Consider the following 72,089-nt stretch of genomic DNA (forward strand, 5'->3'; position numbering starts at 1 on the left):
ACCATTGTCATAGGTCCCAACTTCTCCTTGTCAAACATATACCTGTTTAGAGGGGGTCAGGCCAAGCTTAAAGAGGTTGATCCAAGCTATAAATTATCTATTATAAGAGGTACATCAAGGCTCACTGTCCCCAAAGGGACTCTCTCAGTCAGATTTAATCTCTGTTTCCTATATAAGCCTGTTTAATTTTCTTTATTATTTCATTACTGTATTTATCAAATCCTATCTTGTGTTAAGATTAACTGCGTTCATCCCCATCTCTTCTACCAGACTGTGAATGTTTGAAAAGGGAGAGTCATCTTAAACATCTTTGTTTCATCACAGGCTTATGCCGAACTGATTTTTCAGTTATTGATGGAAAAAACTGTGGTCTAGGAAGATAATTATTTTTTATTTCCAAAAATTATGATACATGTCTCAAATATATGTATTTGTTTTACATAGAAATTCAAGTATTTAAATTTATAAATATATATTGTTTTACACACATGCATGTGTATCACTAGATATCTAATAAATATCTATTGATTAAGTCTATTAAAGATGTCAAATATAAAAAGATCTTAATTATACAGTTTTATAAGCCATAATTCATCCTTGGAGATTTGACATCCACCATCTTTATCTGATGTGATATTTACAAGACCTACATGATTCTCTTCAGTTATAAGATATATAGACAAATTAAAAATGTGAAATGGAGTTAATCTCTTTTATATAAAAAGGTTTTATAAATCAGTAAGGAAAGTGCTAACCAATGAAAGAATAAAACTGTCAAAAGACACTAACAGACATTTCTCAGAATAAGTATAAATGACTAATAAACATATTTAAAATGTCCAGTTACTAGTTATTACAAATTACAAATTAAAACAATAATATACCATTTTTTAACCTATTAATTTGGCAAAATTTTTCTAAGGTAATACCTATTCCCACTGTTGGTAGGCTTATAAATTGTTATAAACTTTGTGAAAATTATTTTGATGATATATATTGAGGTTTAAAAAGTTCCTACTCTTTGACCCACTAAACTCACTCTTGAGTATCTATCATGAGGAAATAGTCAGAAATATAAAGATTTATGTTCAAAATTGCTCATCAGAGTTATTCATAACAATAAAAATTAGAAAAATTAAAATTATTAAATATTATGGAAATAAATAATGCAACATTTATACAGTAAAGTATTTTTAAATATTAAAAGTAACATTTTAAAAAGTTATTTTTAAATGTAGCAAATGATCAACAGTAACAGGATAAGAAATTATATGTTATGATCCTATTTCTATAAAAATTATCTGGCGGGATTACAGGTAATTTTTTTTTTCATTATACATATCACTTTTTTCAAGTTTTCACATTGATGAAATAGTTTTTATTCTTTAAAACCTAAAATGAAAATTACAAAAAAAATTATACTTAATTGTTGTTACATTCCCAGTAAGAACCAAGATTCAAAGACCAAACAAGTTCATTTTTCATTTCCTCAGAGAGTAGAAAAAGACTAACTTCAAGAAACCACCAGAATGCTGCTGTAAGCTCTCATTTCAAAGAAATGGTGTGGTGTTTGTAATGGATAAATTTGAAGAGACAGCCAGTATTATTCTCATCTGTGATATATCATTTCTGCCTCTGATATGATCTTTTAAGAAAAAAAAATCCACTTTCACTTCTTTTTATTTTAACTCCCTACAACTGTATAGACACCACTTGGTAATAAAAACAGCCCCAAAACCATGTGTCTCATTATTTCACAGCTATTAATCATAAATAATAGTCTCATACTTCTGAGATTATAAATTATTCATATGAAAGTAATGCCAAATTATTAAAAGCCATTGGGTGAATCTGTGACCTTGTTTGACAGCCACTGGTTTGAATGACAGCCTGAGAGACAGTGCAGCTGAGGCCTGAATGGACTAGCCCAGGACGAGCACTGTTCTCCCATCTACCAAGTTGCTTTTACTTGAAACCAGATGAACCACATCTCTGAGAAGAAGAGAGAGTCCTGTCCCTTCTGGAGCCTATTTGAGATGCTATGTGTACCTTAGGAAATAGAAGTACTCTTAGTCTTAGTAGTTAACAAATCACTTTCACATTCATTAAACCTAAACATTTGCCATTTTTCTAGAGTTATGTCGATACTTGGATTTTCTTTGCAACATAAAATAGCATCTGGTCTAATTACAGGCATCAAGAACATTTATTTATAATTTAGATCACATTCATTTGTCCCATTTTTTTGTAGTGTATACCACTTTATTAAATGGTACAAATATTAGATCAAAAAACAAAAAACAAAAAAAAATCAAAACGTGAATATTTTAGATCATTTTTATTTAACATCATTCAACTTAGTTCTGAATTCTGCAGGCACATCCTCTTTTGGCCATTGCCTTCCCTTTGGAAAGCTACGACTTTGCTCAGCTTGTAGCAAAAGATGCTAATTTGATCACGCTGATTCCTTTTAATACAAAGAGTGAATTGTTTTTAGACTACTGGTGATTAATGTGGATATTGATTAGCTGATCGATAAGGCCACAGTGTCTAATTATTGATAATCCCTCTCCAGATGAAAGATCGAGTGTAAGGAGTCCTAGTTACAGAGTTCAAAATATAAAGTGATTCAATGTGATGCCTGGTAATTGAAAGTCAAACTAATCCCATAAATTAAATCACAACAATCCATAACATTTACCTGATAAATCCTTTGGAAGCTGTATTTAACTTTCACTATTCTCAACTCTTTTCCCCCTTTGAAAAGCACACAACTTGTTAAGAAAGGTAAAAATTCTTCTAAAGTGATTTATCTTTATGAAGTAAGGAATCCAATGGCACCACCACTGATGGTTACATATTTTAAATAATGGCTTCGTCTCTGACATCACAGAATGAAGAATAAAGAAAACTTAACCACGAATGCTCAAGAGAAAGAAGGCTGTCCCCAAAACTCAGGCTCACAGACATCAAAGGAAATTCAGAGATCATGCAATAGCTTTCTCCCTCTGCTACAGACAGGTTAAGAGAGCTGGTGATTGTCACACAGCCAGCCAGAGGGCAGGACAGGATTGAGGATCTAGGTTTGTTACAACTTCTGCCCTTTCCTAGTGCGTATAAGGATATGTAAGCATCAGTTTGTGCCAGGGTCAGAATTTATTCATATGGTCAACAGCTATAGTGTGCAATAAAAATAAAGTTTTATGTATATACATACTGAGATAGTTCTTAGCTTGCTCCAAAGCCCCTGCATCTCCACCGGTGACGTGGGGGCAAGGTGGGGAGACCTCAATAATGAAAGATAGATAAGTTTCTTCCCATTTGGGGTTACTTCAGCCTCTTTGAGGTAAACGCTTGATTTGGAAATTTTCCTCTCCTCTTTTGCTCCTCCTCAAGATAGCATCTGAGTCCATGAGGGGCTTTTGTGGCCCCAAACCAATGGGGGAGAGGAAACACAGATGTGCGTGGCTTTTTTGGCTGTCCACTGGAATTTGCCGAACTCTGCTGGGGTGGCTAGTCTCACCCCTGGTCACTACTAATGCACAGTTGCTCTGCCTAGTACTTTTTTTCCTTCTCTCTCTCTCTTTTTTTTTTTCCTTTTGCATATTTTTACTTTGACATATTTGATTTATGCAAATAATCTACATAATAGGTAAGTTACAGAGCATCATAAATGAACACACGTGAATCCACCACCCAACTTAAGAAATGAAATATAATAAAAACAGCTGATCCCCAATGCTCCCTTCCTGATCCCCTCCACCTGCTTCTACCCAAGCGATAATCACTTTCTTGAATTAGCTTATCTGTATGAATAATGATGGGCGAATGTGTCTTAAAATATATTTTTTCATTTTACTTGTCTTTAAATGTCATATAATGGTTTATAACTCATGTATGCTTTGTGGTTCACTTTTCTTCTTTAAACATTTTAAGATCCATTTATTCTTATGTCCATGAATTCTTAAGCCAAAGCCAAGCTGGTAAGAACAGAGTCCCTGAGGAATCCAGACTACATTTTCATCTTGATTTTGCTCCTGAAATAATGCCTCTTATGTGGAGAGCTTTCTGCATCCTCCTCCCATCTGGTGAAAACATCTCTATCACACTCTGTCCTCTGCACTATGGTTTATAATAAAATTCTATTACTCATAGATTGATCAAACCTGGCTGTTGATATATACAGAGGAGCATTATTAAATTCAGAAAGTCTTTCTCTTTGACAAGAAAATCTAGCTTTGTAGGCTTCTGTTCCAAGCTAGGACAGAGTAGCTTGCACCAATTCAAACTGCACATCAAATACAACTATAATAACTGTATAAAATTTTTTTAATTTAACTGTTTGAAGCCATCAAAGAGCAATTGGCATCCTGGACTTGAGGAGCCAAGCTCTCAGAGAAAAGAGAATAGCATTGAATGAACTTGACTTTCTCTGTCTCTTCTTCTTGTAAGGGATTTACCAGTTTGTAACAGATTTAGGCAAGAGTCTGAAAAGAAAAGAAAATGAAAGCTAAAGGCTTTCAGCAGTCTCACGGGAATGGGATATAAACAGTTGGAATTCAGTCTTGCCAAAGAAGCCAGGACTTGAAGGATCAAGAGAAAGAGGAAGTTCAGGGATGTGAAGCTGAGGGTATGAGCTGCTTTTTTCCCCTCAAAATATTTGCCTATTTGCCCACTGTGCAGGTAGAAAAGTGGAGAATAAGCAGAAAGAGCTGGGAAGAGATTGTAAAGCTAAACCATTCTAGTCACAGCCTTTAATGCTAGGAAGATAAAGATTGAAATTAAGACCCGAGGAAGTTGAGGGACACTGCCAAAGACATAAGACTTTCATTTTGGAGCCCTGAAAGACTAACCGTAGCAGTATGAGAACATTGGAAATAAATGGGCCCTACAAAGAGCAAAATCTAGCCTTGAGATTTTGAATCCATCTCAATCTGAAACTTTATATCCAGGTAATTAACCCTACTCTAACTGCCAGGAGATGAACCAAAATAAGACTTTCAGCATTTTCATGAGCCCAGAAAGACAAAGCTGAAGGTCAAGATTAGTAAGGCAGCCAGGACTTGAGAGGCTAAGATCCATGAACAACGTGACCCTTAGATAAGCCCAACATTCTACACCACTTTCATTCTTGAGGCAGTTTCCAATGTCAAACCTATAAAGGACAAGAAGCCAAGAAACCAAGTAGAAAGTATCAGCCAAACAGCTAAAAAGCTAAGTCACACCTGATAAGGAGGGAAGGCCTTAGAAAACAGTCCAGTATTTGCACTGAGACTCCTGAAGGTCAAGTTCTAGTAGTGAGGACAAACTGGAAATTAGAGCTGTTCTCACATCCCTGACTAGATCAAAGCAAACTGCTCACCAAAAGGAAATTAAATTTTTCTTAGAAAATAATACTAGCCAGTCTCCACATTTATAATAATCTGACATAGTTTTCAGATATAATGAATTTTTTCTTTTATGATTCTGATATCCAACCAAAAAATTTTCATTTATAATATCTGACATCCAAACAAAATTTACTAGATATGTCAGGATATAAGACAATATTCAAAGTCCAAGATTAAAAAAAAAAAGAAGATAATATAAACAGGCCCATATGTGATTCAGATACTAGGGTTATTATAGATTTTAAATATCTATAGGTTATACATTCAAGAAAATAGATTGCCAAATAAATAGTATAACCAGAGAGCTAGGATGCTTAAAGATAATTAAATGAAAATTCTAAAACTGAAAAATACACTGATATTAAGAATGCAATAAATGAGCTTGATAGATAAGACAAAGATTAAACATAGATTGTATGAAGCAGTTGTGAACAGGAAAATAGGCCAGTAGAAAATGTCCAGACTGAAGGAAGCATGGTGAGAAAAACTGAAGGAAAACAAAAGATCATACAAAGCATATGAGACACAGTACAAAAAACTGGCAAAATTAGAGCTCCAGAGTGATAAAGAAAGAATATGATGAAAGCAATATTTGAAAAAATAATGGTTGAGAATTTCTCAGAACTGAAGAAAAACATCAAGTCACAGATTCAGTGTTTAACGAATAATCCTAGATGGAAAGGAATGAAGAACATTCCCAGAAAAAGGTCATTTATGGAGAAATAAGAAAGATTAGATAGAACAACAATAATAATGTCTGAGTGGTTTCAAATATGTGTGTAATTACAATACAAGATAAATAACAATAACACAGAAAAGGTGAGATGAACATATGGAGTTAAAGTTTTCTAAGGTCCAGGAAATTATTAAAAATACTAATTATGTAGACACAAATGATCAAGGATATATATCGTGATCTCAAGGTAAGTACTAAAAGACCAATAAAAAATAAGAGAAAGGTTAAAAAAATTAATGCAAAAGAAAATGAGAGAATAAAAGAAACACAAATAAGAACAAACAAAAAACAAATAGTAAGAGAGCAGATTCAAATGCAAATCTAGAAATAATTATATAAATAGACTAAATAATCCATTAAAAAAAACTTACAAAACTGTCGGGAGTAGGAGGGACTAAATTTATGCTACTAAAAAAAGCAAACTTTAAAGCAAAAGTAAAAGAATAGGAAACACATACCACACAAACATTATTTAAGTTTTACCTATAACAAATAAATTAGACTTCAGAGCGAGAAGTCTAATTGACTGATCAAATATAAAGAAAATAAGCACAAATTAACATTTCTAGTGGTAAATAGGGGCATTTCTTAATAACAAAGCATCAATTCACCAGGAAAATATAATAGTCTCAAACCACATAAAGCAAAAATCGACTGAACTAAAGGATAAAAGGACAAATCTACGTAGTAAAAGATTTTGACACATTTGTATTGGTACCATATAGTAAATTGATAGAACAAATAGGATAAACAGCAGGAGAGATATAGAAAATTTGAACAACATGATTGACAAATTTGACCTATTGATTATATGTATACATATATATAAATATGTATGCTATATATACACATGTACATAAATACATAGGTACATATCACCCTATCCAACAACATTCTTTTCAAGAGTACATACTAATTACATTTACCAAAGTCAACTAATCTCTGAGTCAAACAACAAACTATTATAAATCATTTAAAGTAATGTCTTTGGTCAGTGGAATTAAGGTAAAAATCAATAATAAATGATAACTAGAAAATCTCAAACTGTCTAGAAATTAAGCAATGAACTCTTAAGTAACCTAGTTATTTAAGAAATACCTATGTAAGTAACTAGATAAATTCATTTAAGCAAAAAATCACACTGGAAATTGAAAACTATCTTGAGCTGAATTACAAAAAAAGTAATAAAAAATATGACATCATAACTTTTATGATATAGCTAAGAGAAACAAAAATCTTGATAGCCATAAATGTATATATTAGAAAACAGGAAACAGTGAAAGTCAATCATTTCAGGATCCATCTTAATATACGTTTTTTTACTTTCTTCTTTTATTATTTTTTTATTAAATTTATTGGACTGACATTGGTTAATAAAATTACATAGATTTCAGGCATACAATTCAATAATACATCATCTATATAGTGCTTTGTGTGTTCACCACCCAAAATTAAATTTCCTTCCATCACCATATATTTGACCCTCTTTTAAAGCAAGGAAATTAAATACAAGAAAGTAAAATGAAAGAAATAAATATAACAGCAGAAACTGATAAAATGAAACATATAGTAGAGAAAATCAACTAAGTCACAACTATTCTTTGAAAAGATTAATAAATTGATAAACTACTAAAGATTAATCTTTAAAAGGAAAATGAATAAATTATAAATATTGGGAATATAAAATGGACATCACCATTGAAATTATAAACATTAAAAGGATAGGAATAAAATTATGAACACCTTTTACAAATAATTTTAAAATTTAGATCAAATAGATAATTTCCTTGAAAATACAACTAACCAAATATACAAGAAGAAAACTAGTCCTATGTCTCTTAAATAGATTTTATGTGTAATTAAAATCTTCCCCAAAATAGAACTATGGATGCAAATGGCTTCATCAGTAAATTATTTCAAACATTTATGAAAAATATAATACAATATTACACTAATTCTTCCACAAAACAGAACAGAGGAAACAGTCCTCATTTCATTTTATAAGGCCCACATAACCTCATAAGGGATATTATAAGAAAGGTAATGAGACAGTAAATCTCATGAACATAATTGTAGAGTCTAAACATAACATTAGCAAACCAAATCCAGCAATAAAAAAAAAAAAAACCAGGATAATAAATTAGAACCAAGTTCAGTTGGAATGCAAGCTTAATTTAATATTAGAAATCAATCAACTTATAACAATATAATTCACTATAATAATGGAAAAGATTGCATGATCATCTTAGTAAATTCATAAAAACCATTAAAAGAAAATCAATACTTATTGCTAATTAAAAAAATAAAAACTCAACCAACTATAAATAAAAGAGACATTTTTAATTTGAGAAAGAGTACCTTTAAACAATGAGGCATTGGGAACTTTTTTCCCAAAAGTCAAGAAGCAAAAAAAAAAAAAAATCCCATTATCACTTGTATTCAGCATATAACTGAAGATCTTATTCAATGTAATTAGAAAAGAAAATATTCAAATGCATATAAATCAGAAAGGAAGAAATAAAACCATCACTATCTGCAATGATTGTAAAGTAGAAAATTTAATGAACTACAGATAAACCATTAGAATTAATAATTGACCTTAGTAAATTTTCTGGATAAAAGATAATTATGCAAAAATCAACTTTATTTTTTGATTTTAACAATATACATTTGAGAATGGAACTTCAAAAATTATGTGATTTAAAATAGTAAAATTATTTTTACCAGACTCCAAGTATCTAGGAATAAAATATATAATAATGTTAAATACTTCTCCATAGAAAACTATCAAATATTTCTGATAGAAATTACTTTAAGCCTAACTAGAAAGATAACTATATTTATGGTTTGGGATAATCAATAATTTAAAGATATCTCCCTAAAACTGATCTATAGATTCAATGTAACCATTATCAAAAATCCCATTTTTCTGTGTGTGGAAATGAACTGGTTCTAAAATTGATATAGAATTGCAAAAAGCCAAGACAATCTGCAAGAAGAATAGCAAAGCTGGAAGACTCACACTACCATGTGTCAGGGTTTATTATGAAGCTACATTAATTAAGAAGACAGTGTAGTGTTCATTCAGTATAGACAAACTGACAATTGGAACAGAATAGAAAGTCCAGAAACAGACATCACTGAATTTATATGCAGTCACTGAATTTATAACAAAGATGGTCTTGCAGTACAGTGGGGAAAATAGTAACAGGTTAATTAAGTATCCATATGGGGAAAAAATTAATCTTGACCCCTCTACCTTGCACCGTAAACAGAAATCAATTCCAAATAGATTTTAGATGTAAATGGGGAAAATGAAACAATGAAGCTTCTAGGAAATGACAGAGGAATATCTTCATGACCTTGAGGTGGGCAAGGATTACTTAGACAAAATGCAAAAGCATAAATCATAAAGGAAGGATTGATAAATAAGACCACTTTAGGAATTTTTTTTCATGAGAAGTCTCTAAGAAAGTAAAGAGGCAAGCCAATAGTAGAAGATAATTAGAAGATATATATTTGACAAAGCATTTATATCCAAAATTTATAAAGTATAAATCAACAAGAATAAAACTACAGTTTTAATGGACAAAACAAATGAACCAAAAAAAAAAAAGGGAAACACAAATGAAAACCCCGATGAGATACCACTATGCACGCAACAAAATAACTAAAATGAAAATGAATTTTTTTAAAAAAATCACAATAGTAAGTATTGGCACCTGGCATTTTCATTCACTGTGTTAAAAAAATAAATTGTGATATGTTCATAAAATGAAATACTGTACATGGGTAAAACTGAACAAACTAACACTGCACACAATAACATGGATAACTCTCACAAATCTAATTTTGAGGGGAAAAGCCAGATATAAATTACAACATATTGGATAACTCATTTTATATAAATTTCATATACAGGCAAACTCTGTGGTGATAGAGCGTGAGACTAATGGCTACCTTTAATGCGGGGGTAGTGAATGGAAGGGGCAAGGAGACTTTTGGGGTGCTGATAATGTCTTTATCTTGCTCTGGATAGTGGTTACACAAGTGTATTTACTCTTTTTGTAAAAATTCATCAAGCTCGACACGATTGTACATTTTTTGTCAATATGTTATATTCGACTCGAAAGTTTACTTTTAAAAAAATTCTATCTTTTGAGACAATTAATGCAGATTAGAGGTCCTATCTTGGGATTCAAAAGCTACCCATTGGTTTTTTGTTTCTCTTTTCATTCTAACGGTCCTAGCCTTCCCCAAAGCATTGAATGCCTCTGGCTGGATAGCAGAAGAATCATATAAAAGTAAGTACAAAAAGGAAAAGAACATTAATATATTTCAAAAATATTATCCCCGTTATACTTTCTCATAAAGCCAAGAATCAAAGGAACAGAAACAGATACAAATTATCTGTTTGAAAAATTTTTCAAGATAATAGCAAAAAATATCTCTGAGAAGATATCCTTTATGGTAGAAAGGGTACTTAGAAATAGGCATTTCATTTGATACTGGTACATGCATTCTGTAGAAAATTTGAAGAAAACCTGTAAAAGTGCATGCTATTTGACCTAGCAATGCTCCTCCCAGAAATACGACTTAAATAAAAGAGGATCTGTGCAAAAAATTATTTACAAGATTTTTCTTTGCAAATTTGTTTAAAATGTAAAGAAATGCAGAAAATCTAAGTGTCCAATAGTAGAGAAATTACAATATATTCATATACAAAACTGTAGAAATACATGAATTAAAAAAGAGTGATACTCATACTTTATTAGAGGTGGGAAAATATAAGCCATTAGACATAAATAACATCACAGGATTCCATTTTCATAATACACTTTGTAGAAAAGTCCAGTGGGCCAGGAGAAATTGGCTACAGATGGTAAAGTCATTAGTTCACTGATTAATTCAACATTAACTCTATACCACGGGCCCAATGGTAGGGAACAAGTATACAAAGATAGACAAATACTCTACCATTATTAAGATTAAAATCTGGAAAGAGCCACAAACCCTCACCCATCTCACCCCAATGGAGGCCTCCTGAGCATAGGCCCCTAAACCATCACAGACCCAAGAGATGAAAACATTCCCAGGCAGGAAATAAAGGGTTTTTTAACCTGAAATTTCCCAGTTACAAATCAAGCAGATTTCCTGGGGCTGTTAGCTCAGTGAAGGTAGGAGAGAGGTGGTTACCTCCCTTCTCTAGTTGCTCCACAGTACAAATGAAAATCAGAATTAAAAATCGTTAAAATAGTTTCTAAGGGCCAAAAGGGTCATGACGTCATTTTAGTTTGAGTTTAAATTTGTTTTACATAGTAAGGCAAGCCTCAAAATATAAAAAGAGCAAGCAGAGGCACAATTAAAATGAGAAATTTCACGATGAAATTCATGCTTGCTTATTTTATTTATTCTTAGTCTGAACACCCATGGGATAATATTTCTACACCTTTATATACACTAGAATTAGAACCTTGTGAAAGAGACACTGGAATCAGGCTTCCTGGATTTCAGTCCTAGCTCTATCATTTTTGACTTCTGTGACTTATAGGGCAAGTTTCTTAATACCTTTGAACCTTGGTTTCCTCATTTATAAAATGGAAATAATAATAGTAAATACGCTATTGCAAGGATTAAATGTGATAATGTAAAGTTCTTGTGATAGGACCTACTCTAAAGTAAGTCTCGAAAATTGTTTATTATTACTTCATTCTAAATATAAAATAACTCCTTTCTTTAACAGAAACATAAAGGATTTCTGCAAATACTTAAATCCCAACAGACACAAATTAAGGATTCACATGGAGGAAAAAGGGTAACCTCATAGCACAATCTATCAGATTACATCTGAAATTTGAAAATCGAGCAATTAATTATTTGGTTAACTTTTCCAATTAGATAGCCATATGGATTATTAAAATATTTTTTACTCACAAAATATCTTCAATTTCCTTTAAAATTATGTCCTTTATACTCCAGTTCATATTTACCACTGGAGTGATGATTTCCTGTATCCCAAGCTGCTCAGCAACCACCTATAAGCCATACGATCCTGGAAACTCCTGTCCCATTGTGGCTTCAGAGGAGCAGGGTGATGCAAAGATTGCTTGGAAGTGATGTAGACACTGAAGGGGTCATGTTTGACAATTATTTTTGCCCTGCCAGTCTCTGAGCTCATGGATTATTTACTAGTGTTTTACAATTGCTAGATCAGATCATATAATTCTCTCTCCAGTTTTCATGGTCGGTAAGATAACTCTCTTATAGTTCTATTCATTTAAGTCACAATAATTCCATATGGACAATTTACATGGGGCAGAGCGATCCTTGAATCTTCCTAGCCCACACTGGCCCATGTTAAGTTCCTACAACATCAGATTGCTTTCTTTCTTCTGGATCATACCCGCTGGCACACAAATGTACTATAATATCTTCCATCTTGGAAATGAGGAAAGAAGGGAGGAAGAACCAGAGAATAGAAAGAAGAAATTAGGAGGCAAAGGAGAGGAGAGGGAGGAAGAGATATGGGTAAGAAGAAGGAAGGAAGGAGAGAGAAAGGAAGGACTCTTGTGATTCCATATCCCCGCTCTAGCTTTTCTTCATTTCTCTGGTTTCCTTTACAGTAAAATTCCTCCATATAAGCTACTCAAATGCCTTTCTTCTCATTCCCTTTTGAACTGTCTCCAATCAGAGCTCCGTTCCAATCATGCTACCAAAACCACTCCCTCCATATTGTTAAAAGTAGTGATCAGTTCTCATCTAATCTAACCTTCTCAGCCATACTTGACATAGTTGATCACTTCCTCTCTCTTTTTAAAAAATATTTTGCTTTGTTCTAAATGTTGAACACATTTAAGTCATGAGGGAGAAATTTTGCAGAAAGCAGAAGAGTACAGTTTGCTTCCCAGCTAGCTCTGACTCAGAAAGTCCAATGTCATGCCATTTAATGAGGGGGCAAGCGAGAGACAGAAGCTAGACGGTCCATTCAGACACCATCTTGGGACCCAGAGAAACACTTAAAAAACCAATTGTTTTTGTTGTTGCTGCTATTGCTATTGCTTTTTTTTTTTTTTTTTTTATCTCAAATGCCAACCCAAATTTCTAGTTTTCTCAATGAAAGAACTTGGAATTTAGGCCAACTGACTGTGGGTCTATAGTGTCACACTTTTGTTAAAGTAGCTTGTGTCTTGCTGTGTTCAAAAGGAACAATAGGTAGGCCTTGGATAAAGTGGAACTGAGGGTAGTCAGTTTCTTTTTTTTCTAATTTCTATTCAAAAAAAAAAGAAAAAGAAAAACAGCCCACCCATTTCTCCCACCCTGCACCCCCTGCCTCTGCCAACCACTAATCTATTCTCTGTATCTATGAGCTTGGATGCTTTTTTGCTGTTTTAGTTTTTTGAGTTTTTTTTTTCTTTTTTTTTTTTTACTTTTTTTAGATTCCACATATAAAAAAGATCATTCTACATTCATCTTTCTTTGACTTATTTCACTTAACATAATGCCCTTGAGACCATCCATGTTGTCACAAATGGCAAAATTTCATTCTTTCTTATGGTTGAATAATATTTTTATGGTTGAATAAATATTATATGTATATGTGTGTATATATATATTGTGATATATGTATATGTGTGTATGTGTGTATATATATTGTGATATATGTATGTGTGTATGTGTGTATATATATTGTGATATATGTATGTGTGTATGTGTGTGTGTGTGTATATATAACATATATATAATATATGTATATATCACAATTTATTCATTCATCCGTCAGTGGAAACTTAGGTCGTTCCCATATTTGGGGTATTGTAAATAATGCTGAAATGAACATGGTTGTGCATATAGCTTTTGAATTAGTGTTTTTGTTTTCTTCAGATAAGTACCTAGAAGTGGAATTGCTGGAACATATGGTAGCTCTATTTTTAATATTTTAAGGAAACTCCACAGTGTTTCCCATAGTGGTTGCACCAATTTACACTCCCACGAACAGGGCATATGGATTCCCTTTCTTCACATCCTCACTAACACTTGTCAATTCTTGTCTGGTAATAACTATTTTAACAGGTGTAAGATAATATCTCATTGTAGTTTCGATTTACTTTTCCCTGGTGATTAATGATAATGAGCATCTTTTCATAAGCCTTTTGGGCATCTATATGTCTTCTTTGGAAAAATGTCTATTCAGAACTTCTGTCCATTTTGGGGGGGAATGTTATTTTGCTATTGAGTTGTATAGGTTCTTTATATATTTTGGATATTAGCTCCTTGTCAGATACATGATTTGAAATTTTTTTCTCCTATTTGGTTGGTTGCCTTGTAATTTCTTTAATGGTTTCCTCTGCTCTACAGAAGCTTTTTAGTTTGATGTCTTTCCATTTATTTTTACCTTTGTTGCTTTGCTTGTGGTATCAGATTCAAAAAATCATTGCCAAGACATATATCATAGAGTTTTCCACCTATGTTTTTTTCTAGTAGTTTTATAGTTTCAGGTCTTATGTTCATGTCTTTAATCTATTTTGAATTAGTTTCTGTGTACAGTGTACGATAGTGGTCCAGTTTCCCTCTTTTGCATGTGGCTGCCCCATTTTCCCAATACAACTTATTTAAGAGACTGTCTTTTTCCTATTGTATATTCTTTGCTCCTTTGCTATAAATTAATTAACCATATAGGCATGAGTTTATTTCTATGCTTTCTATTCTGTTCCATCTGTCTGTGTTTATTTTTACGTCAATACCACACTGTTTTAATTACTATACCTTTGTAATATCATTTGAAACCAAGGAACAAGCATTTTTCAGCTTTATTCTTCTTTCTCAAGATCACTTTGGCTATTCAGGGTTTTTTTGTGATTTCATAGTAATTTTAGGATTGTTTGTTCTCCTTCTATGACTTGCTCTTTCTTGAAATGCTTTATTTACAAGCACATTTTCCTGAGTCTTCTCTCTCATTTTTACTTCCAACCTCACTACCCTCTTTTTCTCAGCCTTCTTTTTCATCTCCTCCTCTCCTTTCCAACATCCAAGTATCAGAATGCCCCAAAGCTCTTGCTTGGATGACCTCCTCTGACACCATGACTTTAAACACCATCTATACATTGATGACTCCCAAGTGTATATCCTCAGGCTTGACCTCTCTTCTTAGCTCCAATTGGCTACTAAACATGTCCACTTGATATTCACCATCCCTTAAACCAGTTCTTCTGTCATGTTTCCTCATTTCAGTATATAGTACATGCCATTTTACCTACCTAGGTACTCTGGCTTAAAGCCTCAATGTCATCTAAATTTCTCTCTCTCTCAAACTTCACATCCAATTTATCATCAAATTCTCTTCATTCTTCTTATAAAATGCATCCCATATCTAATCACTTCTTAGCCTCCACTGTTACCACGCTAATTCCAGCTACCATCATGTTTCACATGGATTACTTGTTAGCCCCATTCAGTATCATTGCCTCCATTCTTGTCCCTCTACAGTTCATTCTCTACATGGTGTTTCAAAATGTCAATTGGATTTTGCCACTCCTCTTCTTAGAATCCTGTAAGAACTTCCAAGTATATTTAAGATAAAATCAGAACTCTTCTCCATGGTATGAAGGCCCTGCAATATCTTGCCTCAGCCTCTTGTCTTATACATATTGTCTCCTCTCTTGCTTTACTCCACATGGACTCCTTTTCATTTCCTCCAATATGCAAAACCCATTTTTGCCTCAGGGCTTTTGCGCCTGCTAGTTCCTCTTCCTCAGATTTTCTTTTCTGAAAGCTACGTGACTGACCTCTCCTTGATATTTAGGTCTAAAATTAAATATCCACCAGCCCCTAGAATGCCTTCTCAATCACTCCTTGCTGCCCACATGTACTCCTATGACATCGTCCTGTTTTATTTTATTATTCTCACTACTGTCTAGTGCAAATGTTTACCTGTATCTTGCCTGACTTCCCATTAAAATATTAAATTCTTTGTGAGTAGAGACTTTACCTGTTTTGTTTACTACTCTATCATCAAGTCTAGAAATCTGACTGCAATATAAATTTATTGAGTGGATAAATAATAAATATTTAGCTTGATGGACCATGGAATGTCCAGATGTGTGTCTGAAAATTCGTTCAAGAGCTGTTTCTTTGCCCATGAAGAGGTGAGCAGAGACAGAAAGATATGAAGAAATTGTGGAGTATGTGTTCACTTCCTACTTCCCTGACTCTGATCCTGTCAAGGGAGCATCTCCTTGGTGGCTCTGTTAGGGGCCGTGGTAGTTTGCCTAGGGACGTAGTAGCACATGGCCTGTGAACTTGTGCTGGCTACAGAAGTACTCAAGGTGCTCTCCATAGTGTCAGTCCCTGAAGCAACTCTAGGAACTTTCTAATAATCTACCATTTCTTTCTCTCATCTTTCTTGAGACAATTTCGGTCCCCAACCCCATATTCCCCAGCATTATTGGCTTGATATTTGTGAGCTTTTTGTTCACCTGGAATAGTAAATCTGAGACTATTTACAGCTGACTGATCCTTCTGCTCCTGAACCAGGGGGAACTATGTGAGTCTGGAATCTCGATAAAAAGAATCATCCTGTATAAATAAACCCATCTTTCAGTCAGGGGCAAATCACACACAAACATAAAAAGCCTGATTTGAAAGCAATCAAGTATAAACCAACTCTTGAGAAATCAGCAGTGGGAAATTTCACCTTCTATTGGCTCAATCACTGGTTACTGGTAATTCCAAGTGATCTTTAGTAAATAAATGTGAGATTCAGAATGATTAGCATTCATTGAGTGTTGAGAGACAGAAGTTGGTTGTTCACACAGTTCTTCATCTCTTTCATCTTTCTCTCATCAATGATTATGGAATAAATGTATCAGGAAAGAAAACTAGATTGAAAAAGAAGAGAAATTATTTATTGGAGTTGTTTTCTATTGTCTTTCTCTTTCTCATTCCAACATACTCAAGTAAAACTGTTAAATTTCCAGTTGAAAAGAAGCATATAACATCTTATAAAAATGTTTTCCAACAAATTTCCCATTTGTGATCATGTACATTAATGAGTTCATGTAAATCTGTATACATTCATTTGCACTCAGTAGATGTTTGATAAATGTACAAATGGTTGAATAAGAAAATAAACCATTCATGAAACTTAAAGGAAGCCCTTTTGTCAAAGTAGAATAACAAAATCAGAGGATTGAGAATTATTGTTGTAAGGTAAATCATTTTCAATAGATAAACTCACTGAACAATTAAAAGCCAGCACTGATTGGTATCTCATTTAGATAGTTACTTCATTCCAATAACATTTATTTTATTCTAACGTTCGATAATTACTCGCATTTTAAGCACTTAGAATCAGATACTTCCAAAAACAAAAAAGGAGAGATAAGACAATGCAGCTCCCATTAAAGTGTAAAAGTTGTGGAATGCCAGGGCCACATCCAAGGCAGCCAGGGTCAACCTAAGTCATTATATATGAACTTAAACTCCAAAACTGAAACTTGGTTAACATATTTCAACTCACCCTACTTTAGAACAACAATAACTATCAACAGTCTTCTTCTGGTGGCTACTCATTGATAAATTCTTAGAGAAAACTGATGTTGGAAGTTTCAGGGCAAATAAAAGGAAGGTAGAAAAACTCATAGATCTTGCCATATCTGCAGAAAGTATTATGTGAAAAGATTATTAGGTTGATTTAATTATAGATTGGAGCGTAAATTCCTAAGCTTTTGAAGCTGATGTCATGGAGAACAATTAGGTTCCTATTAAACCATTCTTGGTGTCATAAAATCTTAAACAAAGTTTAAAAAGAGTCTTATGAATTATATTTTATGAAAAATCACTTCATCTTTATCAGGATTCAAAATTATCTCCTTTAATGGAGCTGAGTATATTTGAAGTTGGTAAATAACTTCTTCTTTCTTTATTCTACAAACATTTCTTAAATTCTTCTTCTATCAGGCAGCATGTTCAACTTTGCATAATGCTTTATTGTGCATACAAAAGCAGCATCTTATTTGATCTTTCTAACAGCCTTTTGGGGCTACTGTTATTATTTCCACTTTACAGTAAAACTAACAGAGGCTTAGAGAACTTAAGTAAATAAGAAATAGGGCTCATTCTTAACCCACAATTTTCCCATGGAATTGGATATCTTGCTTAAAACTATGAAAGTACTAAATCCTAAAATAAAATCTTCACCAGATTTTAAGTCTCCATAATACAGATTTTCCAAGTTCTTCTCTACCAATCAAAGCCTGAAACATTCCATAACAAAACCACAACCCTTTATAGCATGGTTTTTTGAGTTGTCCCTCTCTAAGTGAGACATGTTATTTTGGGCAGTCTCATGTGATGAAAGAGATAATGGGCTCTTTGGGCGGTAATAAAAACAAAATCACTACTTTGACAGTAAGTAAAATAGAAATTGAAACTTTAAAAAAATAGGATTTTCTGATTTCACAAATGAGCTGTCAAGAAACTTTGGGTTTAACTTCTCAGTGTTATTTTCTCTGTCACTTAAAATAATAACATGCCAATTTATGAAGTCCTTTGGGCTCATTTTAACATGTAAATGAACAACTCAAATTCTATTTGAAAACTTAGGCTTCTCCAAAAGCAGATTTGAACAGGACCAAAAATAAGGAAATATAGGAAAGAAGTATTCTAGTCTGAAGGTCCTCTAAACCAAGGCAGGAGGCTAGCATGGGCTGAAGGGAAGCCCAGTCAGCAGGGAGGAAGCTCAGGAGCCCAAAGAGGAGCTGGGTCTCCAAGGTCACAGTCGATCAGGAAAGCTTGGGTGTTTGAGGCAGAGCATTCCTGGGGAAGTGTTTTTTAGATGTACGGGTTATTATGGTGGTGGTGGTAATGGTAGTGGAGATCATGACATAGATCAAATACCAAGATGGAGATTCGAGGGAGAAGAAGCCATATTAATGCGTCAAAAAAGCCTGTTCTGGCAGATTCAGCAAATGAATGAAAGGTAGAACAAGATGATCAGCAGAGGGAAAGAACCCCTGGCAATTCCTGATCAGAAGAGTATCAAGAACAGTAAAGAGTAAGAAATTGTACCCTATTTTCAAGGTAAGAAGCTAGCCTGTCACAGTTTCATGGATGCCGGCAGGAGATATAAGTCTTCTGAGTCAGAGACAAAGGACTTTGTTATACTCAGGACACAGCAAACGGCAGGAGCATCAGCATATTCACATCAATTCCCCTTCCTCCCAAATTACCCAGGGCAATATGGATGGACCCCCAAAGATGGCTGTGCATGCAATGGGTTACTCTATGGGAAAGGAACCCTGGCCTTAGGGAACATGAATATTTTATAAGGATTCTGTATCCTTATAAGTAAGCATGCTGGACCTCTGCTGTGAAAAATAATGCTATCTCTTTTTCGAAGCTGTTCATGATACAAATATCTTGTAAAGAAAATCTGGAAAAGGAGCAATCAGTGCCTCTGTTGCAAGATATGTAGAAATGCAAGAGATTCAGGGAGAATTGTCTTTCAGCAAAGAGCTGCCTCATGGGTGGCTCTATATCCTCAGCTGTGGTCACTTAGAAAAACTCCTGTGACCCAATCATAATGTATTTTTATGAAAAGCTGGACAAGAGAAGAAGAATCTGTCTTATGTTGTGCTCTCCAAAATCAGACTTGACATGAAGATTCATTTGCAAATAATTTGTTAAAGAAATTATCCCAAAACAATCCAATAAAAAAAAATGGGGGGAGTAACAGAGAAGAGATTTCAGGGAAAGTGCTCTGCAAGGTAGACTATCCTGAAGAAAAACTCTGGAGTGTAGATTATGCCTCAGAGTTGTTCTGATCTGAGGAAAGAGATCTTGGCTCTCAAACTCCTATCCCTTTCCATCATTGGCCTTACAAGGAGATGTAAACTCCCAGGCACTTATAGCTCTGTATACTTGCAGGAAAAGAAGCTCCAGCATCCTGCAGGCAGGTTCCTGAGGAAGAAGCCCAGACAAGGGTTATAGAAGCCAGGGTAGAGGCACACAGAAATGGTAAAGGGATCTAAAGTGATCTAATTGTTTACAATCAATTAGTTCTCACATGATTTTATACTGTCATAGTTTCTTCAAAACAATGAGTAGTCAAAATTTCTAGGGAAAACTTACAAGAGAATTAGTGGGATAAGAAAAAGCCCACTGCTTCAATTGATCTCAAGTTCATAATTCGTATTCATTATCTCATTTCCCTACTACCCTCTCTAAATTTCCCTTATCATTACCTAACATTGCTGCTAGTCTAGGCAGCTTGCCTGGTGGAATAAACAAGACCTTCATCCCTGAGAGATCTGAGCCCAGTCACAACTCTCATATCAAACCGTGGTTGCTGTAATTGCTCTTTCACAGGTAAAAATAACCATCGAAGCACCAAGACAAAGCCCAGTAGAACCCTAGATTTTTCCCCCATTATGTAGTAGCAACCCTACACCTTTATGATGTTCAGGGTCAATTATCCCTGCTGGTATAAAAGCTCTTTTCTTTTCTACTATCACAAGAAGTCTTAAATAAGCAGTTATCAGTCATACCTTTATTGTAAATAGAATTCTTACTGTGTCCCTTGAAGAAAGCATCCCTCTTCTGGGAACCAGGACTTCTAAACCCACAGATCAAAAGTTGTATGGCCAAAGACCCATTTACTTTCCTATAAGTTAGTCCCTTGACGAAGCTATAAACTCACAGACACTTTCAGTAGTCCAAGAGTAGACTTTCAAAGAAGAGAAAGGTTCAGGTCATTGATGAAGTCAGGGGAGAAGTACAGAAAAACGATAAAAAGAGGGCCAAGGGAATATGAGTAGAGGACCTACAGTGTTTGCTAGGTATCAAGCAAGAAGGTGCCAGGCAAGCTATTACTTCAAGAAGCCTGTGATTTTCTATCCTTTGTTCATTCAGCAATGAGTATATACTAGTTACCCAGCACAGTACTAGGAGCTGACAGCATAGAGATAAATAGCACTCAGTCTTTGCATCTACGGAGTTCACAGTTCAGTGCAGGGGACAGACAAATTAACCACCATTTAATATTTGTTGATTAGGAACACAAGAGGAAAATGAAGAGCGACTGGCTCAAAAGGGTTTTTATAGAACATGTGGCTGTTCGTTTGTTTGTTTGTAATCAAGTACAAATACTTTTCTAAGAAGGATTTTCAATAAACACTAGTAGGGCAGTAGGAAAATTGACTGGGAGAGAAGGTGGCCTAAAAAGTGTGCATTATCAATTAGATCACCGTCATATGTAGATAGAGCTTAACCCTGCTGAGGATTCTGGGAGCCAGTGTCAAACATGCACCTCACTGTTATCTTACTGAGGAGGTAAGGAAGCTGGGGTATTCATACACCAAATCCTATCAGGCATTATGAGGTGGCTGTTCCCAAGGGGCATTAATCCCCCAACATTTCCAACCTGTCCTGTGTGTGGTTAGAGCAGGCTCTGGTCCCAGAAAAAAATCTCAGGAAAAAAGTTACAATACTGGCAATTGAAAGGTGGGGTTTGAGAACAGTGAAATTTTAAAGGCTAAAGGGATAAATAAGTAATTTTATTAAATGTCTTGAAGTGGTTCTTTAACTAGGTCTGAAAGAAGAGTGAGAGTCTGCTAGCCAAAATATTAGCTCCAGGAGTGGATAAGAGAGGCACAGAGATCATGTCTTAGTTCTGGCTGCTATAAAAAAAGTATAATAGACCGGGTGGTTCATAAAAAACAGAAACTTATTTTTCACAATTTTGGAGACTAGAAGTCCAAGATCAGGGTGCTAACATGGGTCGATTCTGCTGAGAACCCTCTTCCAGTTTGCAGACTGCAGACTTCTCATTGTACCTTCACATGGTGGAGAGAGGGGAAGGGGAGAGCACCTTTATGATTCTTATAAAGGCACTAATCTCATTCAGGAGGACTCCACACTTGTGACCTCATCTCAACCCAACTACCTACCAAAGGCCCCACCATTTAATGCCATCACATTTAGAATTAGGGCTTCAACATGTGAATTTTAGAGGGGCACAAACGTTCAGTCCATAATTGATAAGGAATAGCTCGATCCCAATTCAAAACACACATATACTTATCCTCTCTTGGATGTATGACCAGACAGATAGGCAAAGCCAAAGTTAATGCTGTGGTATATTCTCATCTTCTAAAGGGAGCTCAGGTCTTCCTGTGCTCATCTCCAATTCTGCCAAGCAGAAGGAAAACAGCATGAGCTAAAGTCAAGGGTAAGTTGGAACCCTGATACTAGGGGATAAAGCATTCAGTGGAATGTGCGAAGTGGTTGAAAGCTGTTACTGCATTTAATTCTCTTAAAAATGGTAATAACACTTGTTATTTCTTGTCTTTTCAAGAATAGCCATTCTAACAGGTGTGAGGTGATATCTCATTGTGGTTTGACTTGCATTTTCCTGATGATTAGTGATGTTGAACATCTTTTCCTGTACCTGTTGGTGATCTGCCTATCTTCTTTGGAAAAATGTCTATTCATATTTTCTGCCCCTTTTTTTCTTGCTATTGAGTTGTAGAGTTATTTATACATTTTAGATATTAGCTCCTTATGAAACATATGATATGTGATTATTTTTTCCATTCAGTTGGTGCCTTTACAGTTTGTTGTTGGTTTCCTTAGATCCACATATATATTTTTGCTTTTGTTCCCTTTGCTTTTTTTTTTTTTTTTTTTTTTTTTTGGTCAAATTTAAAAAAAAATCATTGCTCTGAGACCTATGTCAAGGAAATTACTGCCTATGTTTTCTTAAGGAAGTTTTATGGTTTCAGGTCTTATGTTCACATCTTTAATCCATTTTGAGTTAATTTTTGTGTGTAGTGTAAAATAGTGGTCCAGTTTTATTCTTTTGCATGTAGCATCCCAGTTTTCCCAACATCATTTATTGAAGAGACTGAGACTGTCTTTTCCTTCACTGTATATTCTTTGCTCCTGTGCTGTCAGTTAATTTACCATATATTCATGGACTTATTTCTGGGCTCTCTGTTCTGTCTCATTCATTTATATTTTTATACCAATACAATATATTTTAAATTACTATAGCTTTGTAATATAATTTGAAATCTGGAGTGTGGTACCTCCAGCTCTGTTCTTCTGTCTCAAGGTTTCTTTAGCTATTCAGGGTCTTGTGTGGTTTCATACAAATTTTAGAATTGTTAGTTCTATTTCTGTAAAAAATGCTATTGGAATTTTGATAGGGACTGAAACGAACACCATGTATGGCAATCAGTCTCTCGGTGTTTCCACTCCTCCCTATTCTATTGTTTTTCTCTTCTCTCTGACATGAACATTGATAAGATGACAATGTCTAAACCTTAACACCAAGGAAGAATCAAAGGAATCACAACAAAGAGAACCCAAAAACTTCTCTGCAGTCCCTAAAAGAAGGGTGCTAGACTGGGCCATAAGAAAATTGCAAAGACTCTTTGTCTTGCTCCCAAGGTTTAAACTAAAGTCAGTTTCCTTTCGGCTCTGTTTTAAATCTTATTAAACTCACACTAATCTTTCCCCACATATTCACATCAACATCACCCAGGGTTCCAGCTGAAAACAGACAGCTCACAGAGACACTACTGTATTCAAAGACTTAGGAGCAAAGTCATCGTGCCTTTACTGCAGGAGAGGCTAGTTCCAAGCATCTCAGCCTTTTCTTCAACCACTAAAAAAAGTCACAAAGAAAAATGTCAGAGCCAAAGACCACACACTGTCTAGACCTCGTCGACCTCACCACATGGCACAATTTCAGGGGTGCAAACAAAATACCTTCTCTGACCACAAACTGTAATCTCCCTGAACTTTTACAATTCCTTTGCCCACAGAGGCACAATTCTGTAAGTCTTACATGAAGTTTGCAACTCAACGAAAATAGGCTAATTGAATTTGGATGAAGAGATGTTTACAGTCAATATTTTCAACAAATATTTATTGATTACCTGCTATGTGCCAGATATGTACTCTGTGCTAATTATTCAATGGTCAACAAAAGAGGCATGTTACTCGCCCTCATGAACTTTAGAGTAGAGACAAGTAATAAACAAGCAAATAATGACATGATAACAAATTATAGTAAGTGTTACAAAGGATAAATATGGGATGTTGTGCATGATATTAGCAGTAGATAAAAGGAGGCAGTCTACTTCATATTAGGTGATCAGGTAAAGTCCTTTAACCAAGATCTGAACAGTCAGTAGGAGCCCACCAGAACTCAAGTTGAGAGAAGAACATTCACTGCAGAAGGAACAGTTTGTGCAAAGCAGAAGAGAGAGCTTAAGAAGTATGAGGAACAGAATAAAGAACAATGTGGCTGAGAAACAAAGACCAAAAGGAAACAGGCTATGTAGAATTGTCTGTGGTAGAGTCAGGATTTATTCTGAATGCATTGTAATGTTTCAAGAGAATAGTGACATAATCCCATTTAGGTGTGGGGAGGGGGTCGATATCTTTCTGGCTGCTGAGTAGAGAATGGATTTAAAAGGTGGACCGAGTAGGCGTGAAAGAATCAGGTTTGAGGGGAAGTGAGCTCCTCACTGTGACCTAGTCTAGGGCTATCAAAGACAAGATTTTCCTGATTTACTCATTTGTCTGAGGTTGGTCGCACCCAGGGAGAGAATGTGAATGGGACCAGAGGCATCCCTTGGCTTGTTGCCCTTTCCAAAAGTTGACTTGGAATCAAACTGGGAGTCAAATACATAAATACAATGCCAAGGCCACCCATTTAGAAATGAATGAATGACAGTTAACCAAATAGACCCTACTTTGTTATCCACAAATTAGTCTCTGAATATATTTGAGTTGGCTATTGGAGGTAAGGGGTGCTCTTATTGCAACCAGAATTAGTGAATGGTTTTTACTTTAGCAATTGACCCACACTTAAGAATGAAGTAAATTATCAATAAAGAGTTTTTCCACTGGGAGATCATGTTTTACATATACAAAACTCATAATTTGTGTTTATTGAAAAAATTTAGACACCAGAATGTTATTTATGTTTTTAATTTGTCTGCACCAGTAAATAACATCTCACCTAGCCAGCAGTTCCTGGGCAGAGCCTTTACTTCTGAAATACAGTATCCACGACCTGTTCTGGCCACCTCCACGCTTGGTGTTACTGATCCATAAAACCATAATCAATGTGTTCAATAAATATTTATGGACTAGATAGATAAATGAGTGAATCCTTATCTTTTCTATTTACCAGAAGAATCAACCCAATACGGAACTTGCTTCACAATCTGTTATGCCATTTAATTAACAATATCAGTATCCCTTTGCATTTCATGACTTTCATTTCACTACAACTACATGCCAGTTTGTCATCTTTAATATCATTTTACATTCAATATACATTTTTTAAATTACAGTTTTTTTAAATTTATAAAGTATATTTTCATTTTATATCAGCATCCACACAGGAGGCCCCTTAGAAAACTGATTTGCACTCATTTCCTTTCAAAACCTTTATTTGTAAATAGGCCAAAGGTGTGCAAAATGCCCTTACAGGTCCTTGTGGAAGCTATAAGGATAAACAAGGTCAAGCCCCATTTTCAAAGGCCTTTAAATTGGGGCACAACCCAGTCGGTGACTGAAACCTATTGATTTGGCCTGTTACTATTTCTCCAAACCAACAATAGCCACAGCTCGCCATTGCTTACCTGGATTATTACAATAGTCTTCTGTCACTTTAAAAAGAAAGCTGTCTTTTTTTCCTTCTTCCTTTCACTTAAGACTAAAACATATTTTGAGAAAAGACAATATCATCAATCCAGGACATAGAGATTTTAATAAGTGGGCTTTTGACATGTTACATCATAAATGAACCTTCCAAGTTTATAAGTGGTCCTTTGACAGGATGCATCATGTCAATCTATAGCTCAGAACCTCTCCTGATTTAATCCATAATTCATATAGTAATGGATCCTGAAAATTCCATTGCTTCCTTTCTCCTAGCAAGGGCAGCTCTGCTAGTAGAATTTGAGACTGATCAGTTGGTGCTACTTGGCTAACACTGTGCAGTGTCCTCTGAAGGAACCGATCAGTAAATCCTCGCCCAGTTTCTCAAACTTAGGTCATTATTAGACCACCTTACTATTTTTGGCAGTACCCATTTACCTTTTGTACTATTAGCTGTTTAATTTTAAAAAATCAAAAAATTTCTTAACTTATTTATAAAGGTAATTTCTTATTATCAGCATAAACAGAAAAATCAGTATCGATTGTCATTAAAAGAAGCTTCTACAATTCCATAAAGGGCACAGCTCATCCACATAGCAGCAGCAGAAAGAGAACCATAATTTGGGAAAGACTCAACTAGCCAACTCAATCACCTCCACTGATCAGGAAGGGAGATAGGGAATAATAATAGGACATTATAGTCAATTCAAGATTGGCTTAACTTAGCATAAATAATCTAAAATTAAATTGGGCATGTGACACACATAACACGAGGGTCTCCTATGAGTCCCATGGTATCCATGTTGGCCAGACCTCCCAGGCTAGTCTGGGCTTGGAAGCATTTGTTTCATTGTCTGCTTTTTAATAGAATCAGATGGCTTTCTTGAAAAATGGAAATCCTGAGAGGATCATGCAAAGAATAAGGGGAGAAAAAAATGATTTTGGTGAATAATATTAAAGATATAAAAAAGAAGGAAAACACAAAGATACGGTAAGGAATCATAAAAGAGGAGCATGTGCAGCCAGAAGACAACTTGGTAGCAATTACATTCTGTTCTCCCAGAACAATTTTTGTCTATTGCACAGGTATAACCCTGAAAATACTATTCATACACAATGAAGAATATAAAGATCTTCTGAAATGCTTACTGTCCTTAACTATGTAGACTAAATCAGAAAAATGCACTTATTTTTGAAGAGAGAGGTATTCTTATGTCTGGAGGGTCTGAATAGAGTCAGATTAAATTTCATATCCTATTAAATTTTTTTAATTTTGACGTTTTGAAATAATGTTAAATGAGTATTGTGTTGATCATAACAAAGATAATAACAGCAATTCTTGTATAACATAACTTTAAATAACTTTGATTCCTTTTATTGATGTATATTAGACCACTCAACAGAATCTTCAGTTTAATCTATATCTCCTCAACTAGCCAAATTTCATTCTTCTTTCATTCATTTTTCTACCCAGTGTATGTTCACTCCTTCAACTATATTTACTGTTGGGAGTATAGTAGACAAATACATTCACTCACTTTACCTTCCATTTCTCATGCCAAAAGACCTGCAAAAGACCAATCTTGAAGCCATGGTCTTCCTCCAGACATTCATACCTCCTCCAGATAAATCCACCTGCAAAAGAAGAAAAGGAAAGAATTAGAGAGCATAACACTCTGCAACCCAGGCTCCACCATATGGGTACCAAAAACTGCTGGACCCTGCCAAACTTGAGACTGCAAACCCAACTATAGCCCTCTAATTATTTCTGTCATTTCTGGGCTATGTGGCTCACAAAACTAGCCCTAGACAATTTGTTTTCTTGCTTGGAATTCTGATGGAATTCAATGAGAAGAACCCCAGTATAAGCACTGACAGCTTCTTGGCTACTGCCCATCATTGAATCCTGTTTAGAGGACATTTTTCAAAATGACTCAGAATAATCTTCTAGAACAAAGTATTCTATGAATAATATCAAGCTCATTTAAAACGAAGGCAATTTATGGAGCTTTTTTTATATTAGCAGTTCAAATATCTCATTACATAATTAGTGCTTTGAATTATAGGCCTTGCTTTGACTAAAAGATTGGAAAAATTTTTACTGAAAGTAACTTCAATAACCACATCTAGACAAAAAGACCCAGTGAAACATTTTTCACTCTGGTTTTATCTTAAAGAAACTTATTTTACCCTGGGATTTCACTTAAGAAATATTAATAAAGAGATTCAATCATCAGTTATACCAAAATGATATGTACTTCAGTTAAATCAAATCAGTACATATTTGAGTGCACACTTCTAGAAAGCACTAATTAAGGCAGTAGAAAAAACAAAAAGATGTATAATAATATATGGTACCTGCCTTCAGACTATTGATAGATTAAGTTTGCCAAATAAAATACAGGATGCCCAGTTAAATCTGAATTTCATATAAACAATGAATCAACTCAGTATAATTATGTCCCATGTAACATTTACAACATACTTATAACTTTTAAATTGTTCATTGCTTATCTGAATTCAAATTTAACTCAGCGTCCTGCACTTTTATTTGCAAATCTGAACACCCTGCCTAGAGCAGAAGAATTATTTAGCAAATGGTTACTGAGTGCCCACTGTGTGCTGGTGGCTGTTCTTGATGCTGAATGATAAAGAAGTCAGACAAAAGTCCCTGTTGTCATGGACTTAAGAGTCTAATAATAAATAAGAAAATAAAGAGATATAATTACAAGTACGTGCTATTTATTACAAATATATACTGTGAAAGGAGTGAGAGGGGAGTTGTATAGTGTATAATATTGGAGAGGTGAATATCAACATTATATAAAGTTGTCACCTGCAAGATGAAGAGTTGCTAGCCAGGAGAAGACTGGGGGAAATTTTCCAGTTAGAGCAACTTTGTGTGTGAGAGGCGAGATGTAGGAGAGAGCTCACTGTATCAAAACACCAGGGTCGAATCCTCATTTCCCTGCATAACTGTGCTGTACATTACTGTAGTTCCCCTGGCATCTCCCGGTCATTGAGACAAGAAAATATTCTCCCACATATTTCCAGCCCTCCCTTCTCCCCACCAGCATTAAAGAACCGGGGCCCAATCACACCAAGTAGTGTGGGCTATGCTATGGGGTCAAGTTTTAATGGGTGATTAAACAATAATCCTCTCGGTAAATAAGAGACAAGAATCAAATGAGGAATGGGGACACTGGAGCGCTGGCTATCAGCCAGGTTGGTGTTTTAGGCAGCAAGGGCTCTGAGGCCAGAAGCAGATGAGCTCACAGCCCATGGTTTGGGAACATCATCCCAAGGAATGAGAACTCAGGACTTGAAGGATACACCTAACAGAAAAGATAAGCAGAGAATAGAAATAGGAAATGGTGAGAGCCCAGGCTCACAGGCACAAAAGAATGTATATCCGCTTTGAGGGCTAAAACAGACCACGAAACCCCTTTACTCAACATTTGAACATGGCTTGGTCTGCTGGTTGGCATGAGGCTGGTTCCCCATGGGTCCCCAAAGTGAAGACAGAGAAGCAGAGCCACATATCCTCCTCCCCACCAATCCTCTCTCTCCCTACACGAAGCTGGGAAACACTATCTTTGCATTTTACTATGGGATGTAAAGGAACAGCACTACAAGCCTAATAAAGCAAATCCAATGTTAAAAACCCAGATGTATTGAAAAACTTAGTGGGGAAAAAAGGGATATGGTTTGGTTTAAATGAGAAGTCTCGTTTTATGACAAATTTGCCACGAGGTTTACTGACACCAGAGCATGAGACACCCAAGGCCTCAGATGATGTCTTCCCTTTGTCTCCTGTTTTCCATGTACCCTAGTCAGCTCACATCGCTTGCTACCGTCATAAATGCATCTTACACATTTACTCATGTAGTTCCAGAAGCCTTGAAACAAGCCTTTTTCACTTGTCTGCCTGGAAAACTCCTGTTCATCCTTCAAAGCACAACTCAAATATTCCCTTCTCTGTAAAGTCTTTCTTTCTGCTTGAGCCCCACCTCCTAACACACCACCTCCATGCTCCAATATGTACATTCACACAGACATGAATCCATGGCCATCTCCTTAGGGCCTAGCATAGTATTCTACGTAGTCCTCCAGAGCAACACTCACATACTATATTACCCAGTTAGCAGGGTATATCCTCCTTCCTTCACTTAACTGTGAGCTCCTTACAGATTAAAACAATTCACCCTTGATCTTGCATTAACACATACAAGATGTAAAATCTGTGCTTGATTATTAAAAGGAGATACAAAGAAGAAAGAAAATGAAAAGTGAGGGAAGACTAACTTATTGAATTTAACATATTATTGAAAAACACAAAAAACTTACATAAAATTTAAAGAACATATTGCTATTTAAAGGAATGCACAATTGCACAAACACAATTCCACCTAGAAATAAGTCTGAATCGGTGACTGCTTTAGAGTGAACATGGAAGGAAAGAGGAAAGTTTCTCTCTCACATTAATTTGGGGAACACATGCATATCTCAGCACAGACAAAAAATGGTTAGTCTATGGAGCAAATTCCAATAAAACTTATTTTGTTTGTTTTGTAAATAAATTATAACAAATTTTTAATATTCATGTACTTCGTATTTATTTTAAATTACAAGATACCTGCTTTTATGAGTAACACTGTTTTCCACCTATTTCTGATTTTTTCCCCTGCTGCCTATGGTCTGATATTACCAAGACAAGGGCTTAATAGAAAACAAAGGGAAAATGAAGTATAAAGTATAGCATAAAAATTTAATTTTCTACCAATTTAATGTTGAGTTGTGTTATAAAAGATCACACAGCACACTTCATGACTATAACTAAAAAATAATAATTTCATTTTTCATGCTGAACAATCAGAAGATGTTAACGATGAGGTAAAAATCGAAGTTACCTAGTGAGGGTGGAGTTCAAGAGGTCTTATTAGTGGCTCCATATTACAATCTAGAAACATCTTTATGTAGCCTAATCATATTGCAGGTTCAGAGGAGATTTACAATCTGATTTGCCACCGAGAACTCCATGTAATCTTCGTTGAGGACTGACACCATTTTATCTTTGCACAGATTCCCTGTTTCTCACACAAGTAATTCCGTCTTTTCTACATTGTCAGCTCTGACAGGCTGATTTAATCTGCAGGATTCTGAATGCCTCTGACCACTGCAGTGAGTCATTAACCTTGACTCGCATAATTGAATTCAAGGTTGATTGCCTGTGACCCTCTGCGCTGAGGTCTTCTAAATGTACATATTCATTATGGGCGGCCTCACTAAATGGATTGCACAGGGAAAGCTGTAGCAGTCAGCCTGTTTGGTATGCAGGGGGCGAAAAGGGCACTAATTGCATGTTAGAGCTGAGGATTAGATTATGAAACCAGTGAGAAAATGAAGATAGATCCTCTGACACTGTCAGATTAGGGGCAGCAACGTGCGGGAATATAACATTGAAATTTACAGTGACATTAACACAAAGAAAATTAGAAACAAATAGACGTTGGACATTTTTTGGAAAATCTTCATATTTTTACTATCACATAATAAAAAGGATATGGGAGCTAAAGACTATCTCTTCTCATTTGCATAATCACAGCAGAACAATGGGATTTTTTTTTAGGTAGCTTTCTCAAAGACTAGGTAATCACATTATGGCAGCAGTTTAACATTGCATGTTATACAATATATCTAGAACATGTTTAAATAATTGGCTTTATACCCCAAATGCCATTCTGAGCTGCTAAGACATTCATGTAACTTCAGTAAACCCAAAGAATATGCAAGTATTTAAGTGTGTAAAATTATTGCAAACAATCCTGTCAACCAATACTATGGGATTTGATTTTGGTGAAAAGCCAGCTTATAAAATTATCACTATTTCTATTTTTTATTGATTTGCTGTCACTTCATAGTTAAAACAAGTACATATGTGTTCAAATCAAACAAACCTTCCAGCGCACAAGCAGATGCTTAAATTAATAGCAAACAGTTCTACAAATCACTTACATTTTCCAGAAGCAAATGTCTACACTGTTATAAACACAACAACAAACAATTTGGCCAGAGGTGAAGCCGGGTATGCCTTTCAGGGACCTTTTTCTTTTTTCTTTAAGTATGAGATGCTGCTTGAGCAACCTTTCCTCACACTTTTGCCAGTTGTTTTATGATGTATTTTAAAGGAAAATGACAGCCTATCTTTCTTGACAACAAAAAACATACAAAACTTAATGGCATAGGACGTTTCAAAACAAAACAAAAAAAAACAGAAGCCCTTAGTATTCAGCCACAGCTAGAAATGAGTGTTAAGTTGGATGAAAGTTAAAAGATCCTACCTCTGGAGAAGCCAAGTTCAATTTTGTTTTGCCTTGCTTTTGCTTTTTGGTTTTGAAACAAGCCCACAGTATGGTCCTGTGGTACCACAAGATAACACCCCAGAAATGTTATACAGCGTTTTTAAATGGTTAACTTGGTTTGCATTGATCTTTCAAAATGAAATTTATATTTGCTACTTCAAGAAACTCGAATGGAAGAAGTAACTTCCTAGTAATTATGCTTATCGGGAAGTCCCTCCTGGTGTAAGCACTGAAGCCATGAGCCATGCCATACAGTAAAAAGAAAAATCCATGAATGACTTCGGTGCACTTATGGTTTTAGAGGCTGCATGGTGGTCTTCTTGCCCCTTCCTGAGACGTTTAAATGATTACCTACCTCATCTCCCAGTTAGCTCACCCAGTAGAACATCAGAATCTCAATTGACTACCTACCAATGGTTGTATTTATTAATACATGTCATCCAAATCTATTAAGTCAACTTCCAAATAAACTAACATTATTTTTTCTTTTAATCAAAAGGAATAAGGAGTACTGGAATTCATGCTCCAGTGTTTGACACCTAGTGTCAAGACCTAGGTTCCAATACCAGGTCTGTTCCTTTTTAGCTATGTGTCATTGGGCTAATCACCCTCCATCTCAGACTGGCATGCCTCCAGGTTTTTACGAAACAGCTACAAAATGTTAAATAATTTAAAGTATTATTAAGATTATCAAAACTCTTATCCCATTGCATAACGACTTCCCCCCAAAACTTAGTGGCTTGACACCACAATGATTTGTTACTGCTCATGATTCTGTGAGTTGCTAATTTGGGCAATTCTTCCACTGGTCTTGCCTGAGATTATTCAGGAGACTAGTATCATCTACTGGCATTTGACTGAGATTGGAGGGTCCAAGATGGTCCTATTTACGTGTTTTGCAGTTGGTCCTAGGTCTTAGCAGGGACCTCAGTCTGTTCCAGTCTATTCCTCAGTCTATGGCCCCTTGTCCCCTAATAAACTAAAATGGACTTTTTTCCAACAACACGGTGACCTCAGAGTTTCAAGAAAATGAGAGCAGGTGCCACAAGGCCCCTTAAGTCCTCAGCTTTGACACCCATTACTTCTTCCCTACTGTATTGCTCAAAACAAAACAAAACAAAACAAAAACAAAAAAAAACAAAACAAAAAACAAACACAAAGCCAAAGGAGTAGGGAAACAGATTCCACTTCTTGATGGGAGAAGTAGCAAGGTTACAAAGTTACATAGCAAAGGCACATAGACAAAGGGACGCTTGATTCATTAAGGGCTATCATCATAACAATCTACCCACTAAAACATATATGGTAATAATGCTACATTAATGTAAAAGAAAACACACTGAATAATTGATACGTAATGTGTTTTCTAGTACTGCCAAGATTAAAGTTCCTTGCCATCCTCCTCTCCTTCCTATGTTTCATTTGGTGTGTGGATTGTTGACCTATGGTCGCTGAACCATGGGACTTGATTCTAGTTCTGATTCTGACAGGTGTGTGCAGAAGCTAATTGAGATCCCTCCTCCAACAGCTTTGCCATCAGCATTTGGCACTGCACTATGGCACAATGATTAAGCAGACTTTTATTAAAATTCGGAAGCATGGATTTAAATCCCAATTTCATCAATTACTAGCTAAGTGGCCTTGGGTAAATTACTTAAAATACTTAATCTCTCTGTATTTTAGTATCCCCATCTGTAAAAATGACCAATAAAAGTAACTAGCTCATAGAGTTGTGATAAAGATTAAATTAGCATAATGCTTGAAATACCTAACACAGTGCCCATGATAGCTGTTTTTGTTGTTGTTGTTGCTCTTGTTTTGGGTTTCTTTCCGATGTTATTGAGGTATAATTAACATATAGCATTGTGTAAGGTTAAGGTATACAATATGATGGTTTGATATATGTATATGTTGTGAAATGATTACCGCAATAAGGTTAACACATCCATCATCTCATATAGTTGAGTGCGTGATGTATGTGTGTATAGTGAGAACTTTCAAGATCTACATTCCTATCAACTTTAAAGTACAGGCATACCTTGGAGATATTGTAGGTTCAGTTCCAGGCCACAGCAATAAAGAGAGTATCACAATAAAGTGAGTCACACTAATTTTTTGGTTTTCCAGTGCATATAAAATTGATGTTTATACTACTCTGTAGTCTAGTAAGTATGCAATAGTATTATGTCTGAAGAAAACAATGTGTATAGCTTAATTTCAAAATATTTCATTGCAAAAAAATGTTAACCATCACCGGAGCCTTTAGCAAGCCATAATCTTCTTGCCTAGATATTGATGAAAATAAATATCTGCAAAATGCAATAAAGAAACACGGAATAAATGAGGTCTGTCTGTATGCAATACAGTATTGTTAACTATAGTCACCATGCTGTACATTACCTCCCTGAAACTTATTCATCTTACATCTGGAAGTTTGTATCCTTTGACTACCTTTCCTCATTTCTACCTCTCACCCTGTCTGCCCCTAGCAACCACCAATCTAGAAACTGTTCCTATTAGTTAAGTTATTTTTAGATTCTACATGTAAGTATGATCATATAATATTTGCCTTTTTCTGCTTTACTTATTTCACTTAACATAATGCCCTCAAGTTTCATTCATGTTGTCACAAATGGCAGGAATTCTTTTTTTCTATAATTAAGTAGTAATCTATTGTGTATGTGTATGTATATATCTACAGATATCTATCTACATATCTCTAGATAAATATCTAGATAAATATCTAGAGATATAATCCATCAATTACAAGCTAAGTAGCCTTGGGTAAATTACTTAAAATACTTAATCTCTCTATGTTTTAGTATCCCCATCTGTAAAAAAAGGACCAATACTACATATCGAGAGATATATCTATAGATATAACATTTTCTTTTTTTATGTTTGTTAGTGGTGTTTGCCTATAGCTGGACCCAGCACAGAGCATTATTCTGGAGAAAGCTTGTCAGTTCATCATCCAAGGATCTGAGATATAATCTGAATTACTTTTTCCATAATTTAAAATATACTTTTACCAATATTTTAATACTTATAAGACAATTAATAACAGTGATATAAAAAAAAAAAAAAACAGAGCTCCCTCACCTCTGAGCCTGCCCTAAAGCCAGAGGTGTTGAAAAGCAGCTGGCCTTTCTGACACAGGTGGGCAGCTTTTATTTCCTTTTTTTGCAATTAGGAAATACACATGTGTCCTAATTGAAAAATGACACTAGCTTTGTACTTGTCCAACTAATAGCTTAGATCATCCACATTCGCTCCAGTCTTGCTTAGAGTGTCACATCTTCATCATATTGATCACCCATCATAATTGTTTGCTATTCGACTTCCTGTCAAGGCAGAATAAAAAATGTGAAAGTGTTTTGAAAACTATAAAGCCCTGTATACACATGAGGTATATTGTTGTTATTATCTATTATTTAAGGCAACCTCATCTTCTTTTTAGATTGAACAGGGCGAAGCCCTGGTTTCCACTTTACTGGCACTTCCACAGTCTCCACCACTCTATATTTTGAAAATGAGTCATCCTGAATCCAATGTCAACAAAGCTCATGAAACAAAGAAGCCAGCAAAAACACTGATGAAAAGCAATTGTTGAGATTTTTAAGTTTTAAAGTTAATTGAAATGACAACATATACATCATGTGTTACTATTTCCTTAACAAGGATAGAACAACTACTGAGATTCAATAAATGCTAATGGCATTTAAGAAAGCAGACAAAGAAGTCCTGGATTAAATAATGCTATCTTAGGTTTATCCGGCACCAACTTTAAACTTAAAGAGACTCAAAGAATCTTATAAAATGTGTGTTCAGGGCCTGGGCCTCTGCCACTAGCTCTTAACCACTAGCCTGGAATGTACTGGGGAAGAAGAAAATGTTTCTGTCCACTCACACTCCACCCACATTTTCACTCCCGTACAAATCCTTCATACCTCAAGAAGTCATTTGAAAGCTTTCTGCTTGTCATCATGAATCACTAGCTACTTCTAGCTTGTGTAGGGAAATTTTTCTGGTTGTCATTATTTTCTTTTTGTTTGATTATTTGTATTTTTTGAGGAGTGAAGTAGGGGAAAACAGAAGCCGGAGGCTAAGTGAATAAGAACCCAGTATATAGGTGGTTAAATGCAACAAAAAAAAAAAAACAAAAAACAACTAGTTTTCATGCCTTGAGCAAAAATGACTTTTCCCTCTACTTCTCTTCCAAGCAAGTGTGCATGTAGATAAATTAAGGCAAAAAGGATGTTCTTGAAGTCGCTGAGTTATCATGTCACTCAGTGAGTGATAAGTTACAAGCTAGAGAACAGGGTTCCTGTTCTTTAGTAATCTATAATCTTGTGGAGAAATAGGACATCAAGAATTAAATAACACCTAGGGTGGCATATGATGAGGGCCAATGTATGGGACAAGCAGTAAATGCTACAGGTATTTCATGGAAAGAAAGCAGCACTTACTAGTGAGTGGTAGGAGAGCTGCCAGGGAAGATGTGTCTTGAGCTAGGCTTTGATAAAAGGGCAGGAGGTAGGCAGGTAGAAAGGAGAAAAGAAGATCTTCTCACATAAAAAATAGAACTGTTGATGTTTATATTTGCATGCCTGTGTAGTTGCCCTAGAACAGAGAATTCACAGATGAGAGTAATGGGATATGAGATGTCATTTTTTAAAAGTGAACCACCAAGGTGTTTAGATCATATTATCTCATTCAAAATTCACAACCTTCTGAGGCAGATAAGTGACACACTAAGAGATTAGATAATATGTGCAAAGTCACCAGCCAGTAAATGGCAAAAATAGAAGAATCCAGGTTTTCTGAATCTCTTTTACATAGGGTTGTTGCAAGGTTTCAGTGAAGTAACCTTCATAAAGTGCTAAGAACAGTTCCTGGCACATAGTAGGTCCTCAATGGATGCTAACTATTCTTACTATTTTTATCATTTTTATTATTAGAGATCTGACTGCGAGGTAAGGAGTTTGGACTCTGCCCTCTAAGCCTGTTTCCTAAACTTCAGGTATTTGTATCCTGCCTTTCTCACTTTGCCACCTCTGCCCCATTAGGATGCTTTCAATTGAAAGTAGAGGGAAACAAGACAAAGAAGAGAATGTATTAGCTCAAGGATTTGAATATTCCAAAGCTATAGTTTGAGCAGGGCTCTGATACCCTTTCTCAAAAGTTCTCTAGGCTCTACCCTCCTACATGTGCCTCCTTCATCCTGAGGACAGCTAACCTGTGGAGAGGAAAAAAAAATGGCTGCTTGAATCCCTCTGAGGATCTCCTGTTCACACACAAGATTGTCTAGAAGGAATGAAAGGGTTGCCTCCTTCAACCATTGAGGAAAATTTCTTAGTTTCACTCCAATTGGACCATCTGAGGTTGCCCATACCTGGACCAATCACTGTGGCAAGGGATTGGGACTCCACTAACAGGCTTAAGCCATTCAGGATCCTTTCCTGGTCCATGTAATCAGCATGGCTACTCCGGGATAGGAGAGGAGGAAGTAGGCTGGGGCCATATTGCAAGTCCTATAGGGTACCACCTATGACATCATTTTTATTTTAAAAAATATTTTCTTTAAAATAACTCCTTTAAAAATACTCATTGTCTCATTCTAAGGCTCAATATCTGAAAAATCACAGGTGTGTTTAACAACTGCTTTTTATTTCAAATAAATATATAACTAATTTTTTTATCGAACTATAAATACTATCCCACTTATATCACTGCTAAAGGCTTATGTTCTGAGTTCAGTCTTCAGATTTTCATTCCAGAACTCTCTAATCTCAAGACCATATTAATATCCACAGCCAATTTTTTCTTTCTTTCCAAGTAACATTTTCTATGCTCTGTCTGGTTGAGATGGAAAAAACAAAACACCCATCACACTGCAAAGCCAGAATAACTGTTGCCTAGTTAACTTTGCAAACAAAGCAGGATAAAAAAAAAAAAATACCCATTACATTGTGAAGCCGGAGTCACTGTTGCCTTGTTGATTTTGCATCCAGAGAGGGCCATGGCTTAATGGTCTGCAGTCACTGGCAGAACCTCAACAGTGTGCAGACACCCTGTCCTTTGAAAAGAGAGGGTCGGCCAGCCTTGGCTTTATGATTCCAGTCTTCTAATAAAAGCATTCCATAGGAGAAGGCTGCTGGTGAAGATGATAGCAGGAAAGGCAATGAGAAAAATTGGGAGAGCTGGGCCTGGAGGGTCTTCTAAAATCATTACACCCATGTCATAAACTCTCCTAGCAATAAGGCTTAACTTTATAAACAGGCAGGAACCCAAGATAAAGATGAAGATCCCAGGAATTAAATATACACCATTCATCTTGGTCATAGAGTCACTAACAAACTCCTTTTTCTCTCTATAGCTGTCAGTCAGGATTGACTAGAGTTTCCCAGGTCAAAGCAAGCCGCCGCAGCCCCACCCAGAGAGTACTTTCTTTGGACTACTAAGGAATTCTTTCTCTCTAGGGACACAAGCTGTAAAATCTACTTCAAAGGAATAAGATAGCCAAACTCAGCCCTCACACCACAGGAAAAGGCAGATATGCCAGCTTTACCCTAGAGGAAGCATGCTTAGTGAACCAAACTCTAGGCTCGGAATCAAGGGGTAGTATCCTGGCTCTGTCACTTAAGCATCATTGGTATACCATCTTAGCTGCCAGCCACTCACAGATTCTGTCTGTAAAACAGGATTTGGAATCATCTGATGAATATGGTACGAATTGAGGTATCAATGAGTAATCTTAAATATACAATGAAGCAAATTAATTTTATCATTGAAGACTACAGCCAAAAGTAGATTTTGAAGAAATGTGTGAAAAGATACTTCCCTTTAACAAAACATTTCAAAAGCTGGCAATAATATAATAAACGAAATTGACATCTTTCCCGTCATTCACACACATACACACAGATACTTATGTCTACACATTCACACCTGTCACCAAGTTCTCTCTCATAAGAACCCCACATACCCTGCCTCAGGACTGGACCTCACCAATGTCTCCCCAGGATGGCTGTAAGAGCATTTACCCTGTCTCTCTACCTCTGGTTTGACTCCGCTCCAAGCCAGCCTCCCCGCTACTTCCAATGGAATCTTAATGAAACGCAAATATGATCCTGTCCTTCCCCTGCTTAAAACCCTAAGTAGGTCTAAGAGCTTCCAGAAAAAGTCAGAATTCCGTAGCCTAACACCAAAGCCCTTTGTGATATCACCTGCTGTTCATCACTCACCTCCCCTCACTCACCCTCCACCCCATGCATTCTTCTCTTTTGCCATATGGAACTGCATAAAGTCACATCATGGTTTTAAGCCTATATCCTTCACACATGCTGCCCTCTACCAAGAGTATTAACCTACTAGTTTTTCAAAATTCAATTTCAAGAAACTGTCACACACACATGCACGCACGCGCGCGCACACACACACACACACACACAGACCCCGCAGTCTGCTTTGGGGATCTCAATAAGTCCCCACAATACTTCCTACCTACTAGTGCCCATAATGTTGACCTATTACCCTTTTTCTTTCATTAAACTACTAGCTCTTTGAAGGCAGTAATTTTGTTCCATTTGACTTGGAAATTTACTATCTGGCCTAGTCCAGTATCTGATATATATTCAATAGATATGGTTCTCTGGTCTAACCACTATTTTAGAGTGACAGTGTAAGGAATTTGACATCTTATTTTAAATGTATTATTTAGTATGAGTTTGGTATCTCTTTATCAATACAAAGTCCCATTTTTATCAGTCATTCTTCACTAAAAATAGTGGGAAGCATTTATTCCACGCTGAAAGGCAAAAATCTGATTAGGCAACATTCATATAGAGTGGGGTCTTACTCTAAATAGAAGCATAAAAACAATGTCTAAGAAAGGAGCAAATATGCTTTTGAAGACTTACAAAGTGATAGTTAGCATCGCATGGGTTAGAAAAAGACATTTTAGTGACTTCTTGAGGTTCATAATTAGGACAAGTGCCAGACGATAAAATATGACTCACAGCCCTTGAATCTTTCTACTCACGGATTAGTCTCCTCAGACCCAAGTGTCTTGCTCAAAGAAAGCTGGAGCAGAGCACTTTGAGCTCTTCGGATGAAAAGAATTTTAGAACTGCAAGACATTATTTGGATTCTCTTGCAGCCATGTTATGCCTTTGCTGCCATATGATTTCACTTTGGACTGATATCTGTCCCGTCTTTCATGGATCCAGCATTGCTCCATTTCTAGGCTCCAGACCTTTTAGAGACTCTGGGATCTCCCTTGTGCGCCTTCTGCTGAAGTCACCTGATGTGCCAAACCAAGATAGTTCCAATATCAGCCTTGACAAGCAACCCTAAATCTTTAAGACATCTATAAACAGCACTTTGAGCTTTCTGTCCTCATTTTATTTTGTCTACTGGAAAGGGTAAGTATAGTGAATGTCGTTGTTGGGTTTTATTTTTTTATTTGAAGTCTTTTCTATTGGTACAAATATTTTTCATTGTTTTAACCTGTCATGATTTTCCAAAATCTAAGTCATTTAAGTCTCCTTTGGAAAACGACGTCTCTTAAGAGGTATTAATACCTGCTGGATTTTCTTTAGTGAAAGTTAAGGTCAAAATATGAATTCTAAATACAGAAAATCACCAGGTCAGTGAATTCTCAACGATATGTGGCATTTTCAGTCTCTCTGTTTCATCTGGTTCCATTCATGCAACTTACTCACATATTCATTCACTCAAGAAAGATTTATTGGACAGCAGTGTTCAGGAATTATGTGCTGTGGGTTGTAGATACCCAGAGGGAAAAATGTCCCTCCCTAACCTTCATCAGCTTATGTCTTATTATAGAAATAGACATGCAAACAATTACAACATAACATCTTGCCTGACTGCAGAGAAGGTACTAGGTATCACAGGATCAGAAACAGAGGCCTGAACTTTTAGGAGAGATAACAGTGGGGGGGAAAATGAGGTCAGCTCAGCATTTTGGGAAAAAGAATGATGCTTGAAGGACAAACAGATGCTGGACATGAGAGGAAGGGTAGAAAGGGCAAAGCAGAGGGGAGAAAAGAGAGAACATGTGTAAAGAGTAGAGGGCTCCAAGTAATTCTGCTCTGCCTGAACAGAATGATAGTAATGTCGCCGGCCATGTGGTGATGGGTCAAGTCACGAAGTGTTTGATAGATATAAGGAATTTGATTCTCTCTGTCAGGAGATAGGAGCCACTGGAGAAATCTGAGTTTGAAAATGGCCAAGGGGATCTTTGTGATAGAAATATCACTTTGATGGCTGAATGGAGGGTGAATTGGAAATAAAGGCACAAAGGCAAGGGAGCTGCAATTCATGAAAAAGACAAGGGCTAGGACCAAGGCAGCAGAAGTGAGACTGGAGAAGAGAGGCAGGAATGGTGGGAGATTTAGGAAGTAAAAGGATCGGGATATCGTGGTAGCATAAATGTGAGGATTCAGAAGAGGACCTACAAGAAGATTTCAAATATCTGGACAGAAAGCAACAATATGAGGGCATTGATAAACATCACCGAGACCCAGCAGTCTTTGGAGAGAAAATTTTTAAGAGGCAGAAGTGCATCTCAGCCCTCCTCTTTCCTAGCTTCACAAATATCAGGATTCAGTATGTACACCTACCAAAACACAGGTCAACACATGTACTCATTTTTCTATTATTTATGCTGACTAATAATGCAGGATTTTTTAAATCAATATTTCTTTGCTTTACAAATCAACTCAGTTTAATTGGAGTTATTTTCCTCCTAGTTCTTTTCTTTATTACAGGATACTGCTAAAAGGTGGGTCCCCATTGAAATATTTCAGTTATCTAAAGGTGGCCAACTGTCATTGTTTTTAAAAATACACAGCATTCTTTGTTCTCATTAATCAGCATGATTTAGCTTCCTTTTACAGCAACCCATGTAAACAGACAGATAAATCTTATAAAGTTAGCGTGATCTTAAATCCTTGAAATAACTTAGAAAATTTGCTTTATTCCGGAGCAATGACCTTGAAATTTTAATAACACCATTAGGAAGTAGGACTGTCATCTGCCATTTTGTATTCTTCTGTAACACTCTTGTGCTAAGAAATCAAACTATCTGATCCAGAATTGCTATTTCCTTATCTCCCTAAAAATGGCAACTGTGCTAAAAAAATTTTTTTCTCTTTTTAGTGTAAATTTTTTGTTGCTGTTTAGAAGTAGTGGTAAACCATAGACACCAAATAAAGCAGGTAATACATTAAGTTTAAACCCACAGGAAGTAGAAACGAGGTACAAATCTTGAAGTAATGTGTTCATGAGCAGGCCTAGAACCATGGTAGTGCTTTGTGAATTAAATATCTAAGCCATAGATCCCAAAGCATTATATCAATTCAGCTAGTACCCACCCAAATTCTTTTTTATTCCCTGGAAAAGTGATTGCAAGAAAGTTTCATAGATTTAGAGATTTAGAGAGAGATGTCTACTTGTAATTCAGATCGAAGATCATTTTTAAATTGAAATTAAGCCTAAAAAATTTTTTAAGCTTGCCTTTGCTTTAAGCCAACTTAAACACATGCTAACTTTAATTGGCATTTTTATCCGAATAGTTTTAGGTACAGAAATAGCATAATTTTGCATTGGCAAATTCTCTCTGTATTCTTCTTTGATAATTTATTCTCTTGAAGGTATTTTTCAACTCCTACGATTTAAAATTTATTTAAAAGAGTAATTCTACCTTCTATACAAAAGATAGGCTTTCCATTTATAAACCTGTTACCTAGAGGCACAATTAGAATGGAAACATTAAATAGAAATAAAGCATAATTCTTTGGCTCTTTTCATCCACCAGCTGGCTCATTTCATAGACTCTCTCTTTGGTGAGTTCCAAATACATTGCTAGTTAGTCTATTACCTATTTGCATATCCTTCAAATTATAAAATTTAATTGTCTGAGTTCCAATTCAGGTAATCCTAAATGTTTTCATTCTATAAACAAAGTCAATTTTGTGACTGTGAACTGGGACCTTAGATCAAATTTCTTAATCAGTGTTTTCTCCACATAGAGCTTCACATTCCCCAACCTTTAAGAATTCTTCAACGAGCCCTCCTGTTCTCTGGCAGCGAGCCCATCTCAAAAGTTCACCAGTCACTGGAAATTCCTCTTTAGCATCTCAGGGAAGACTTCGAACTCAGGGACAAACTGAAAATTAAAACTTCCTTTGTGTGTGTGTGTGTGTGTGTGGAAGAGTAATACTGAGTGCTTTTACTTACTTTTATTATTAGGCAACTCGAAGTGCCTCTGATGAGGCTGCACCGCATTGATTTAAATATGTGATGTTGTGATAGCTGGTTATGATTTTCTGATGTTTTTCTGCAACTCTAACCATATGTAATTTTGAATTAAATGAAAGTTAAGTACTAAAACATTTTGCCCAAAGGGAATTTGGATTCTCAATGTGCTTTTAATAACTGTTTGTAAAACATTTAGGAAAATCTATGGCAACACATTTAGGGGAAAAAATCAAATTACTATTGCCTTAAGATGTTATTTTAGTGTCTAAACTTTATGAAACATCCTGTGTGGCCCAATTGTTGAACTAATCCAGTCAGTAATACTTTAGAATGTATCGTATATATAGGACCTAAATTTAATTTGTATAATATTTTTTAATAATATTTCTTCAAGGTATTTCTTTAAAATTCACCAAAAATGTTATGGATGGTATAAAAGATATCCCATCAAATATTTCTGGAAAATTGAAAATAAAATCTAATTAGAAAGCACTAAAATTAATTAGAAAAATCAGATTAAAAAAAATTAAACAACTACTTCCTTTAAAAAAAAAAAAAGAGTATTAGAGGTCTCAAGATAGCTGTAAAATCTAAAATACAAAGTTATGATGTACCCAGAGCCTAAGGTAAATAAACACGACCTTCTGTGGAAGTTGGGACAATGTGAGAGGGCTTTCTGGAAGGCTAAATGTACAGTTGGTTATACAGACATTGCTTCTGAAGGTGCAATTTGAAAAATGAACTCAGGTTGAAATGTGACCTGAATTTCCATTTCCTCTCACACACAGAAATGACTATGTATCTAATTTGGGAAAAATTCAAACCATAACCTTCAATGTACAGCTCAGAATCTGTGCTAAATGTGAATACCAGAATCACCTTTCATCCAGAAAGATGGTGTCCTTGAACCTAACCAGGAGATAATGAGCTTTCTTTTTCTCACATTTGTAATCTCTCACCCAAAGCATCATTAGAATACAATCATCCCATAATACAGTTGTAGTCATTTATTTTGCTATTTATGCATGTTTTTACTTCCCTCTGTGGCCATGGAAACAATTACAGAAACTTGTAAAATTTACAATCCGTATCTATCAAGAAACAAGTGAATCACAATGATCTAAAAGAGAATGGCAGCTAAAGGGTTTTGCTCTGAAAAGATCAGATTTTCTAAGTAACCGATATGTCAGAACCATCCCCAGTGAATATATGACCAGAATTTTTATTCATCACTCATTAAATTATGACACCGTATGACTCTATAAGCCCTGACTGATATAGCATTCTTATTAAAGGGTCTATTAACAAATGATTGGAAGTAATAGGTATTCTGTTGTACTTCACACACTTTTATATTATTTGGATATTTTTTAACCACAAGAATATGTCAACTCAATTTGGAGTACCTTTACCTCTTAAATGACACTTTCAAGTGTTCATCATGCCTAAGCATTGGTTGTTGAAGGTGAGTGATGGGTACACATGAGTTCATTATGGTGTTATCTCTGACTTTATGAATTATAGATTATTTGACAATACCCATAATAAAAAAGCTTTTTAAAGAATGTATCATTTTGGTAATTTAAAATATGCAGTCCTAGATTGAAAATCAGTTTTCTGTACTCTGTACAAATTTATGATTTGATATTATACAAAGTTGTTCATTGCAATTCCTCACTTTATTTTAGAACATGAAATTTGTATGAAATGCTTCCTTTCACATGGCCTGTATAAAGAGAAAAATCAATAATTCAATAATGAAAAATAAATTTCAAATAGCTGTTTACAAATATTGACATTTAATTGACTTTGAAGCTGGAGTGTATAAAATGTACCCTAAGACTGATTGAATTATCACCCAAGACTTTAAAAACTTTTAAAATGGGTCACTTGGGGTACAATAGTGCTTTTAACCATTATAATAATATTCCTGATCTCACTGGACTTTTTAAGACTCCCTCTTTTTAATAATAAGAAAAATTAACACTTCCCAATTCCCCAGTATGTAAGAAGTATGCTCAGAGCTTCACAATCATTATCTTCTCAATTCTCATGAAAACATAAGGTAGGTATTTTTATGTTCACTTTACAGAAGAAAATGAGGTTAAAGGAGGATGCAATGGAAGGTCCCAGAGGAAATGAATGACTAGTTTGGGATTTGCCCCTAAGCAGTCTGGTTCCGGAACCCATTTTCTTAGCCCAAACAAATGAGAAAACACAAGATAAAAGTGAACCCAAATAGGGTATGGTAAAGTGAGACCAGACAACCTTAATAAAATATGGTGAAAATAAATAATTAGCAGATGTGAAATGTTCTAAAAACATATCATTTAAAGTACTTCTAGGTAGATCATTCCTTTGATCCTAACACTACCACAAGGCCCCATATTACAGTCCCATATTACAGCAAGGAAGGGTGAGCTGGGGGCAGAGTGACTTATGAATATTCATCAAAGACAGAGCTTGAATCTTTTGAGTCCAAATCCAGATCTGATTTCAAAATTATCCAGCTACCTCTAACACATAGCTTTCACAGTCCACTTTCATTTCTTATCATCATTATTTTGACCAACTTCTTCCCATATCTTTATAACCTCTGGTACTGAATTTTGAAAAATCTATTTTGGGGACAGGAAAGAGAGCCCTAAGCCTTTTTCGCATCTTCAAAGTCATTTGAGATTCTGGTTTAAATGGTCTAGGGCAGGACCAGAATGAGGCTATTGCTTCAGAAAGTGATTCTAATGGGCATCCAGGACGGAGAAACCCTGTGTAAACATAAGCTGCATAGCTGAATCAAATTAGGTTTGGGGACCATGCAAAACACAGAGAAACTCAGCCTCACAGGCACATGCCTCAGGCCAAGAGGATAAAATACTCAGGGTAGAAGAACCAAAGAGCAGAACACTAGCAAAAGTAAATGTGCCGTGCCCTAGACCAAGGAATACAGACAACCTCCAATTCCTCCACACTATGGAGGATGTGGAGGAGACAAAGAGCATTTCTAGGTACTTAGGGGAAATGCTTAGACATGTGACCATAATGTCATTGAACTCTCGTTATTGAGCTAATTCTGAACAGATATACTTCATGGCTCTAAAACCTGCTTGTTCTACTCTGCTACAAGTGAAACTAGAGCATTTGTAAGAAAAAAATGTGAACATCTATGAAGAGAATTGAATGGCTTACCAAAAGGGATTAGTCTTTGAATCCAGACCAGCATCATTTCTTGACTATGTCTACTAAGAACTGGTTAGCAATGAGATTTGATATAAATATATCTGTAGTACTAGCTCAAAGAGCTAAAAGCACAAGTTCGGAAGAAAAGAATAAAAAAGGGTAAAAAAGAAGGGAGTGGGCATTAAAAAAAGGAGAAACGCACTTCACACCTCCTAGGATAACTATAATCTTTTTTTAAAAAAAATGGACATACCAAGTATATTTGGTATGGTAGGATACTGGGAAATTAGAACTCTCATACATTGCTGGTGGGAATGCAAAATGGTGCAGTCACTTTAGATTTTTAGTAAATTTATGCAATTATGCAACCATTCTCACAAACCAAGTTTAAAATACTGCTACCACTCCAAAAAGTTCCCTTGTGTTTATCTGTAGTGGATTCTATCACTAACGGTTTCTTCAAAAGTTAAACATACACTTTCCATATGACCCCATAATCCCACTCCTAGGTATATACCCAAAAGAAATGAAAACATATGTCAGCATAGAGCTTTAAACGTGAATATTCATAGCAGAGTTATGAATATAACTCATAAGAGCCAAAAAGTGGAAGGCCATTCAAATGTTCAGCACCTGGTAAGTGGCAAACAATATGTATGCTATGAACTGAAAGCTTGTGTCCTCCCAAAATTTGTGTGTTGAAACCAAACTCCCAGTGTGGTGGTATTCAGAGGTGGGGCCTTTGGGAAGTGATTAGGTCATAAGGGTGGAGCCCTCATGAATGGGATTAGTGCCTTTATAAAAGAGACCCACAGAGATCTCTCATCCCACTGACATGTGAGGTCACAGGGAAAAGACAGCCATCTATGAATGAGAAAGCAATCTCTCACTGAATCTGCCAGTGCCTTGATCTTGGACTTCCCAGCCTCCAAAACTGTGAGAAATAAATATCTGTTGTTTATAAGCCATCCAGTCTGTGTATTTTGTCCTAGTAGCCCTAATAGACTAAAATAATATGCTATATCCATATAATGGAATACTATTAAATAATATAAAGGAATGAACAATTGATACGCATGCATGGATGAATCTCAAAAGCATTGTGACAAGTGAAAGAAACCAGACACAAAAGACTACATATTGTTTAATTCCATTCACATGAAATTTCTAGAAAAGGCAACACTATGGAAACAGAAAGCAGACCAGTGGCTGCCTGAGTCTGGGAGTAGAAGCAGGAATCTACTACAGATAAACATGAGGGAACTTTTTGTAGTGGTAGCAGTATTTTAAAGTTGGATTGTGAGAATGGTCGCATAATTGCATAAATTTACTAAAAATCATTAAACTATACATTTATAATAGGTAAAGCTGTTAAAAGTAAAAAATAAAGATAAGAAAAAACTAGGAAGTATGGAGAGGGTGTGAATATTCATGGAACAGGAAAAAAGGACATGCACATATTCACTAAGAAGCCACATCACAATAGATTGTGGAAGCAGGCACGGTGCTTCCTGGCCTTCTGTGTTTTATTCTTTGTGTTTACATTTTAGACTCAAATTGTGCACTGTACGAGTTTACAGAATTTTAAAAATATTTGGGACAAACGACACATTGTCAAATGCTCTAACAGCTAAGGAAAATAGGTGAAGTGGAACATTACATCCGTATTTGCCACTGTTTCTTTATACATCGTATCACCCTAAGCATTTGGTTTCTTAAGTAATACATGCTATATTGCCTTTGCACCGAGTGAATTTTACCAAAGTTTTACACCATTTTCAACAGCGTGCAGGACCTGCGAAGTCAAGTTGAATTGCTGTCTCTTGACATTGTCGAGTACCATTTCTCATGACATTTAAGAAAATAGTTCCTTTGCCTGCCACTTTTGTGTGTTAACTTCTCCCTGTACCCAAATTTCCTCTCATTTCTTTCGTCAATGGGAAAATTTTAGAAACAGAGAGAAAGAATGTAAATAATAAAAAATTATGACCTGTGATAACAAACAAAACTTTTTCTCCTTATCTTCACGAAAATAAGGACGATAGAGCCCCACTGTAATGAGTTGGGGGAGGACACAACTCTTTCTCCCCACTGCTTTATTCTTCCTTTGCATCGGTCTCCGCCATAGCTTACCTGCCATTTTCTGTCTGGAAGGCCTGCCTGTGAATTCTCTCTCCCAAGGGTTCTGCGCTTTATAATTATTGAAATCTACATGCAGTTTTGTTGCCAGGTGATGTACAGCACAGGAAACATGGTGTTTTAAGTTTTTACTCAAAGCCTCACATGATTCTTCCTCCACTTGAAAAAATACATCTAAAATAAATCGAAGAAGATTTTAGTGACTGATATTTGGGACAAGTCATATTGAAAAATTTGTCATTTGCTGAAAGCATGACTATGTTCTATGTGCCACTGACCTAAGGGTAGCCACAGAGAAATAAATTAGAAGCGTAAATTTTTTTTTTTTTGAAAGGAGAGTGAGGGAATAGTTATCTCAATAGTCTTTCAAATGACAAGGCTAGGAGGTCTTGGAAATGTCTGGTTCCATTCCGGTGCACACCCTTCCTTGCATTCTGCAGGGATTTAGGTACCTGAAGGTGTACCTTCCATTATGTGTGTGTCTGCTTGTTCAGCAAGTGCTTCATGATAATAGGGTTGGTTTTCTTGGCCTCAGCGCTATTGACATTTTGGGTCAGACTATTCTTTGTTGTGTAGGATGTTTAGCAGCCTCCCTGGTCACTAATCACTAAATATAAGTACTCACTCCTCCCTAGCACTGTTCAAAATAGTGACAATAAAAATTATCTCTACGCTTTGTCAAATATCCCCTGTGGAACAAAGTAATCTCCAATTGAGGAACTTTGGGTACCTCCAGCCCGAACCTGTAGACCCCAAAATATTGGAATCATTCCTAAATTGTGGGCATAGAGGACCTAGCCAGCTCATTCCAGGGTCTCTACAGAGTGGTATGAGCCCAGAGCAAAACTTCTAATGTAATCTAAAAGTACTTCAACACCCTGAGGGAGGACAGGGTATCATATCCTGTAGCAGTTGCCCAATTATCATACCTTACTGTAGACTCTTCTGAAATGCTGTAATTTAGGCTCTTGGGTCACTGAGTTACCCATGAACTATCAAGAAGCAAAGATGTAAACATCCATAGTAGTGACATAAATCACATTTTAGTAATTAACAGATTAATGTTCCAAACTTCCCTAAATATCTGTTACCAGAGAAATCTGGTCAAGAGATACAAATGGTAAAAAAAAAAAAAATTAAAGGATTTTACAGGAGGAAAAAAAAAACATGTTAAACTCAACAGCAGCGTAGGAGACAAATGAAAGCCTCTCCATCATGGTGGGAAAAAGTGGCTTTTGTTTCACTCGCTCAAGATTAACATACAGACATTTAAGAAAATCTGTCCTCAAATGGTCATTTCTTTTCTCATGACAAAAGATCACAAATATTTTTTATTTGTGGGGGAAAAATATACTCTATTAACAAAAATGGTTGCAGACATTTTGTAATTCTTTTTAGAAAAAATAACTGAAGACATCGAGTCTAACTGTAGCTGAAATTTTATTTATAAACTAACCACACTAATGAGCTACTGCCCAGGGACTTCTAATTAGATTCACTGTCTTTATGTCACTGACATTAATTTCCTTACTTCAACTTCTAGAAAAAGTTTGATGTTTTCTAGATTTAAAAAAAAATCTGGAACAACTTTCAGGATTTCAATAGTTTTTAAATAATTCTAATATTTTTAACTGCTACCATTTTATGGAATTGCATATTTCTGAATTGGAAAGACACAATGTTGATATGAATATACATGTCAATACTCATTTTATCAAGATAGCTGGTAAGTTCGTATTTGAAACTATTGTTCCTTATACTGTTTTTTGTTCTTTATGCATACTCTGGGGTTAAGTCAGAAGATTAAGTCCATATAGCCATCAAGTCATATTCTCTAAATCAAAATTACATTTAAAGGACTTTGAGAAGATTCACTTCCAACTAGTTTTCTACTGGCTAATTCCGTGACTTAAAACAAAATGTTGTTTTGCTATTTTTGATTATAATTGTATTGCACTGAACTTCCTGCATTACTCTCAGGATGACATTGAAAGGCATTCTTGTCCAATGAATCTTATGTGCATCTTTTATTACATGACTGAATAAATAAACACATTGCCTAGTTTATAAACACGAGATTTGTAAAGAACCTATACTTCTAAAAGGCCATAGCTGCCCTACTTCTCTACTCACCCCACCCCACCCCACTCCACCCCCACCCCAGGCTGCATGCTGTCCCTACTGTGAAAGCCATTGTGGAAAAACTGAGAACTTTTAGAAAGCATGTGGATCCCTAAATGGCAGGTCTAGAAAGATGACCCAGCAGAAAGGTGTGTGGTGCCCACCCCCTTCTCAAAAGCATCTTTCACAGTACAGTGTCAGAAGTTTTGTGTATCTCTTTATCACAATGCCTAATAGTCTTTAACTTACCAACCTCTTTGAATTAACAAGCTTCTTTAAAATGCAAATGACTCCCAGAGAGGTAATTACATTCTTTAATTAATTAAGGCAGATTGGACTGCTCTTAATATCTAACTACTTGTTATTTGAAATGAAGGATTACCAGGCAGTAGTAGCAGCTCAACAGTAGGAGTAGCACAAGGAGCAGCTGTCATGATGGTTGCAGTAGCAGCAGCAGCAGCAAACACTGACTCTGTGCCAGGCCCTGTGTATAGACAGACCCCTACGTGGATTGTCTCATTTAATCCTCTCAAAACCCTGGGGAAGAATTTTTGATAGGTAATCTAGTGGTTCTCAAAATGTAGTCCCTAGCCCAGCAGAATCCGCATCACCTGGGGATTTGTTACAAAGACAAGTTCTCAGGCCCCACCACAGACCTTCTGAATCAGAGACTCTGAGAGTGGGACCAGGAGTCTGTGTTTTAACAAGCACTCCAGGTGATTTCAATGCTTGCTAAAGTTTGAGGATCACTGGGCTACAGATTTGTAGAAAAAGGCCACACATAGGCACACGTGCACATGAGCACACTCATACATGCGCACTAAATTAGTCAAAGTTTACAACTCGTTTATGAAAGAATAGAGACAAGACTGAGAATTTATAATAAACATAAGAGAAATATACTCTGAGTTACCACCAAATAAGTGAAAAACAAAGCTCTGGAGATAGCCCATTCTGGAAGTCTGCACGTTTAATCATTCATTTTCTTCTACATTTATATATCATTAATTCTGGCATTTCTCATGATTCTGCACTGGTTATTCCCAGGTTGACTTCCACACCGCTCTGTCCTCCAGGTGATTGACCCCCAGGCCCTCTGGCCCTCTGGCTTCTGATTGCGTTCAGTAAATGGGAGGAATCTGAGTAGTTATTCCCTCCATCCCTCTGTACTGTACAAGCTCCTGGGGGACAACCCTTCCTCCGTGGCTATAGCTGTCACAGAGGTCTGGTAACAGATCCCTTCCCTTCCCCCTTCCTGTCTAAGGGTGCTAACAGCTTTCCCTATTCCCAACCACTGGATATTTCATCATCCCTCAGCGATTCCCCACATCCTACCCACATCTTCCTAAGTAGTCCCATCATTGAACTGTCCCCAGAGTGGGTCATCTGTTTCCTGCTTAGATCCTGAATAATGCAGACCACAACCATAAATTGATAAGCATGATGTTTTAGACCAGATCCCTATTAGCTTTTTAAAAATGAATCTTCTTTCTGTGCACCAGTTTGCATCATGCTCCCAATTTGCAAAAGTCGTATCACTTCATGAAGATTATGTAATTCACATAAAGCACTTTGTATAGTAAGTGCTCAATAAACAGCAAATAATGTTCTTATCATCATCACTGTTGCTGTTAGTAAGTTAATGTTTATTATTAGAACTGAAAACAACAGACATAATTTAGAGGAAGGCAGATTTTGAATTAACAAAGATGAGCTTTTCAGTAATTATTGTGTCCAGTATTGAAATAGTCCAGCTTTTAATTAGAATTTATAAAGTACTTTCATTTCTGTTGTCTTATATCATTTTCACAACAACACTATGATAAAGACATACATTTTTCACCTCTTGTTCAGCTGTGGATACTGAGATTTAGAGAGCTTATAAGGACTTACCCAATAGCAGAGCTATTGAATATTGGTGCCAGCATTGAAATCTTCTTGTAGGACCAGGTTTTGCCCACAGTACTCATCTAGAAGTTGCACAGGGAAATTCATTAATGAGCAATGTGGGGGCAGGAAGGGAGGAATGGAGTGTCCAGTCCACTATACTTGGGTGGCACCTCCTCATTCCCCTGGCCCAAATCTGTCCACCTGAGTCACGGTCAGATGTGCTCTGATTTGTCGTATTGTAAAACCTTGCTCTGACAAGAAAAAGGAAAATAAAATGGAGTTAGGTCAATGCTTCAATAGATTTTCAAGTGTGTGATGACTCAGGCTAAGAAGGAGTGAAGGCACTGAAAGGGAAATATGTGATAGAATCATGATGAAATATATACTTCCTAAATATTTGACCACTGCTGAGAGCCACCTGGGAGAGAATGAGTAATCCATGGCAAACAACCCAGCAGAGTGGAAAGGGAGGGAGTGCATAAAACAGCAGTATGCTATGGCCTCTTCATCTTCAATCTTTCTGAACAACAGGAGAAAAGAGCTTTATGTGTCATGATGCAAAATTGATTGAGTGGGTTGTCCTTCATACTGGCCGATCCTCTGTATCTGCATTTCCAAGTGTCATCAAGGATCTCAGAAATATTATGAAATGTATGTTTAACAAATAATTATCAAGAAGGGCAATAGCCTTATAAACACATGGTATTAGGGGAAAAACCTTGGTACTCAGCCTAACATTTGATTTTGTTAATATAAATAATACATTAACAAGTGAACAATTTGGACTTGATCCAAACCACTATACTGTAAGTGCTCTGCTAAAACTTACCAATGGTATTTACTTCTATAAATAACAACCATAATTGTAATAGTTTTCTAGATACATCAGTTTATATCTTATGACAAATACCCATTTAAAGATCTTTATCATTGCAAGCATTTTAGAGGAATCTTTGAATTAGATGGTCGGGGAGTGGTGTCTGACCACCCCTAGTGTGGGATGGAAGAAAGAGTCCAGAATTCAGACCCGAGCTGGGTCTTGAAAGATGTGTAGGATTGTAGCAGATAGAATGGAAAGGGATAAAGTCTTCCAGATTAGATGTGGTAAGATGATGGTAATGGAGTTTGGGGTAGTCTGGGTTCTGGAAAAGGCTTTAGGACTTTAGTCCACCTCAAACCATCATTACCCATCTAAGCATGAGGAGGTTGGACAGAGACTTAAATAGAAGCAAAGTGAGTAGAAGAAAGAGGACAGTGTCCAGAGTAAGACACACTTGGCTTCAAAATTCTGGCACTTCCATTTAATAGTTAATTGCCCTTGATAAAGTTTCTTAGCTTTTGTAGGTCTATTTCCTAATTGCAAAGTGGCAGTGATAATAGCTTCCTCATGAAGCTCTTGAGGATTAAATGAAGGAATGTGTGTGATAAGCCCAGTACAATGCTTGGCATAAAAGTATGTCCTCAATACATTGTGGGCATAGTTATTATTTTCTAAATGTCTCAACGATCATTAGTGAAAAAATGCAGGATTCTTGAGAGATTTATTTTTCCTATGTTTTGTTTAATTAATGCTTACTCCAATATTGAACTTTATATTAACTGGAAAAGATGTGACCCATTTGAATTAGGCATCCCTATGTTCAAATAGGTCTTAGCTTGCTACTTTTTATGTGGGCCCTTGGTAAAGTCAAATGACCTCTGAATTTGTTCCCTCTTCTGTAAAATGGGAATGATAAGTACTTTGTAAGACTAGAGTATATATAAAGTGAATAGCATCTAGTAGATGCTTAATAAATAACAGCCATTCTTATTGTTACTCTCCTCAGGGCTTCTGTCTACATTAATCATTCTGTCCTGTTTATCTCAAGTTTAAGATCTCTCTTGGGTCATTTTCTTAGCAATGACAGAAACTTTCCCAAGAAATATAATACCCCTTTTCTACCCACTTAGAAAAACTAACATAGTGTTTTAACCTTCACAATATATACTCAAATATATGATTGTATTTAATCTTAACGACCACCTCGGGAGGCAGAATTAGCCCCATTTTACAGATGTATATGTCCTTTTGGAACAAGACTATTGGATTGTCCATGGACAGTCAGCCAGAAAAGGACAGGAAGCTTGCAATGGAGCCAGCTCTGTCAACAAAGCTCACACCCTTTCAGCTCTCCGGTGGCATTTCCCCCTGTGTCTTGTGGTCTCCACCAAACAGAGAGAACTGTTCTTTGGCATCTGAATGACCACTAAAGATGAATTTACCATGGGAAGAAGAAAAAGCTAGTATTTCTCACCTTATGAGTCTATTAATCACTGAGAATTCTAGATTTCAATTATCATTTCTATACTGATGAAGAATGCTGAAGTTCAGACATGATTTTCTCAAAATGTAGATTTCTGTGGATTTGTTAGCACCTATTTTTTATTTTATTTTATTTTATTATTTTATTTTTATTTTAATGCCCACAGCACCTGGTATTCCAAGGTGGACTCCCATCCAAGTATTAACCAGGCTAGACCCTGCTGAGTTTCTGAGATCAAACGCGACCGGGCACGTTCAGGGTGGCATGACCATAGACAGCACCTACTTTTAAATATCCCATCTAGTTGGAGTTATTAGTTGTGCTTGTGAGCATCTATCAGCAAATGTGTGTGCTGTTGTTCTTTCAACTAGAAGTTTTTCAAAGGCAAATACCATATCCATTCGACATTCCACACCTATATAATGTTCAGTAGTGCTAAATACAACAGTACATCAAATGGCAACCCACAGAAAAAACACATCTCTCAGAAAACTTGCATTTGTCACTGCCAAATTTGGGGGTGACTACATTTATAACATAACAACAAAAACAACTATACAATATACTGAGTGAGGACTTACCTCATGCGTAGCACTGTACTAGGCTCTTCACACACACTCCCTCATTTAACTTTTGAGTTTCATGAGGATAGTATTACTACCACTTTGCAGATGAGGAGACAGTCCTACATATATTAAGAAACTTGTTCAAAGGCATTCAACTATTATGTGGGGGGGGGGGGGGAGGGCCAGAATCTGAAGCCAGGTGTTTCTTACTCTGGATACCGTGCTCTCTCTACTATCCTGCATTGCCTTCCTTGAAGCCTCTCCCCACCCTTCTCTGTTTGAATGGATGCATATAAGTTATTGGTGGACTAAGAGGTCAGCAGCCTCTTTCTGAATCCAGACTGCCCCAGTCTCTATCACCAGCATTTCTCCTTCTGCAATCATCAGCGTTGCCACTCTAGAAGGTCTTCTCCCTCTCCATTCCACCTACCCGAAATCCTATATATCATTTCCCCAGGAAGCCTATTTTACCCATGCTCAGCCAAATCAATATCTTTTATCCTTGACCTACTAAATCATTCTTAGCTGAACCCATATCCTTTAGCACTTAGTCATATAATATGATATAGTCTTTTTCACATGAGCATGATATAGTGGATATCTAGCCCTGGTTGACCACTAACTAGCATTATGACCTTGAGTAAGTCGCTTAACCTTTCTGAGCCTCAACTTTCTCATATTCAAGTAAGTATTCTCCAAAATTCTCTCCAGTTTTAAAAATACTATTTTCCTGGCCATAGGTCTTGACTCCTTAAGAAAAATGCAGTTTTATTTTTCCTGTAACATCAGACAGAGAGAAAGCACTGAATAAACACTTGTTAGTAGTTTGACTGATGGACTAAGATACAGATTTCGAATGATAAACAAAAAAATAAATAATAAAATCTAATAGCATGAAGAATGGGATGTGTGAGAGACCTAATATAAACATTGTAGTTCTAGATGGGCAGTCAGCAAAATAGGATAAAATTATTTCACCTACAATGAAAAATAAACTGAAAAAGACTCACTTATTATAAATAAAGCCAACAAATGAACCATTTTCAATGGCTAAGACAAAAGTGAACCATTAACGTAGAATTCATAGCAACAAGATCAGCATATAATTGGGTCATCGCTCATACAAATGATAACCCACCTTTGTGATTTGTGGGAGAAGAAAACCAAATTGTTAAATATATATATATACCCAGAGTTTGCCATTTTTAACATTCAACCAAAATTGAGGTGTTGTACACATAAAATTAACACATAAAATTTCCTTCTTTAGTTAGCTTCTATGTCGACGTCTTCACAGTGAAAAGTGATTAAAATTGTGTAAAAACAGAAAGTTGTACACCTTAAACTTAAACATGTTTTTGACAATTATATTCAATTTTAAAAAAATTTTAAAGAATGAAAGAATAATAATGAAAGGTAATCAGGATCAAAATCTTGTTTTAATAAAGCCCCAATTTCAGTTCTTGTTCTCAAAAAGGAAGATAAACTTAATTTATTTACTCCCAGGGCTACTTCTGAAAATATTCATGAGTACTGATTTTCCATTTTGTTCTTTTGGGTCAATAATTACTTTCATCTTAAATCCCACATGGTAAGTGTCATCAAATAGCAAGGGATGATGGATATATTTATATGGATAAAGAAGTTAATGAGAAATTAAACTCTGGAGAATTTAGGTAAATACTAGCACATTATAACTCTCTGAAAATTCTCTTTTTTGAATGTTTATATAGTATTATATAGTATGTGGGCAAAAATGTAAGGAAAATAGAAGATAATAAGAGCAATAAAAGCTTAGAGATCATCTACTTTTATATTCACTAAAATTGTTTTTTAAATAGACATGGCAAAATATAGTATCCGAAATATTTTCTAAAATATTTTTTGTTCTCTCTTTTTATTGACAATTTACATACCATGAAATTCATTGTTTTTAAGTATATAATTCAATGGCTTTAGTATATTCACAAAGTTGTACAATTCTGTGGTAGATTAAATAGTAAACCCCAAAAGATAAGTCCACTTGTAATCAACCTTAAGATTGTAGTTGTTGGTTGCAGATATAGTTAAGCATCTTGAGATGGAATCATTCTGGATTAACTAGGTGGTCCCTAAATCTATTGACAGGTATTCCTATAAGTAGACACAAAGGAGGAGAAATACAGAGGAGAAGGCGATGTGAAGATAGAGGCAGAGATTGGAGTGATGTATCCACAAGCCAAGGAATGAATGCCAAGAATTACTGGCAGCCCTCAAAAGCTAGGAGACACGCAGCAAATAGATTCTTCCTCAGAGCCTCCACATAATGTACTGACACTGCTGACATTGTAATTTCAGACTTCTGGTCCCCCAAAATGTGAGAGATAAATTTCTGTTGTTTCTGATAATCTAGTGCACAGCCCTAGGAAACAAATACAAATTCTCACCATTATCTAATTCTAGAGTATTTTCATCACCCCCCCCCAAAAAAAAACCATTAGCAATCTTCCCCATCCCCCACACTTAGCAACCACTAGTCTACTTTCTGTCTCTATAGATCTTCTTATTCTGGATATTTAACACAAATGGAGTCATACAGTATGTGGTCTTTTGTGACTGGCTTCTTCCACTTAATGTAACATTTTCAAGGTTTATGCATATTGTAGCATATTATTACTCCAGTCCTTTTATTGGCTGAATGATATTCTACTGAAGGCATATATCATATTTTGTTTATCCATTCATAAAATGATGAACATTTATGTTGTTTCCACTTTTTGTCTGCTATGAATAATATTGCAGTGATCTTTTACGTACATTTGTATGCATATCCATTTCATCCTATTAGCTTATTTGTTGCTTCACAGTGAAAAGTGATTAAAATTGTGTAAAAAGAGCTATATAATTGTTCATAGTATTCTTTTATAATCCTCTTATTCCTATAAGGTTGGTAATGGTGTCTTCTCTTTCATTCTTGATTTTGGTCATTTGAGTCTTTTCTCTTTTTTCTTGGTCAGTCTAGCTTAATATTTGTCAACTTTGTTGATCTTTTCAAAGAACAAACTTTTGATTTTCTTTACGGTTTTTCTATTTTTTTTTTAATCTCATTATTTCCATTCTAAGTTTCTTTATTCCTTCTTTATACTTGTTTTGGGTTTAGCTTTCTCTTCTTTATCTAGTTTCTTAAGGTGAAAAGATGGGTTATTGATTTAGATCTTTCTTCTTTGTTAATATAGGCGTATACAGCAACACATTTCTAAGCATTGCTTTAGCTGTACTCTATAAGTTTTGTTATGTTGTTTTTGTTTTCTTCTATATCAAACTATTTTCTAATTTCTTGTGTAATTTCTCCTCTCACCCATTATTTAGGAGTATGTCGTTTGATTCCATATATTTGTGAATTTCCCAAAGTTCCTTCTGTTAATTATTTCTAATTTCATTTCATTGTAATCAGAGAACATAGCTGATATGATTTTAGTCCTTTTAAATGTATTGATATTTGTTTTATGGCCTAGCATATGATCTATCCTGAAGAATATTTCATATGCACTTGAGAAGAATGTCCGTTCTGCTGATGAGTGGAGTGTTCCATAGTCGTCAGTCTACATAATTTATCATGTTCAAGTCTATGTCCTAGCTCTTTTCTCAGTTTGCTATCCATTGTATTGTTGAATTGTCTATTTCTTCCTCCAATTCTATCATACTTTTCTTTATTTTGGGATTCTGTTGTTAAGTTCATATATGTCTATAATGATTATTTGTTTTCTTGATGGGTTGATCCTTTTATCATTATATAGTATTTTTCTTTTTGTCCAGTAACAATTTTTGTCTTAAAGTCTATTTTGTCTGTTATTAGTATAGTTACTCCAGCTCTTTTTTGGCTACTGTTTGCTCGATATATCTTTTTCTGTCCTTTTAATCTATTTGTGTCTTTGAATATGAAAGCATCTTTTGTAGGCAACCTATAGTTGGATCATGTCTTTTAATCCATTTTGGCAATCTCTGCCTTTTAATCATTTACATTTAATATAATTACCAATAAGGTAGGATTTATGTCTACAATTTTGCTATTTGTTTTCTATATGTCTTATGTCTTTTTGTTCTTCTATCCATCCATTTCTGCTTTATTTTGCATTAAAAATTCTTTTGGTTTTCAAGGCTACTGCAGAGCTGGTAAGAGGGGCATGAAAATACAGCGAATTAAAATACCACAACGTTCAATGTTTTACCAAGATTCAGTTCTTTTTCTTGAATACTTTTTGAATTGTTGTAAACCTTCGATTAATTTCAAGAGTTTTGAAAAAATTGATTTTGACAGTTTTCGCCAATGTTCTCATTGCTTGTTTTGGAGAAGTGGCTTTTCAGAGGTCTTTATCTGCCATTTTTTGCTGATATCACTGTTGTCTCTTCCAATAACTTCATATAGAGACAAATAGGCCATAATTACTGTTATTACTATTCCCATTCATTTATAGATGAAGAAAAGTATATACATTTCCTATTGCTGCCATAACAAAGTTTCCAGAAACTTAGCAGCTTAAAACAACACAAGTTTATTACCTTACAGTACACTGACATGGGTCTCACCAGACTAATATCAAGGTGTTGGCAGAGTTGCATTGCTTTTTGGCATCTTTAAAAAAGAATCCACTTCCTTGCTCATTCATGTTGTTGGCAGAATTCAGTTCCTTACAGTTATAGCACTGAATTCCCTATTTCTTTGCTGGCTGTCTCCAGCTTTTACAGGCCACCCACATTCCTTGGCTTGTGGCCAGTTTCCTCCATCTTCAAAGCCAGCAATGATGGGTCAAGTCTCCCTTGTACTTTAAATCTCTCTTGCCTTTTCTTCTAGCCTTTAATGTATCTGACCTACCTTTCTGCCTTCCTCTTCACCTTTAAGGACCCTTTAATCCAGGAAAATCTCCCTATTTTAACATTTTTAACCTTAATTTCATCTGCAAATTTCCTTTCCATATAACATATCACATATTCCAGGGATTAGGACCTAGATATTTGTGTGAGGTCAGGAAGAGGCCCATTATGTTGCCTGACACACTGGAGCGCATGGAACTTATGTGACAAAAGTGACAAGTAGCAGAACTGGAACTAAAATATAGATCTCTGACTCCTTGTTCAGTGCTCTCTGATGCACAGTAACATAACCAGCCTAACTACCTCTATGATCCAGTCAAGGATATTCTGGCTAACCTGATACTTCTGAATTAAGAATGTTATCGTTTGAAGGAACCTCTGAGTCTAGCCCCGTCATTTCAGAGGTGAAGAAAATAAGACCCAAGCACGTTAAGCCCCATCCTCAGTTCCTAGAAAACCTAGAACCACTAGAACCATAACTTAGCCTCCTCTTCCAGCTCACGTGATTTTCCCACTACAAATTTTTTCAGTTAAACATATATCTTCACAAGATACATCATCTACTCAAATTAACTTTAAAATACTCAGCTATTGACAGCCATTCAAAACTTGGTCCATAAAACTTACATTATCTTTGTCCTGTCAACCACATCCAGCTGTCCATGACTTTGTCGCTTCTTCTCATTTAAATTTTATGACTTAAATTTTTTATTATATCTGTGTCAACTATAATTTAAAAAAAAATAAAAATATAAAAATTTTTAAATGAACTCCCACAAAGGAAAAATGTTTTTTCTTACAACTGTTGTAAGCCTCCATCTAAACACAGTTTCATATAGATTTCATCTCAGAAAAGGATTAAAGAGGAAGGATTATCCATATTCCTTTTCTTTTCTGCACGCCGATTGATTTTTATTAAATCCCATCCAGAGCAAGGTTTTCCTCTAAATGACATCTCAAGTTACTTATACCAAGCCAGAGAGAAAGAGAGACTGCTCACAAATGACCCTGAGTCAACCTTATAGATCCTATAGGCTCTGAAATGGAAAGTAGTGGGAGAGCCACTTAACTGAGGCTACTGCATTTAGACCTGTCATAACAAGATTATGTCATACATGCAGTGGAGTCCATCCTCAGTCACCTACACTCACAGAACAGTGGTGCACAGAACCTAAATACCATTTCTAATAGACTTCAAACTTATGCGATTTTTCACACCATATCAATCATAATGCATTTTTCTCTGGGCTAATAATAAAGTCAATATTTACAGAGCAGATGGCCCTAGTAGCAGGCTTATCTCCCATTCTGAGCCTGCTCAGCCCAGGCCTTGCCTGTGACACCCAGTCTGTCCTGCTATCAGCTGGGGCTCATTTAGAATTAGTTATCTTCTTCATCACTTGTGTACCCTACAAAAATTGGTCAGACCTTGTACATTCTTCTTACCCTTCAGCGGATTTCTATGAAATCAGAATTTGAGACCAATACCTTTTCCACAGGCCATTTCAATATTTCTCTGTATCTGAGCTCAGTCTTTTTTTCTTTAATTTTGCTTCCTCAAAAAAAAAAACAAAAAACAAACAAACAAACAAAAACAGGTGTCTCCATTCCTATTCAAAGCTAACTCTTCACTTGTTAATTCACTTTATTTTCTTCCATTTCCCTCTCCACGAATTTTAATTTTTTCATTAATCTCTACCTTGCCTCTGGCCCCTTCTCTTTTGCCTTCAGTTTGCCCTAAATAAATAAAGCCTCATCCCTCTCCTTCCTTGTGTTAACAAATTCCTCAAGTAGACTGAATTCTCCCCTTTGTCCTTGCACTCACCTTAATCCCTTATAATTTGGTTTCTCTGGTCAGCTATTTCATTGACATTCCACATTTAAACATCAAAACTTCCTTCCTAATTACCAAATCCAATGGTTTTTTAAAATCCATTTTCTTCTTTCTCATCTTTGCCTCACCTACCTGTCCAAGCAGTTGCCATTCTCATGCATTCTTTCCTCAAAGTCCCTAATGCTTATTTCGTTCTTCCTGTTCCTGCCACGACTATCCTCCAGCCAGGAAAATATACACCATCTTCTCCAAACTGGAGTTTACTTTTCCTGTTTCTAACTTCTGAAATACTATCCATGCTTTTAGTGCCCACAGACTGAAAGTCAGGGCTACATCTTCTCATTTTTGAATTCTCCATATACACCTACTATTACTGTCATAAGTGTATCACACATGAGGCATTTAATCAAGATCAGTAGACTGATGATTAGTTTGCTGACTAGTGTAAGGGGAGGTCCCCTTGGAAATGCTATTCTTAGCAAGGAAAAGCTGTCCTTGGGTGAGAAACCTGCTGTGGGACGGCCTCACAATGGATAACCCACCTGCGGATTGTTAATAATCACATGGATTTCAGTATCTGCCTAGTTTATCACCCTCATGCCCAGAACATTCTTTTATCTCAATATGTAGCTGAATTTAAAGAATAGTCCTGAGTTGCAAATGCTCCAAAAGATTTTCAAATAACACAAAAGTTGTTTTTTTGCTAACAATACGTTTTAAAATTTGAAGACATTATTAATTAATTTAGCATGGTACCATAGACAGCTGAACAAATATAATTACGTATTGGTTACTACATGATAAAAGACTCCTTAAGAGTCAAATTGTTTCTGTGCAGCATTTCTATTTTGGCCTCTGATTTACCTCATGACTATTCTGTAAAGTAAATGAAACCAAAGTGGCAAAAACATTGGAATTGGCGCTATGGCAATTCTGTATAAACAAGTTCACATAATCTAGCTTTGCAAGCCTGAGGATAGTCCGATTAAAAAATAATAATAATAAGGTGGTCCTTAACAAAAAAAAGTTTTTGTTATTGAGGATTTTTTTATGGTTTGGCAATTAATTATTCAATGCTCAAAAGAGCATAATGAAAAAAAGACGAACACTTTTTAAAAGCACCTGCATTCAGCATATCCTGTAACTATGACCCTTTAGCTATCATACAACTCTATTAAGCAGAAAGCTATTAGAAGACATCATCATAATATTCACCTTGTAATCATAACATCGATCTTGAACAATGTTTTATAATGTATTTAATAATAATCTTTGGACATTTAAACACATAAATATTCCCCAAAAGTCACAATTAGAATCATTCATTTTTAAAACCCAAACCCCAAAGCTTAAGAAAAATCAGAGGAGTCTTGAAAATTTTTAATTTAGGTGGTGGAACTAAAAGAAATAGAAAATATGCTATTCCTTCACATTTCCCTTTTTTAGGCTATTTTGGGCAATCAGCTTATAAAACTAACCGTATCTGCATTCTATTATTCCATTACAGAACAAAAAGTAGGAAGGAAAGCTTTTCCTAGAGAGAGAAAAATAATTAAAAATGGCATAAGTATTGATAAGTTTTGAAAATTGAATAACTATAATGTGGGTATTTTGAGTTGGCAAAAATGTGTGAGTTTCGAGGCTTAGTGCCAAGTCCCATGTCATTAGTGTCATCCGCTGTGAACATCATTCATGAGCTATAATATTGGCACCTCCTCAGGCACATACACACAGTATTTTGAGGTCAACTGGTGTGTGAAAGAAATATAAGCTTTAGTGTCAGACAGTCCAGGATCAAATTTTGGCTCCATAACTTACTAGCTATGTGACCTTGAGCAGAGTTCAGGCTCTTCACCTACACAAAGGAGTCGATAGCCACTTCAGAAGGTTGTTTGTTAGAATTAAATGAGATACTATATGAGGCACCTAACACAAATTTCTCTCTTCTTTGGAAAAGTGGTATAACTGCATCCTGGGAAATGACAGTTCCCAGCAGTAGAGGGTTAATAAAGAGAAGTTATTCTAAGCTGCTGGTGCAAGGATAGGCATCCTGTCCCAGACAGCCCATCAGCCCCACTAATGGGATTTAAAACAGTTGTTGCCTCTTCCTCAGTCGTGTAATGATTTCTGGACAGCCTGAGAGGCCCATTATCTGCAGTCCCTACTTCTGCTCTGTCTGGCGATAATGACTTCTTAGCACAACAACAGGGCCGCGGTCTTCCACTTCCTGCTGCACCACTGAGCAAAGGACCCTTGTTGAAGTCAAAGACAAATTGTCATCCCACCACAGAGGCAGATGGTCTGTGAAATGCTGCCCACCGCCTACCGCGAGAGCTCCTAGAGAGTTGTCCTCTAAGGCGAGGGTGCCCTCTGAGGGGTTTCCTGGGAGAATGTGAATATGATAGATGAGTGCATTCTGGTGAGAAAGTGAGATCCCAGCATCCGCAGAGGGCCTCTGAGGTTGATGTCCAGGTGCCAGGAACCTCCTCAGCCTCTGACTTGCAGTCTCATCTCACTCAGTTCTTACAACAGGCAGGGCCCAAGGGCAAACAAACAAACAAACAAAAACCCATTGTGTAAAAAAAGCCACATAACTCTGCTTAAGTTTCCATTAATATTTTTTCTTTTATTCTTTGCATTCTTTGTCTAACTGTTTTTACCTTCTTATATATAAGTCACCTCAAATCTGGTTTAGTAGTAGGCATGATATAAATACTAAATAAATAAAACAAATAGGATAATAAATTAAGGGCTTCTACCACGTTTGAGCGGCTCCTAAAAGAGTTCTTGGCATTAATCATGGAAGGTAATGCTCGCCTAAATTAAGGAAGATATAAAATGTTGATTCTATAATATGATTTGTCAAATTAACACTAATGTAGGATTCCAAATGAAAGGAAAAAGATATAGTTGGTTGTGGTTATAAAATGAATGCACATGAATTTTTAAAAGTTAATTTGAAAGTAGGAGAAAAACTTTCTCCTACAGTTAGACAGCTACCTAAATTTTTCTCAACCATTTACTTCAAGATAAATATCAAATTTATTAAATATTATCTCATGCTTTTATAAACAAATGTGTATAATTTGAAAAACATTTACCTGGTGAAACTGAAAGTCATGCCAAATGCTTACTGAGTTTAAATGTATACTTTTCAAAAGTCATTTTGAAAAGCAATCTGGCATTATATTTTAAGTACACAAAAATATGTATTCTTATTACCCCATTTCTGGAAATCTATCTTAAAGAAACAATCCCAAATTCATGAAAAAATATGCAAAAAGACATAATAGAAAAAAATAAAAACAAGCTAAAAATGTACTATTATAAGGAAATAAATACATAAATAGTGGCATGGCTCTATGATGAAATTCTTAGTGACATAGCAAAAGATAACTAAAAATAAGTAGAATTTAAAGTGTGTATACAACCAGAGGGAGGTAGATGGGAGGAGGGATTTTAAATAATTTCTCCAATTAAAAAAATTAATAAAATAAATAAATAAATAATAAAGTGCCTATATGGTATAAAATCAAATATGTAAAACAGACAGAAGTATAAAAGTTGCTATTAGTAGTTAGAGTTACAGGTCATTTAAATTTTATTATGCATATTTTTCCAAAATTTCCAAGTTGTCTCTATGAGTATATATTGTATTTATAATTTGGAAAAATAATATATCTTATATGTGAAATATAAATGAATGGGGTTAATTTGCAAAGAAAAAACTCACTGATTGACATAACCTGTGCAACCTTTGTCATCAGGCATCCTAGATCCAGAAGAGGAGTGGCTCAGCTGAGGAGAGAGGAATAAGCCATGAGTATAAGTAGTCTGTTTAGAAGGACTGGTTGGAGGACTGGCCCCAAAGTGGATGGTCAGCCACAAATCACTGGGTCCCCAGGGCAGGGTGAACTGAAGTGCAAACCAGAGTGTCCAATTTGGTCACAGGCCTGCAACATTGCTCAGAGCCTGACTGCAACTAGAAAACAAATCAAACCATTGAAACTGACCAGAAATGACACAGATTATAGAATTAGAAGATGAAAACATTAAAAGTTATTATAACTACATTTAGCGTGTTACAGAAACTACCAGAAAAGTTGAATAAATAGAAATGTGGAAGGTATAAAAAGCTCAAGTCAAATTTCTAGAGATCAAAATCCCCCCAAAACATTTTTGTGTACTTAAAATATAATGCCAGATTGCTTTCCAAAATGGTTTTAACAATGTACATTTAAACTCAATAAGTATTTGGTATGACTTTCAGCCTAAAAAATAAGAATGGCATGAGATTAATAGTATATTAGACATTACGGAAAAAAGATTGGTGGACTTGAAGACATAGCAATAGAAACTACCCAACATACAACTTAGAAAATAAAGACTGCAAAAAGAAAAAATAACACACAGAGCCCCAGTTACCTGTGGAACTTTAACTAGCATACTATACATGTAATCGAAGTCCCCAAAACATGGAAAAAGAGTGGGAGGCAGAACAAAATACCTAAAGAAATAATGACCCGAATTCTTTCGAATTTGATAAAATCTAGAAACAGTACCAAAGAGTTCCAAAGCAGCTCAACAAACCCCAGCACAAGAAAATGGAAGAAAACTAAACCGAGGCATATCATATTTAAATTGCTTAAATCCACTAATAAAGTTAAGGGTAAAAGGGGTCAAATATATGATGACAGAAGCAAATTTAAATTACGTGGTAAACACAAAATGCAATATACAGACGATGTATCATTGAATTTCGCACTTGAAACCTATATATTTTCATTAACCAATGTTACCCCAATACATTTAATTAAAAAAATTTTTAAACAACCATATGAAAGATGGTGAGATTTCTTTTAAGTCAACCTAGAATTCTATACACAGCAAAAATATCTTTAAAAATGAAAGCAAATAAGAACTTTTTCAGATATACAGAAGGTAAAAGAATTTATCAAAAATCCCTTAGGCAGAAGGAAAATGATACCAAATGGAAGTAAGGATCTACACAAAGAACATCAATTATACAAAGGTTAAAATAAAAGACTTTTTGTAATAATAAAGGACCTTATTTATAAACCCATTTAAAAGATAAATGACAGCAATGTGTTGTTAGGTTATAACATACATAGAAATGAAATGGAAGATATAGATATCACAAAGTCCAGAAGGGGAGAAATGAAAATATACTGTTGCAAGTTTCTTATAAGGTAAATAAAGTCTGGCATCCAATATCTGAAGTGTGGCATTTCTAACATCACTACAGAAGCAATTGCAAAAGTAACTCGGTTAGAGCTAAAAATCCTACAAGAAAGTTAAAATGGATTCATAAAAAAATATTTAATACAAATGGAGGCAAACAAAAACAATAAAGGAGAATGAAGAACAGATGAGAAAATAGAAAAAAAACAAGATGATAAATGTACACCCAACTCTAGCAATAATCACATTAAATATAAATGATCTAAATATAAATAAATCAAAGACAGCAATTTTTAGATTAGATTTTTAAAAAGCAAGAATCAAATATAAAGTCATAATGAGGATTTTAAAAAAAGAATAAGGAAATTATGCTCTGCTAACACTGATTTTAAAATGTCAGAGTGGCTCTATTAATATCAGACATAGTATGTATTCTTGATTTTTAGAGCAAAGAATATTATCAGTGATAAAGAGGGTCATTTCATACCGATAAGATGTGATTCATCAAAAGAATATAAAAAGCCTAAAAGTTTTTGTACCAACTTACTAATGACAAGCTTCAAAATGTATGAAGCAGAAATGATGAAATGACAAGAACTAGGCAAATCAACAATTACAAGCCAAGATTTAACATTTTCTGTCAATTATTAATAGAAGAAGTAGACAGAAAAATCAGTAACAATACCGAAGACTTAAAACAGACTATCAACCAATTTGGCATAATTGAAAATTATAGACGACTGCACCCAACAGAAATAGAATTATTTTTAAGTGCACGAAAGCATTTACCAAGAGAGACCATAACTTAGGCCATAAGTCAAGTCTCAATAAATTTCCAAGGATTCAAATGATGCAAAGTATATTCTCTGAAGAAAATAGAATTAAATTAGAATTAAAACAGAGGAATATCTAGAAAATACCAAATATTTAGGAACTAAAAATTACACCTCCAAATAACCAATGACTCAAAATCAAAATGGAAGTTAGAAAGTATTTTGTTTGAAAATAATAAAGTATTTTGTTTAAAGTAAATAAAAATAAAACATATCAAAAGTGTGAAATGCAGCTAACTCAGTATTAAAAAGGAAGTTTAGAGCACTAAATGTCTATATTAGAAAAAAAGACACTAGCTATTAGGGAAATGCAAATGAAAACCACAATGAGATACCACCTCATAACTGTTAGAATGGCTATCATCAACAGGATAAGTAATAACAAATATTGAGGAGGTTGTAGGGGAAAGGGAACCCTCATACACTCCTGGTAGGAATGTAAATTGGTAGAGCCACTTTGGAAAGCAGTATGGAGGTTTCTCAAAAATTTAAGAATAGAATTACAACACGACCCAGCAATCCCTCATCTGGGTATCTACCCCCCAAAATTAAAAATATTTATACATAAAGATATATGCACACTGATGTTCATTGCACCATTATTCACAGTGACCAAGACATGGAAACAACCAAAGTGCCCTTTGACAGATGATTGGATAAAAAAACTATGGTACATATATACAATGGAATATTACTCAGCCATAAGAAAAGATAAAATACTGTCATTTGTGACCACATGAATGAATCTTGAGATTATCATGCTAAGCAAAATAAGTCAGACAGAAAAAGTTGAGAACTATATGATTTCAGTTATATGTAGGATATAAAACTGAAAACTACAAACAAACAAACAAAAACTCATAGCCGCAGACAACAGTTTAGTGATTACCAGAGGGAAAGGTGGAAGGGGGAGGTAGAGAAAGTTAAATATATAGTGACAGAAGAAGATTTGACTTTGGGTGGTGATCACACAATGCAATATATAGATGATGTATTATTGAATTGTACACTTGAAACCTATGTAATTTTATCAACCAATGTAGCCCAAATATTTTTAATTAAAAAAAAAGCCTCAAATTTATGACCTCATCCTCCACCTTAAGAAACTAGAAAAAGAAGGGCAAATAAAACCCAAAGTGATCAGAAGCAAACAATAAAGATCAGAACAAAAATCACTGAAACAGAAAAACAGTAGAGAAAAATCTATATTACTAATAGGCAAAAGATTTAATCAGACACTTTAACAAATAAGACACAAAATGGCAAATAGCACATAAAAGATAATTAACATTGTTAGTCATTAGAGAAATTAACATTAAAACCACAAAGAGACAGTGCTGTAATATGTCTATTAAAATATATAAAATTAAAATTGACAGTACTGAGAGCTGGCATAGATTCGAAGCAACTGGAATTCTCATGCATTGATGGTAGGAATGTAAAGTGGTACAATTACTTTGGAAAAGAGTTTGGCAGTTTCTTAAAAAATTAAACATGTGACCTAGCCATTTGTATATCTTACATAAATGCTCAAGAAATATAAAAGTATGTGGCCAAAGACTTGTGTATAATGTTTATAGCGGCTTTATTTGTAAAGTCAAAAACTAGAAACAACCCAAATACCCATTACCAGGTGAATAGATTAAAAAATTGCAAGATTTCCAGTCAAGATGATGGAATAGGTGAATGCTGTGCTTGCCTCCTCTCATGATCACATCAAAATTACAATTAAACTACAGAAAAACCATTATTGAAAATCACCAGGAGTCTAGCTGCATAAAAGTCCTACAACTAAGGACATACAGAAGATACCTTGAGACCAGTAGGAGGGGTAGAGAAGCATAATGGGCTGATCCCAACCCACATGTGGTGGTTAAAAATCAAGAGGGATATCTCGGCTACGAAGGTTCCCCTGGAGGAGCAAAGGGTCCAGCCCCACACCAGATTCCCCAGGCCGGGTTTCCAGTGTCAGGAAGAGAAGGCCCCACAAAATCTGGAATTGAAAATCAGCAGAAATTGTGGCTGAGTGAGACAGAAGTTGGCTGGAATTCCTCCCAAAGGGCCAATGCCTGGACTTACCTGCTGACCAACTCACTCTAAACTCCAGCACTGGTCAGCAGCTCAAAAGTCTCCAGGGACACATGAGAAGAAACTGAATTATCTGGCTGCAGGATGAGGGCTGGAGGGGCAGCGTTCTCGTAGACAGAAGTGCTGACGGAGGCCACTGTTCCTTTGTTGAGCCCTCTCCTCACCCAGCACGCAGATGCAGGCACAGGCACAGGCGCAGACACAGAAGGAGAGTGTATCTGAGTCTCTATCACCCTGGCTAACAGCCTGGCTAACACCCTTGTGATTCCGAGACCCCACTCCACCCAACTTGCAGGCCCACCCAAGCTGCTTCCAGTGGATATTCTATACAAACAGCCTGTTTGGGCTTATGCTGCAAACTTTCCTAAAACCTCTCAAAGGTTCACAAAACCTAAATAAGCAGCATCTGGCCTCGGTGTGCCTCGTACCTCTTGCTGAGCAGCCCCAAGCCTAGCATTAGCAGCAGCCGGCTTCAGTTTACAGCTTGGCCTCTTGAGATATATCCAAGCCCAGCATGGGTGGCAGCCATTTGCGGATTGCTTGTTGGCTCGTGTCAGGTGGCCTTGGGCAGGGTTTAGGTTGCGACTAAACTTAGTCTGCAATGAGGCCCTTCCCAGGTGGCACTGGTATGCATGATCAGTGGCCGGCACCCATATGAGGCCAGAGTACCACTTGGGGCCACGTCCAAAGACAACACACCCAAAGAGCAGACCTAAAAGGCATCATGGCCCCGCTAAAACAAAACCCAATCCACAGGGTTAGCCTCTGCACAACACCTTGTCCACTGTAGCCACCAGCCAGTTTTCATAACCAGCTCGAGGGGCAATTCCTGCCATGTGCAAACAGCAACCAAGGCCCAACTACAACAGGAAGGCACACACAACTCATACAAGGGACACACCTAGAGCACCAAGCTCAGGTGACCAGGGAAACTATGCCACTGGGTCCTAAAGAACACCTACTACATAAGGCCATTTTACTAAGACTGGGGGACGTAGCAGCTCTACCTAATACATAGAAACAAACACAGGGAATCATCCAAAATGAGGAGACAAAAAAAAGTCCCAAATGAAAAAACAGAACAAAGCTCTAGAAAAAGAACCAAACAAAATGGAGACAAGTAATCTGCCAGATGCAGAGTTCAAAACACTGGTTATAAGGATACTCGATGAACATAGGAGAAGAGTAGATGAACTCAATGAGAACTTTAACAGAGACAGAAAACATAAAAATGGAAATAAAAAACATAAAAAAGAACCAGTCAGAAATGAAGAATGCAATAACTAAAATGAAAAATATCTTAGGAGGAATCAACAGTAAATTAGACAGAGGATCGAATCAGCAATTTAAAAGATAAGGTAGCAGAAAACACCTAATCAGAACAGCAAAGAGAAAAAAATGAATCCAAAAAAATGAGGGTAGTTTAAAGGGCCTCTGGGACAACATTAAGAATACCAACATTCACATCATTGGGATACCAGAAGGAGAAGAGAGAGAGCAAAGAGTTGAAAACCTATTTGAAGAAATAACAACCAAAAATTTTCCTAACCTGACCTATAATGAAATAAACATACAAGTCTAAGAAGAGCACAGAGTCCCAAACAAAATGAACCCAAAAAGGCTCACACAAAGAC

General features: G+C 35.8%; 1 long non-coding RNA gene across 1 annotated transcript; it reads right to left on the minus strand.

The window, feature by feature from the left end:
* Nucleotides 1–14,838: 14,838 nt before the first annotated feature.
* LOC118601784 lies at nucleotides 14,839–52,984 on the minus strand. The gene is made up of 4 exons (XR_004950604.1): nucleotides 52,782–52,984; nucleotides 48,762–48,941; nucleotides 27,347–27,438; nucleotides 14,839–17,000 (listed from the first exon to the last, which is right to left on the minus strand). It is a non-coding gene; the product is annotated as an uncharacterized LOC118601784 (long non-coding RNA).
* Between the last annotated feature and the right edge of the window lie 19,105 nt (nucleotides 52,985–72,089).

Source organism: Rousettus aegyptiacus, unplaced genomic scaffold, assembly GCF_014176215.1.
Source record: "Rousettus aegyptiacus isolate mRouAeg1 unplaced genomic scaffold, mRouAeg1.p scaffold_m13_p_4, whole genome shotgun sequence".
NCBI lineage: Eukaryota > Metazoa > Chordata > Mammalia > Chiroptera > Pteropodidae > Rousettus > Rousettus aegyptiacus.